The sequence below is a fragment of the Ylistrum balloti genome, unplaced genomic scaffold (assembly GCF_031769215.1).
Source record: "Ylistrum balloti isolate Yb309-2 unplaced genomic scaffold, AGI_CSIRO_Ybal_v1 Utg370394, whole genome shotgun sequence".
NCBI lineage: Eukaryota > Metazoa > Mollusca > Bivalvia > Pectinida > Pectinidae > Ylistrum > Ylistrum balloti.
This window is the reverse complement of record NW_026782272.1, coordinates 123,267-195,355: the sequence shown is the minus strand read 5'-3', so window position 1 is coordinate 195,355 and position 72,089 is coordinate 123,267. Positions and strand designations below refer to the sequence as shown.

The window sequence follows — 72,089 nt, the reverse complement described above, 5'->3', positions numbered from 1 at the left end:
AAGTAGATTGTCTTTGAAATTGAGATCGTCCTATCATAGAAGAGGGCATTTTGGTTTTTAAAATTTAGAAGATTGTTCTATAATGTACAGTACGAAGGCAGATTGTTGTCATCAATGTAGGGGGTTGAATATAGGCAGTATGATTTTAAAGGATTTTCGGTATTCTAGGGGCTTTCTGTCAGAAGCAGGAATAACTATATACGGTACATAATGTTTGAAGACGTGAGAAATATATTATGCTGCAGAGAAACTTCTTTTAAGTTTTTTTTCACAGAAATAACTGTTTTTGAGATTTTAGGAAAATATTTCCCTTTGAAAAAACAGGGATATTTCCAGTGCTATTAAAACATGGAAATAGCAGGTCTGTTAAATTTGAAAATTGTATTTAAAGCAGATTATCTGTTTTAGGAGAGTAGTCTTTGTGGCATAATGAAATTATCTTGTAGATATATCAACACCTGATAAAACCAAACATCTTAAAAAATTCATTACATCTTTCTTTTAGCCGAAGACAATCGGGATCATATCTACTGATCAGATTGGGATGTAAGGGTAGATAACTCTGTTTGGGTTATAATGGTGTACATTATATACAGGACTAAGTTAACAACATTTTGATCCCGAATTTGTTTGGGATTTATTTTCTGTAAAGATTATGACGGTATTGTTTATGTTTAATGTTTAGATTTCTTTTTACCAGTACTTCATTACACATCATTTATTGTGAATATATTTGAATATTTTTTGCCCACGTTTATCAAAATTTCCAATCTGACATATAAATCGATTTGAATATATACATATTTGTGTCAAAGTAACTCTTAAACAGAAATTGCTCTCAGATGTTAAATAAATGTTTTTATACATGTCACCTTCATCAGACAAATGACCATCAGACCATGGTGAAACATTTGATGATCTTCCATATGTACATTAATTGATAACAAATTTTTGCTGTCAAAGTCAATTTGGTTGCACTTTGTTCAGTATTCTTTTCAATATATATTACTAAACAGAAGGAGATGTTAGGGTTTTAGTACAATTGGATCAGTGTTATTTCTCATTCTTGTATGACATGAGGCAGTGTTTTTTTTTGTACGATGAACACATTATAAAGGATGGGTAGTCCAAGAATTATATATATGTAAAATTCATACAGGTATGAACACACATCAATTTAAGTACATTATTATTTTTAATTTATGTGGCAATGCTCTGATTATTATAAAAAAAAATTGTCTTCATAGGGTTTTAATACAAAAGGGTCAGTACTTTTGTCCTATGAAGGATGACATTCTGTTTGCAAAATATTATACTGCGGTCGAAAAGTGGCCTATATACACAGGTGTCCTTTGTATTGAGGTTCAATAACTATGAATTGCATTATACAGGGAACCATGAAAATGGCCTTTATACACAGGTGGTCCTTGAAACAGATTTGACAATGTAACATTTACACTTGTATGAATTAACACACATCATTCTCTGGTAGGACAAGCTGCAGGATATAGATGTAACCACTAATTTCTTAGAGACATTGATATCAATCAAAATTCCTTTTAAATACACAATTCTAGAGCACTACACAAAATATTACTGTTACTGAGAATTTGGGACAGTACCCAATGGAATAAATATGCTTAAAAGTTTATCAGCTATTCATCAGCAAACTAAACCATCTAGGTAATCAAAACATAATTTTTTTTACTTCGAAAAATTAGTTTAGTGAAAAGAATTTTTAACACTTTTGACAAACAGGAGGTGTTTTTTGATAACTGGTATCTTTGCATATGTTAATGTTGTGTTTTTGGCTGTATATCTTTGTTTAGATAGTAATGTATTACCAATGTTGAAACCTGTGTTCTGTCTTCATCATAACCTCAGTATCTGTGCACTAGGAGGTAATGTGACTGATGAGAAGGAAAGCTCAAACATGACATTGGTCATTACTGCTGTGTATAGATCTGTACAGGTCAAAGACATTTGTGTCAGTTAAACAGCATGTGTGACAAATAATACCACCCTGAGAATTTCCTTCAAGGCCATATTGTGATCTGGTATAAATCTCATAATCTCATAAACCTCTGTCATCATATATATTTCATCACTATATATTTGTCAATTTAAAACTGTGATAGTTTACGGGGAAGCCATGATGAAGAAGAAAATGATGATAATGATGAATGGAAATGTGTATGTGTCATTCTTAATGTGTATATAAAATATGTGAAAAGTTTCAAAGATAAAACAAACGCAAAAAAATTAAAAGGATGATAGGACATAGAAACTGTACGTGAACCATTACAAACATATGTACCAGGTTTTAGCCACCAAACATTTTTGTCAGTTTGATCATTATAGTAACACGCTCATAACATTTATTATCAGGAAATAGTTTCACTTTGTAACCATGGTAACAGAAGTGATATCTGCAGTAAAATTCCATAGAAATCATGAAGAAATTATAGTTTCAAATTTCACAGTATGTGCGTTACTTACAAAAACTGGTTCCCTGACCATCCAAACTGTGCTGTTATATCAGGGATAAAAACTGGCTCCGCTATTTACAGAAACATGAAACTAGGCACTGAAGATATAAATTATGGAATTAAAAGGCTTGAAATGGTAAATTCTCCAGATAAATTGTAGCTACCTAACTGTGATGTCCTGGTTAACCTGCGGCAATTTTTTCAGACAGTCAGGGAGATACCTTATGGTCAGGGATATGCACAATGTCTATAATAATGATAATAATAAACTTTATTTATTTTACAACAATTGCGAAGCAAGTTTTTCTAACTTATATTAATCACTCTTGTTGGCTCGGATGGAAGCTCGCGAGGGGTCTTAGTGTGGGAGGAAACTGGAGTACCCGTGGAAAACCCACGTGGTGGGCAGGTGACCCCCTACTTTTTCACATCCATTACGGGAATCGAACACTGGACATCTTGGTGAAAGGCAAGTGCATTACCACTGCGCCACCTGACCACTTTGTGGTCTATCTGCGGTCAACACAAAGTCTATCTTGGAATCCTGAAAATCTTAGAGTGATTTGTATATATAAAGTCTAGGGTTAATGATAAAACCTTTTGTATATGATTATATGTGGTACATAAAGGGTGAAATCAGGTCTTATACTCCAGCATTCCATGGTGTTAGGTGTAGGGGGATGTGGGTGTGTGTTGTTGTTGGGTAGACTTTGTACATGTATGGGGGTGGGGGAAGAATGCTAATGTATACTGTTACCATGCAATAGTCAGTCCCTCTAACTTGGGTGTGTCAGTTTTATCACTATATCTAGCAAGGATTTGGCCAAAATTGATAGAAATGTCAATTATAATCATGTGAGTTTACCTTAATTTCAAGGTTTCAAAATCAAGGTTTAGATCACTTGCTATTTATAGAAAATTATCATTTGATGACATATACTTCACTCTGATGACTTCATTTTGAAAGGATGAAACTTGATGTTGAGTGTCATCTCTGTAGACACATTTGGTGAGTTCATGTTTCAAGTTCAAAGGTCAAGGCCATTATTTTTTTTTTTTTTTTTTATAGAAAAGCATCAGTTAATACAGTGACACATTCTGATGGCTGAATTTCTGAAAGAACTTTATAATGCGAGTCATCTGTGTGAAGACAATAACTTCTTCTTCGTGGTTTTTCCTCCATTTCAAATCAAAATTATTTCTAGATTGGATTGTTGCTTCATAATTCTTTGCAGAGCTATCCTCGGTATGTAGTAGAATCCCTGTAGTAGCTGTAATCACACACTGTTTATCAAGTTTACAAGTAACTGTTATCATATTGTATAAAAAGAGGTTTTGAAACGTTTTAATTTTAAATGATAGTAATAAAAGTAGGTGTGATCAGTGGTCAAACATTTTATATTTAGTAACTGTGATAATTCTTACAACAGGCCCTGATGAAGCCTCGCTTACAGAGACAAAACTAGTTGGTCAATTATCTATTATACTTCACAGGTGACGCTTGGGTATGTTGTGATTGAAACTACCTTGATTTATGTGATGATTCTTATAACAGCTATTTTTAAATGGTAACCAAGATATCTAGCCTCAGAATTTATTGGAGGGGATGCATCACAGAACGGTGTTTACATCTCTGTAACAAATTGTATTTCATAATGCTGTAATATTTTTACGTATGTCTTAGTGAGTTTGTACAACCCTGAAGGCATTAAAAGTAACAGCTGTATATGCCAAGAGGACAAAAATATGTATCAACATTAACTTACCTGAGGATTGTGGTGCAGGAATATATCAGGTGCAGAGAGTTTCATTTAGAGAAAAACAGTAGGAGATTGCAAATTGTGAAATTTGTAGAGGCTGCACTATTTAAAGAAGTTTCTGTATGGCTTTTATTAAATGGATTGTAATTATAAACATTAATCACAAATTGTGAAGCTGATGACAAACAACTTTCAGGTGTTATGTACAAAAACTTGCTGTGTGAAGTTGTTCTTTATGGACCATACCAGACAATTCTGTTTCATTATTTGTTTGTTCTACATGTGAATTTTGTTTTGAGGTGAAGTCACACTTTAGAAAATGTTTATTTTTTTGGCCTAGTTCACAGTGCATGTTGTTTCTGTGAAAATATAGTTCAAGCGATATGCTCCCTCATTTATGCATGACTGGAGCAGAGATAGTGGAATGGGCCTGGATTTTATACCAGTGGAGCCTTAAGTTCTGTGACGTCATTTTAACTACATTTGGTCTCCTTTGGATTCAGAATTCTGTGGAAACATGCACTTTTTTAATCTCTGAAAGTGTTGAAAAACCCCTGAAAGCCACTGATAACACATCTTTTGAGAGAAAAATAGTAAATGTATTGAGGAACCTTAGTTATGGGTAATATGGGTGATAAGTATTGGTACTAAGTACACATAGCCTGTCTGGGAAAGTGGTAGTACTGGAGCATGGTGGCTTCAGTATGAGAATCATCAGGTAGGAGGTGTGGGAAGTGAGTGGGGGGATGGGGAAGGGGGATGCTACATAGTGTAACGAGTGTTTGTGTATAATGAGGTATTGATGGGAGAGAAACAATAACAGATGTTCTCTTAACCTTGATTCGTTGATTCTTGGTAATTATTTCATCAATTAATTTGTAGACTGGATGTACTTTCAACGTTTGTATGCCAAGTTTTTTTTCTATTTTTGATAGGATTGTGATTTTGATGGCATTTCAAATTAATGTCAGAGTATTTTTGGACTTTTTTTTTAAATAGGCGTCAGACCTTGAACTTTTAGCCCTGTACTAGGGATCTCTAGGTATATTGTAGTACGGTAACTGTCTGTATATTTCATATGCATATAATGGTGTGACTGCGGCACCTCAGTAGTTTTACTTGTCCAGACAACCTATGTAGAAAGATATATGTAATACTACAGTCTTTTGTTGTAGTGTTAACACACTGAATTATCAAGTACTGCTAGAGCAAACACTGAACACTATATCTCTAGCTTAGATATTCAAATACCTCAAGTGTATATGAACTGGGTTGGTTTGTATTTCTTTACAGTGTCCTATTAACATCTATGAGCATTTAAGGTTTGCATGACATGGTGAAGAAATCTCAAATCATTAAAAATTAAACACTCAAGTTGTAAGAAAGCAATGTCCCATTAAGCTAACTTGGTTCTCTTTCCAAAATGTGTCAGCTTACATGTAACAACACTTTCATAAAACCCACATCACTGGGATATTTCTATAAAATATGAAGCGATTGAAAATAATCCCTTTAGATGCACTAAGTAAATTAATCATAAAATTAGACATGTTTATCTATTGAAAGCTTTGTTGTCAGGGGTCAAAGATACTGGGATGCCATTTGTGTTATGTAGTGAGGTATTGAGATTTCATGGCTAGTACAACACAATCCTTGTACTTTTTATCTGCCTAAAATAAGCTTTCACTGTAGGCAAATTTCAGTGGAAGTTGAATGACTTTTCTAAAAACTCTTTAACCCAGAAATGATATCAGTTATTCTTATCACCCACAATGTGGCCTGTGTGAAGAATTATTCCCTAAAAGTTAGGGTTTTTATCACAAAATGGCTGCAAATGTCAAAATATTAAGATTGGTTTGGTGTGTCATATCTAGCAAGAACCACTAAATAGGAGCTGTTTGGTTGCAGCGTGTAGTGTTCAACCATGATAAAATAATAATAATATGATCTCCCACTGGATTTGATGTCTTAAGGTATGAAGGCCCTGCACCCCATTAATTTATCTCCATTAAAGAAGAGTTCCAATATGTATATAATGACATTATGATTGATCCCTGGTTAAGACGAACGTTGTGTTGACTTGCAAACACTCTACTGACTACAAGAGTATACAAGACATTTCCCAAAAATATCATTATATACATTTGATATAATTGTTAAAAAAGTCTTTCACACACTTTATCCCCATGGGAATTTTGAAAAGTTGGCAAGTATGGTTATCACAGATGAAACTGTTGCCAAGTTGATGGATGTGAATTCTGTTGATATAGTTCATATACATTCAGGTTACCACACAGGTAGAAAAAATAAGAATACAGGTAGAATCATCTTAAATTTATGAAAGATCTAGGAAAAAATAGTTCCTTCTTGCAAACTTTAGTTGTGTAAGATTTCTTTGTTGGTACAAAGAGACACAACACAAAATTGAAGAGGTGCAATGTTAAGAAAAAAACTGATTGATTATCTAGAAGGAAGTGAGTAAGGATATTCTTTTGTTTATTGGAACAAGTGCCAAAAATTGTGTGTGGTACCCATAGTAGCCAATTAAAGTCTATAGTATATTTTTGATACATTTTAATTTGAGCGAAGGCACAGCTGCAAACTAATTAATCTGGAGATATGAAGGTGATTTGATGTATATAGTTCATACAGGTTCACACTCATCTTGAGAAGATGTAGTAATCACATTGGGTTAACACACCTGTCACAATGTAGTGCAGTGGGAGCCCTTCCAATTTGTAAATATTATGCAAGATATAGAAAATCTCACACATGTGTCAATGTAGTATGGAATTTGTTAAACAAGTTTATTGAATATTTCAGAATTGTTTTGTTTTTTACCATAAATACAGGTTAGATGATAAAGAAAATCTTACGCTCATACCAATGTTTTTTTTCATCATGAGCCTTCCATATTACATTGGTATGAGTGCAAGATTCTATTTATCATACAACCTGTTTTACTGAAAAAAGGCGAAAAATTCTAAAATTAATTTTTCTATGAGACAGACATACCTCAATTAGCTTAGTATGTATTTTACCTCTCGGAGAATTCGGCCCGGAGGATTAGCTATTTAGTATATTTTGTTATATTGTTAATAAAATTATTGATCCTATTTTCATCTTTGGGTTATTTTTGATGACAGATAGGTCAAGTTATCGTTCCTTATGACGAAAAATCCAAGATGACGGACACACGTACATCTGGTGACCAGGGGGGGTTGCCCTCCCCTCTTTTGACAGTCTTTTTTTAACTGGGTGGGGGGCTTATTTGCGGTAAAATATGGTACTACCAAAACAACGATATGATGTCATCTAGACATGATTTATTTATAATATTTCAACTGTTATTACACATTGTTGTGTTATTTGTGACATAACCATATGAAACAACAGGTTAGTTATATGATAAAGACTGCTGCTTACTGTAAGTTCCAGTAAGTGTATTTTACACAGGTCTAGACAAGTGTCTGACAGAAGTCTTTCTTGCCACCATAGTACAAGCTCTCATTTTGTGATATTTTCAGAAAATGTTTCTCCTACTAACAGATTCAATACGCAGATGTTATCACACTATAATCCAAGGAGGCAAACATTTAAAATATATATGTATTAGCTGTTAAGCTTAGCACTGTAAGAGACTAGACAGCTGAATACTTTAGTAAGATACACGTAAATAGTACAGAAATATTGGGGGTTGAAGCGCTGAGATTTTGATATCACAAGATGATATCATCAAGTTTATAAAGGTTAACAGTAGTTATGTATATGATTTATCACAGACAAGCTGATGTCAGCTGTTGGTGACTGAATCTGTAGTAGTTATATGCTATTTTTTTAATCCATTTATTCTTATAACCTTAAGATCATGTTAATCTGACCCTTGACTTTATATCTCACGTTTTATAAATGATCAACTGTTAGAATTTGACATGAATTCTGTCATCTGATTTTGGTGGGTTGTTCAAATCACTTTTTGTTTGTTAGCAATCATTCCTTAACAATTTTTGTAATTGTTTTTTCTGGTGAAGCACAGGATGGGTCGTTCATTAATTTCATATATAGCATTCTCTTGGTCTCTAATTGTGGATGGTTCTTTTTGGGTGATGAGGGAAAACAACATGGCAGACAGGTAACCATCTTGATTTTCGACAGTAATATTTTGCTATCTGTCTTTCTGGACAAGTACTGGATGGATCTTTCTCGCATCTTTCATAAAGGTTCTCCTTTAAAATCTTCGTTGTGCACAATTATTTTTTGGATTTGATTGTAGAAACAAAATGGCTGAAAGGCAGCCATCTTGCATTTTGGCGACCATAATTTATTATTGCTACTTCTGCTGCAGTGCTGGAGGGAATAATAACAAATTTCATATCTAGGTCTCCCCTATATATAGGCAGTTTTGTGGACTGATAACAAATTTCATATCTAGGTCTCCCCTATATACAGGCAGTTTTGTGGACTGATAACAAATTTCATATCTAGGTCTCCCCTATATATAGGCAGTTTTGTGGACTGATAACAAATTTCATATCTAGGTCTCCCCTATATACAGGCAGTTTTGTGGACTAATCGAAACAACAAGATGGTTAAACTTGATGTTTGTTAATGTCATCTCTTTGCTGCAGTCACCCCTATGATGTCTGGGTGGGTGCTGAAGCAATTTTTTGTAGATATTCTGTTTGGAACAATGTGTCAATTGCAATCACTTTTTATCCAATTTATATTGTTGTGCAATCAATTTCATCTGGTAGAGTTATGCCCCTTATTTAAGAAATTGTGTCAACTGTATCTGGTAAACTATTAAAGCAATTCTTTTTAAAATTTGAATATTACATCCCTATGATATGTAGTTGTGCACTTTTGCATTTTGTTAAATTGCCACAAAATGTCTTACAGTTATGCTATAGCTATGTCTTGACTACTTTACTGATCTCCCTTGGACCCTAGTTGTGCATTGTACCTTTTTAAGATCCATCACCTAAAGAATGGTCATTAGTCAATTAGGGTGGGGTCTCTTGTTTTGAACTGTTTTGACTTTTTTGAGGAAGTTTTGGCCAAATTTGGTATATAGAGGTCTTCACATCTGTAGGGGGTATTAGTTATCCTCTGAGTAACAATTCTAGTTGCTATTTGTTAAGAGAAATTTTCAGATTTCCTATAATGAAGAGGAAAAACAGGAAAGAAGATAAAAATAAAGAGAAAACAATGGTGGGAACCAAGATCTGTTGTTTAAACTTAGGGATTTCTTGTTATTAATCCATGAAATCTTGCGTTAACAAAATACTGGTTTCTTGGAAAATCACATAAAGATCATAATCACAATCGCAATGTTAAAAGTCATTCTGAACACTGATTGTATTATCACTGTGCTGTTTCTTGTGACATTTTGCAGAAATTTGGAAACTGACAAAGCAATGGCTCTAAACCAAACAGCTGGCAACATTTTACCGCATATATTTCCAAGCTCTCAGGGGATCAAATCCAGTTCATGTATTAAAAATTTGCTATTAACACTGAGCATGTTATACGATGTGCTTATTCCTGGGCGTTGTTTAATAACTGTTGCCAAAATGGACATTTTCATCAGCTCTCATACATTAAGGAAAATGTCTGCCAAATTAGAAATATTAATCACTGGCATGAATGATGAACAAAACTTCCTATTCTTTAAAGTGTGTGCTTGAAGACACGGACCACCTTCATCAAAATTTCTTTTCATTATTTCCTAACCATTGTTATAGTCTGTACATCATTAGGTAATGTCTTCATCACTTAATGTCATATCTGTTCTTGTCACATTCTTGTTAATATCACATTTTCTTGTAACTTTTTTCCCTTTACATTTTTCAAATCATCTGGTCCAAAGATGTCAATTTTTCATTTAAATGGCTTTTCTCAATAACCAGCAGGCTGGTTGATTGCTGGAATAAAGCCCAACAATGTTTGTGTAAAGAAAATGACCCATTTTCAAGTTCACTGGGGTCAGATTTGTTAAAACAACATCTTCTGACTAACCAAAAGGCACAGAAGTGGCTGATAGGTTTCAAGGAATACATCGGACAAAGTTTTCCAAAAGAAATGACCTTGACCCTTATTCAAGGTCACAGGGGTCGAATATGTTAAAACTTTTAAATGACTTCTTCTGACTAACCAAAAGGTGAAGAAGCATGGTATTTCACAGGTAGATACCTTGGATGAAGCCCAACAAAGTTAAGGAAAGGAAATTACTTTTATCTTATTCAAGATCACAGGGGTAGTATTTGTTAAAACCTTGAAAGAATTTCTTCTGACTAACCAAAATGTGCATAAGCATGGTATTTGGCATTTAGGCTCCTGGGATTATAACTGACAATGCTTGTGAAAAGAAATGATCTTGACCCAAATTGAAGGTCACAGGGATTTATGAAACCTATGAATGACTTCTTCTGGTAAATCAAAAGTAGGAGAAGCAGTTTATTTGATGGAAAGGTGTTTCTAGGTCAAAACCAAGGAAATTCAAGAAAAATTACAAGAAATGGCATATACTAAACATCCAGGCCACAACTGTCATTTATTAGAGAGGAGTATTAAAAGCTGTTTGTTGTGGAGATTAGTTAAAATTGATTAGATGTGGCCACTTTGAATGTCAATGGTGTAAATGTCAAAATATTTGTGATGTAAACACAGATTCTATTTTTTAATGAAAATGAAAAAAAAATGAAAATTTTAATGAACATTGAATACGAGGTTAGTGATGCAGGCTCATTGGGCCTCTTGTTTGTAGTAATCCTTGAACCAGGTTTATGTATTGACATCTACCTGAAATATTGGTCAATATATCATGTTTTGATGGTCTTTGTTATGAAGTATCAGGAAATTAGAATGCCACATTAGTTTTTAGGCATGTGAGTAGAATAGCTATATATATCTTACAAAAGAAAGAAAATATCATATCATCTTTCGTGAATCAAATTTACATTTTAACAACTTGGTGAGATATTAAGTCTTCAATTAACAGATTTTAAAAACAATTTCTTCAACATCATAAGACATTTCTGTAACTTTTCCCACATGCTATCATGGAGTATGAATCAGACAGATATCTACTGTTAGATCCTTACAGATAACTTTGTATTAGACATCTCATATTGAGATAACTCCTAAGGACTCAAGTTTTATAAAACAGTTTTAGTGAGCAATACTTGCATGGGGCATTTGAAAACTTGTAAAACAAAATAGATAAATGAAATGTAAAGCACTGTCCTGATGAGATATTTGCGCTCTTTGAACAACATTTTCCAGGTGATCCAGCTAGTTGTTGTACCAACACAAGGTTGAGCGTTAAAAAGAAAATAGTATTCTCAGCAAGGGGACATAACCCAAAGCTTCGGAGGCAATTCAATAAAGGCCAAAAATGAGACTTGATAGCCATTAAGAAGAAAAATTATCCCAGAAAAACAGAGAAGATCAGATTTCAAATTTAGTCACCTCTTAGAAATCATGCAATGGGTACTGTGGAGATTCAATGTCTATGCTAACCTTCTGGACAGACTAAGGGCTGAACCCTCACTAGTTGATCTGCCATGTATAGCTCCCTGGACTGCTGTGGTGTTTTCCTGTTTACATGCAGTCATGGTCATACAGTCTCTATTTTGTTGGTAAACTGATATGATTATGTGTTTGTTTTCTATCATCACTTTGAGGACCAAACAGGGGAATTCCTCATCAATTATTTTGTATGTAATTGCCATGTATTATTTTTCAAATGTGTACCTGATGCTTAAATTTCTCCAGTCTTTTAAAAGTAAATTTTTTTTATTCCTTAACAGATGTCTTTACATTTTCCTTTGGGAATGTCTATAAATAGAGCCCTTTTTGGGCCCCTTCCCAGTGCAGCTTCCTCTATCACAACAGGGGCTAATAAGATTATAGGAATGTTTTGATTACCCCTTTAAGGCCCCTGTAATCTTCTTCACATGTACCTGGACACATCTCCTCAGGTGTCCCCCATCTACTGACATAATCTCACCTGCTTATCAGACCCAGCAGCAGCAACCCATGATGGAACAATCCATAAATAGGGGAGGTATGCTTCAACTCCTCCCATGGGACAAAGTGAAAGCCAAGTTTGCACAGACTTATGGTATATACCATTCCAGTCCCTGCGACTGATACTGAACAAGGTTTCGGTATTTAGGTAACAATCCCCAAGCTCTTTCATCTCTAATTTACACAAGAGGTTACAATAATTATAAGCCTGACCATGCATCCTATATTTTACAGTTCAGTAATAGAATATTCCTAGTGTATAGCAAATAGTCACATGGTAAATTCTGCAGAGACAAAATTTAGGGCAAAGCTTTGAAGAAGTGGTAAAAAAAAACAGTTCATGGCATGCAGTGGGGTTTATAATTGGCTAGTGAGGATAGAAAAATTAGACTAAAAAAATATTCCGGAAATGATAGATAAGAGAAACCTTAGATGGCTTTGAGGAGAATAAGACAAGCTCTCCACAATAAATACCAGTGTGTGTATAGGATTGAAGCTTGAGGGGTAAAAAAATCCATGATTTCTGTAAACATAGCAATATGTATGAATCAGAAGTAATCTGTGTTTTCCCAACTATTGGGTACATATACTCAAAGATTGACGTTGTTGAATATTATATACCCCTGACAGAGTGTGTTTAGAATTCTGAGGAAAAAAACCCGACACATCCTGAGGCAATTAGTAGTGTTAATACACCTATATACCAATCTGATGTGATTCTAATGTGTTTAATTACACAGGATTGATCCAAAATAACAGCAGGAACATAATGTAAGCACTGTAGGGCTATACCATGGTTGTTTTGGCTCCAGGGGGAGACAAATCTGGCATTTACGTGTACGGACAACCATTATCAAGCCATAACTAGTGAAGTTTTAAAGTGATGCTGCAGATTTTTCCTTCATTACAACATTGATGGTAAATTATCAGTCTCTTGTATAAACATCCAGAACATGTTTACCTGTATTAATAAGAACACAGCATCAGTATGATTTAAATTACCATGTTGAGCATCAATATCATTACCGTTTGTGGTAAGTGCCTCAGAAAGATGGGAGTTAACTGATGTTGACATTTTGTAAGACGCTAGGAGGTAAATGATGAAGGTCTGATTTTCTTGGAGAAAATTGTACCTACTAATTATTGTGATTTTCTGTCCACGTAACTAGAGGTTTTGTGTAGACTTGTTTCAATATTTATATCCACAAAGTCATTAATCAGTAGCAGAACTATGGCAGATAGAGAACTGTGAATATTGTCAGATTTATCAGTGTCCAAACATTTTGTAGAAGGCAGTGAGGTTCTTTGACCTGTGTATACATCTATGAGACTGTCAGTACTAAAAGTTTTTCTTTGGATGGTTTCTGTGAGCAATCCGGTTGTATCACTGTTTCACTGTTTTTCGGACTGTAGTCCCCCTGTGTATATGATATATTGTTACCGATGGCTACAGCAGATCCCCTGAGTGTTTGCTGGCTATGTGACCACCCTGTGATAAGGTGGTGAGTTAGTACCCCGTGCCTCCTCACAAGTACAGGAGGGGGGGAAACATCTTCACTACTGCCACTGGAGATACTTTTTTTGACAAGTTCCATTTTCGGCTTTCTGCCCTACGCTCTTGTTCCTCGACCAGACATCATCATTTGAGACCAGCTGATGTGTGTTTGTTATCAAATCTGTAAAAATGATGAAGAAATTGGCACTTAATCTTCTCAAGGTGAGTAAGGAAAATTAGAAGCATGGTTCTATGTGTAAAAACCAAAAACATCCATGTAACCGGTGGTGAAGAGAGATATGAACAATCTTTACAGTGTAGACAGATTGTAACAGACTCACATTTTTTCATGTAATAAGGGCATATTTCCAAGAGTTCCTGTATATAACGTTACCAAAGGTGATAGATATTAAATTCTTACTGTATTAATGACATTAAATTATTGTTATTGATATTTTCTGCATCAGATATTTTGAATTAAAAAGTCAACTTCACTAGAGAATTTTGAACATAAGCTGAGACAGTACATGTCCTACATTTTATAAACCATGACATATACAAATACTTACCCATGCTTGATAACACATCTACTTAATTTTATAGATGAATGATACAATCACATCAGTATACAGACATATATTTACTTGCACTGTTTTTGATAGAAATATTGAGATTTCTGGTCCTTTATATAAAGGTTAAAACTTTAAATACCCAAAGTGTCCAGCATCCACCCTTGAATAGAATGCTGAGCTGAAAGTGCCCCTTTCCCAGGGTTGTCAGAAGTGAACACATTTAGAGCTGAGTCCTCCCACACCGAGGGTTTCATGTCTGAGGCAATGCCCAATTCCCAGGGTTGTAACTGGTAAATATGTTTAGAGCTGAGTCCTCCCACCCCTAGGGTTTCCTGTTCGAGCTGAAAGTGCCCCATTCCCAGGGTTGTCACAGGTAAACATGTTTAGAACTGAGTCCTCCCACCCTTGGGTTTCCTGTCTGAGGAAAGTGCCCCATTCCCAGGGTTGTTACTGGTTAACATGTTTAGAGCTGAGACCTCCCACCCCTCAGGTTTCCTGTCCAAGCTGAAAGTGCCCTATTCCCAGGGTTGTTACAGGTAATACTTGCACTGTTTTTGATAGAAATATTGAGATTTCTGGTCCTTTATATAAAGGTTAAAACTTTAAATACCCAAAGTGTCCAGCATCCACCCTTGAATAGATGTTTAGAGCTGAATTCCCCCACCCCTCGGGTTTCCTGTCTGAGGAAAGTGCCCCATTCCCAGGGTTGTTACTGGTTAACATATTTAGAGCTGAGACCTCCCACCCATCGGGTTTCCTGTCCAAGCTGAAAGTGCCCAAATCCCAGGGTTGTCACAGATAAACACGTTTAAAGCTGAGTCCTCCTACCCCTTAGGTTTCCTGTCAGAGGAAAGTGCCCTATTCCCAGGGTTGTTACTGATAAACATATATAGCTGAGTCCTCCCACACCATGAGTTTCCTGTCCGAGCTGAAAGTGCCCCATTCTCAGGGTTGTTACTGGTAAACATGTTTCGAGCTGAGTCCTCCCACACCATGAGTTTCCTGTCCGAGCTGAAAGTGCCCCATTCTCAGGGTTGTTACTCGTAAACATGTTTCGAGCTGAGTCCTCCCACACCATGAGTTTCCTGTCCGAGCTGAAAGTGCCCCATTCTCAGGGTTGTTACTCGTAAACATGTTTAGAGCTAAGTCCTCCCACCCATCGGGTTTCCTGTCCAAGCTGAAAGTGCCCAATTCCCAGGGTTGTCACAGGTAAACATGTTTAGAGCTGAGTCCCCCAATCCCTCGTGTTTCCTGTCTGAGGAAAGTGCCCCATTCCAAGGGTTATCACAGGTAAACTCGTTTAGAGCTGAGTCCTCCCACACTTAGGGTTTCCTATCAGAGGAAAATGCCCCATTTCCTGGGTTGTCACATATAAACATGTTTCCAGCCAAGTCTCCCAACCTTATGGGATTTCTGTCTGAGGAAAGTGCCCTATTCCCAAGGTTGTCACAGGTAAACATGTTTACATTCTTTTCTAATAGCAGCCTTGTAAAAATCTGACTGATGTACATCACATTCAGAATGAATCCCTTACTGTTTTGTTCTTCCACGAAAGATATTGATATTATTATTATTCATTTATTTTACAATTGCAAAACAGGTTTTTCCATCATCTATCAATCACAGTTTTTGGCCCAGATAGAAGTTTGTATGGGTCTTTCTGTGAAAGGACACCATATTCTTCAGTTTCTGAACAAAGATCTGTAGATCTGTCTCGGTTAAAACATTGTTGTTCTTCATGTATAAGGTACTGTTACAGCATAAATCCATTGAAAATAAAATGATTATGAAATACATGGGTTTTTAAAAAGAGTAGGTCTATGTGACTTGTACATGATGTTAAATACGGTCTCTGTCATTCAGTTGACAGAGCATGTTTCTTTAGCTCAGTTGGGTGCTGGTTTATTATCACACTGTAGATCCAGGTTCAATTCCTGGTCAAGGCACTCAACAGGAAAGAGTACTTTCCTAGTTCTTTCACAAAAGTAAGCAAATCAATGTCATTTCGATGTCTAGTAATACGAAGGTTTGATCAAATATATTAGGATACACTGATATTATACATTTGTAAAATTAGAGTATTATCACCTAGAACTGTACCAGTATTGTAATACTAATGATGTTCAACAGTTAATACATGTCACAACCACACTGGCTTTAGTTAATATCAAAATAAACACAAACATGTTTGTATTCAATAGAAAAGGCATGCATTTCAAACCTTTAAAGATAGTGATCAGACAGTTTGCTTATTGAATTTATAGCTACTGCTGGTCCTCTTGCAATGACCTGATATTTTAAAGCTAGTGGGCAGGCAATGTAACAATAAAAACTACTAATGGGTTAATAATTGACCAATGGGTTGTTAATTTTAACCTTAGAAGATATCCTTTACTTACAACAGGGGCTATACTGTGCTGTGGTATTATAATTTTAATGATAATTTGCAAAAACCAAGGAAATATCAGAGTTATTTTAATGCAAAATATTTGACCTTTGACCCATGAGCTACAATTGATTTTAGCATTGTAGTGATGACATCACATCCTTCACCTTTTGTTTAAAACTTTCATATGTAACTTTCAGAAACAGTCTATCTATAATTATTATAAGGTTATCTGACTCAAGTGGTCAGGATGACCAATACCAATGTGTCCAGGGTGCTGATATTGGGCCTGAAACATGGTAGGACATTGGGCTACTAAGTTTGTTAACGTGAATGACCTTGACCTGCCTTCAATGTCACAGAGGTAAAATGTGTTGAATATTTAAATGACTTCATCTCAATTGCCGAAAGGTCCATGGTGGTGATATTGGGGCTGTAACATGTTTGGATGAAGGGCTACCAAGTTTGTACACCTTGACCTACTGTCAAGATCACAGGGGTCAAATGTGTTGAAATGCATGAGCAACTTCATCTCAATAACCAAAAGGTCAAGGATTCTTGATATTGGGCCTGTAGCATTGTTTTTCAGCCTGCAATATGTCAGGAGTAATGATATTTACATGTATAAAGAATATGAATTCTGGTTTGCAGAAAATGTCTTTATGAACCAACAGTGTCTTCTTTGTAATCTGTAGAGTAGTTGACCAATTTATCTTAAGCCTATTTGGTCTCTATCATATATAGTTCTTTATAGTCAGATGACCCTTTAGGCCTGCAGACCTCTTGTTGAATATTGAAAAAGACTACGACTAAAATTTGTAATTGTTGATAAATATTTCTAGATACGTAATAATTGTACTGTTATTGTAATGGTTTTATCAGCTTAGACTTCATTGCTGAACGAGTCAGTACCATGTCACAGAATTCACAGAACACTGTTTTTGTGGGACATATACCTAGTCTACATCATACTCAACAGTTCATTATTTCCAGCTGACTCATCTTATCACTCCCACCTCCTAATTATCTGTACAAACTGTCTATTAGGGCCTCATCTAAATTGTTGTATCATCTTTACTTTCTGTCTGTATAGTACCTCATTATCTCTGATATTAACTTGTCCTTCACACTTGTCCCTACCTACAAACTGCCCTAGTGCCTCAATATCTGTGATGTCATTTTGTCTCCTGCCTATCCCAGGTAAAAACTGCCCTAGTGCCTCAATATCTGTGATGTCATTTTGTCTCTCCTACCTGTCCCAGGTACAAACTGTCCTATTACCACATTATCTGTGATGTCATTTTGTCTCTCCTTCCTGTCCCAGGTACAAACTTCCCTATTACAACATTATCTGCGATGTCATTTTGTCTCTCCTACCTGTCCCAGGTACAAACTGCCCTATTACAACATTATCTGTGATGTCATTTTGTCTCTCCTACCTGTCCCAGGTACAAACTGTCCTATTACCACATTATCTGTGATGTCAGTTTGTCTCTCCTTCCTGTCCCAGGTACAAACTGTCCTATTACAACATTATCTGTGATGTCATTTTGTCTTCCCTACCTGTCCCAGGTACACACTGCCTTATAATACCTTGTTATCTGTGATATCAGCATGTCCCATCTACGAGTCAACAGGTGCAGAGTATATATAGTGCCTTGTTATCTGTGATGTCTACATGTCCCTCCTACCCATCCCCAGGTACAAGCTGTCCTAGTACCTCATTACTTTGATGTCTACCTGTCCCTCCTACCAATCCCCAGGTATACACTGTCCTAGTACCTCATTACTGTGATGTCTACCTGTCCCTCCTACCAATCCCCAGGTATACACTGTCCTAGTACCTCATTACTGTGATGTCTACCTGTCCCTCCTACCAATCCCCAGGTATACACTGTCCTAGTACCTCATTACTGTGATGTCTACCTGTCCCTCCTACCAATCCCCAGGTATACACTGTCCTAGTACCTCATTACTATGATGTCTACCTGTCCCTCCTACCAATCCCCAGGTATACACTGTCCTAGTACCTCATTACTGTGATGTCTACCTGTCCCTCCTACCAATCCCCAGGTATACACTGTCCTAGTACCTCATTACTTTGATATCTACCTGTCCCTCCTACCAATCCCCAGGTATACACTGTCCTAGTACCTCATTACTGTGATGTCTACCTGTCCCTCCTACCAATCCCCAGGTATACACTGTCCTAGTACCTCATTACTTTGATATCTACCTGTCCCTCCTACCAATCCCCAGGTATACACTGTCCTAGTACCTCATTACTGTGATGTCTACCTGTCCCTCCTACCAATCCCCAGGTATACACTGTCCTAGTACCTCATTACTGTGATGTCTACCTGTCCCTCCTACCAATCCCCAGGTATACACTGTCCTAGTACCTCATTACTTTGATGTCTACCTGTCCCTCCTACCAATCCTCAGGTATACACTGTCCTAGTACCTCATTACTTTGATGTCTACCTGTCCCTCCTACCAATCCCCAGGTATACACTGTCCTAGTACCTCATTACTTTGATGTCTACCTGTCCCTCCTAGCAGTCTCCAAGTGCAAGCTGTCGTAGTACCTCATAGTCTTTTAAGGTTTAAGTTTTGCCATATGATTAGCTTACATTGTCATCTTTAAGTTGGTTTGACTGGTGTAGAAAGACAAATGTCTTCACTAAAGGCTTACCACATTTGCAAAATAAAAATGATGCTAATTTAGTTTTACATTATCTCCTATGCAACTTGGTCTCCTGTGTCTTTTTCAGAAGATTTATTTTTAGCATAGTATTAGTCATGTGTAACTTAGCACTTCCTACATTAATATAGCTGTTGCCCCCTTCTGTCTATCTGATCTAGTTTGTCTTATCGAGGAGTCTACCACCTACTACTGTCAGTTTGACTATCTCTCTATCTGTACAGGCTGTCTCATGAACTCTTCAAAAGATTCACATCATCTACTTTTATACCAAAGTAGATTTTGGTGGTCATCTGTCAAGGTTAATGGTTCAAAGGTCACACTAACCACTTTTGAAATATACAGCATGTATACAAATATCTCAAGAAATTCTCAGTTGATTTAATTTATATTTACACCATATATCATATCAAGTTTGATATCTTATTGATTTCTGGTGGTCATTGGTTACAGTCAAAGGTCAAAGGTTACATTTAATGATCTGGACATAATGTCAAATGAATATGTTGTCATATTGTAACATTATAAACTGACCCTCCACCACCCCTAACCTCTAACCTTATAACTGTTTTTAGGAGTTTATCTTTCCAGGATCTCACTTTAATTCCCGTACTTCCACTGATACCACTTAAAACATGGCCCTATCCTGAGATCTCATTTCCAACTCACAGAATTGCTTTTTAGAACCTGTTTCTGAACATAGATAAAAAGTGTTGATGTGTAAAGTATTATGTAACACAGCTGACTGCTGGAGTAATACTGGACTTGTGGGAGTCACAGATGGGTTGTATGTAAATAAGCTGTACCAGTGGAAGATTTCAATGATGGGAAAATATATACATGTATAATGATTATGAGTATGAAGCATATAGGAACAATATTCAAATTTATGACTTAATTATATTTTGTAAGTCAGTTTTAAAGCACTAGGATTGAAATTGCAAGTAAAAATTAGTGGCTGCGTTTCAAAGGTGGTTGTATTGAAATGAAAGATATCAAACGTACACAATGAGTATATAATTTCCCATTTTAATTTTTATGTAAAATGAAGTTTTGAACAATTACGTTTTTATATCTGAAATTTTCAAGTATTTTCGGTCAAGCTTCAAGTATTTTTTATATAGACACATATATACACTTAAATGTTATGAACATTGCTGCTTTGTGCATGAAATGAATTCCTCGCTACATGCAGGAACAGGATAGATTATACACAAGTGTTATTTTTGGCCAGTATAATTATCTGCCTGGAAACACCATCTGCTTTGAACCCAATAAGTCTTTAGAATCAGACAGATAGTTTAAAATCGGAACTGTTGATTTAATTTATCTGCCGTAAATTTAGATTTCTAGTCTAGGGCCTGCTGATGTTTGGATCTTAGCCCAGGTGTTGGTTTCCTCAGAGTGTTTGATGTGGGGTTTTATCCTGCCCCTGGAGGTGAAACCCTTGTCCCCTGTGGGGTAGAACCCCTCATATCCTATTTGAAAATATAGTCTCTGCTTCAGTGTTTGGATTTAAGAATGATAAGAGGGATATCCAAATAAAATTTGATACAGAAAATGAAGACCTGTAAATCAGGTTTTTGTGCATACTTTTTGCTCAATGCAAGGAAATTAAATACATACCATCAAAGAAGGAAAGAGCTGAAGAAATTTTATCATGAAAGTGGTAGAATAGGTTTTGAATCAGACAGATGATCTTTTAGGAACACAAAAGACAAAAGATTTTTTGAGGAGTACATGTACTATAAGGAAATCTTAGAATTGTGTTCTTCTTTCTCCTAGAGACTGCACAATTCATTATGTAAGTTTACTAATCACATTTTGATTGTTTTCACAGAAACATTTCAAGACAGGAACACATGCTCCTGCATGTTGAAATGATCAAAATCCCAGATGTCTGCCCCACAAAGTTGGGCCCTACCATATTGGACTGATTGGAAGATTGTGAAGTTTGCTACTTCCTTGTCTCTTCTCCTTACACAAAAAGTGCTCGTAAAGATATAGTTTAGTATCATAAAGATGGTAGACCATCAGGCAGAGAAACATCAACATATAGCTTCCGTGTGGTAAAAATAAATCAAGATTTGATGGAGCAGAATATTCCATTTACTGTTAAGAAAATTGATAAAAATTTTATCAAATTTTAATGTGAAGTAGTTTGCTGCCACAGAAGATAAGTAATTTATGAGTCATCATTGTTATTATACCACTATAAACATTAGGAATCCAGACACTCTGAAGTTTAATGACTTTAACGAAAGTCCTTGTACTCTGTTATGAATATATTGTAAAAGCGTGTATATTGGAAGAATTAATTTGTATATATTTCTCCTACACAAGTCTACAGAGAAAGTCCCAACAGTTTGGGTGTGGCATCTTTATACACCGACCCCAGTAATTGAGCTTCTGTGCATGATTAGGGATGCACCATGCATTGCAGAGTGTGCTATACAGCACATCATACATCCCGTATATACATTTATCACAAGCAGTGTAGGGTATTATGTCAACAGAGAGTTTGACAATAAAGTAAAAAGAAAAGATAAGAGACATTCTAAGAATTCAGAAATTTGCACATATATGTTGATAATAAAATAAATATTAATTATAGTTTAAAACAGTTTATGTTATTCTTTTGAAGCTTAGAACCTCTAATGACCTTTGGGAGTTTTGAATATTGTAAAATATAATTTAATAGATCTGATAGAGCAGTATTCATGGGCTCATGCCAATTTCACTCTTCATAGAGAAGCAAGTTTAATCCTTGCAGATGACTGTTTCTGATTTCACATGAAAAGATTTGAAACTGTTAGTCAAACGCAGGATTCAAATCATCTCTAAATTTCCATGCTCCTCAAAGGGATAGCATAAAGTCGCTGCTTTGGCCATTCCTTTATCCATCATAATTTTGTCTGGAGAATACCACAAAAACTCTAATAGGTGTTTACATAAAACATCATAGGTTGATAAAAATTGATGAGGAGTGTACAGTGTGCAGTGTACAAGAACCAAATTCCCTTTTGCATAATATATGAGTTATTGCCCTTTGTTATTTTTCATACTTAAATTTTGTCCCATTCAGGGAGCATAACCTGTCTCTGACGGCACTTGTCTTTTTCTTTCTTTGAATGAATTTTTTACTGTAGTCATGCAGCAGATTTATAATGTTTTTCATTTTTTGTAGTTTTATGTCAAACTCAAATATAACAAAAATGAAAAATTCAAAAATATCAACATATGCAATGGTTTGTCCAACTGTTAGTCCAGCCCTGGTTAACCCAATCTTGATTATAGCCAAACTCTGTTAGTTCAATCTTGAATAGTCCAACCTTGGTTAGTCCAATATTGATTAGTACAACCTTGGTTAGTCTATTCTTGGTTAGTACAACCTTGGTTAGTCTATTCTTGGTTAGTACAATCTTGGTTAGCTGAACCTTGGTTAGTCCAAACTTGATTAGTCCAACCTCGGTAGGTCTAATCTTGGTTAGTACAACCTCTGTTAGTCTAATCTTGGTTAGTACAATCTTGGTTAGCTGAACCTCGGTTAGTCTAATCTTGGTTAGTACAACCTCGGTTAGTCTAATCTTGGTTAGTACAACCTTGGTTAGTCTAATCTTGGTTAGTACAACATCGGTTAGTCTAATCTTGGTTAGTACCACCTTGGTTAGTCTAATCTTGGTTAGTACAACCCTCGGTTAGTCTAATCTTGGTTAGTACAACCTCGGTTAGTCTAATCTTGGTTAGTACAACCTCGGTTAGTCTAATCTTGGTTAGTACAACCTTGGTTAGTCTCATCTTGATGAGTACAACCTCTGTTAGTCTAATCTTTTTTACTACAACCTTGGTTAGTCTAATCTTGGTTAGTACAACCTTGGTTAGTCTAATCTTGGTTAGTACAACCTTGGTTAGTCTAATCTTGATGAGTACAACCTCGGTTAGTCTAATCTTGATGAGTACAACCTCGGTTAGTCTAATCTTGGTTGGTATAACCTTGGTTAGTTTAATCTTGGTTAGTACAACCTCGGTTAGTCTAATCTTGGTTAGTACAACCTCGGTTAGTCTAATCTTGGTTAGTACAACCTCGGTTAGTCTAATCTTGGTTAGTACCACCTCGGTTAGTCTAATCTTGGTTAGTACAACCTTGGTTAGTCCAAACTTGATTAGTACAACCTCGGTTAGTCTAATCTTGGTTAGTACAACCTCGGTTAGTCTAATCTTGGTTAGTACAACCTCGGTTAGTCTAATCTTGGTTAGTACAACCTCGGTTAGTCTAATCTTGGTTAGTACAACCTCGGTTAGTCTAATCTAGGTTAGTACAACCTCGGTTAGTCTAATCTTGGTAAGTAGATTCAACTAATAATGAAGAAACTTGTTTGGTTGTGATACTGCTAAATTAATAAGGTTGATTAAAGTAGACATTGTATAGAACCACCGAGTGTGTGTAACATAACAGTATTGTAAAGATGAGGGCACAGCTCATCTAGATAGAGCAGGCACGAATGTGCCAAGACGTTGTGTTTTACTGTCATGTTAGTTGTCAGGTAGATTGTTAGAAGAGGTAGCTCTGCATGAGAGATTGTTTGAGAATGTTTGGGGAATGCTTGTAAGACTGGGTCTATAAACCCATCAGGGAGCCTCGTCCTTGTTTAGTATCATGAGCTCTTTTCATTGATGATACTGGTTGACTTTAATGAACTAGAGCAGGTTAAAATGTTAACTTATTATTATTGAATCTTTATTTGTCTTCCGTCTTGCTATCTAGATATATATCTAGAGCCCCTCTCCCTTCCTGTTCATCACCCCATGTCATTGTAATACTGGGTCTAGTCTCTACTGTTTAAACATTCCCCAGTAGCCCCCCTCCCTTCCTGTTCATCACCCCATGTCATTGTAATACTGGGTCTAGTCTCTCCTGTTTAAACATTCCCCAGTAGCCCCCCTCCCTTCCTGTTCATCACCCCATGTCATTGTAATACTGGGTCTAGTCTCTCCTGTTTAAACATTCCCCAGTAGCCCCCTCCCTTCCTGTTCATCACCCCATGTCATTGTAATACTGGGTCTTGTCTCTACTGTTTAAACATTCCCCAGTAGCCCCCTCCCTTCCTGTTCATCACCCCATGTCATTGTAATACTGGGTCTAGTCTCTACTGTTTAAACATTCCCCAGTAGCCCCCTCCCTTCCTGTTCATCACCCCATGTCATTGTAATACTGGGTCTAGTCTCTCCTGTTTAAACATTCCCCAGTAGCCCCCTCCCTTCCTGTTCATCACCCCATGTCATTGTAATACTGGGTCTGTCTCTACTGTTTAAACATTCTCTATGTTTAAACATGTTCATCACCCCATGTCATTGTAATACTGGGTCTACTGTTTAAACATTCCCCAGTAGCCCCCTCCCTTCCTGTTCATCACCCCATGTCATTGTAATACTGGGTTTAGTCTCTCCTGTTTAAACATTCCCCAGTAGCCCCCTCCCTTCCTGTTCATCACCCCATGTCATTGTAATACTGGGTCCTCTCTCGTACTACTTAGATATTACATCATATTTAACTGTCATAACCTGTGTTTTAAATGTTACTAGAACATCTGTACATCATCTCCCTAACCTCTGTTTAACCCACTGATCCCTAAACTACTTCACCTTGGTTTTTCAGTTACCACCTGTTTTTTTGTAGATTATCATAGGTATTGCTGTAGCATCCTCCACACCTGTTGTTGTGTACTATCCCCCCCAGAGGTATCCCTAGCTCAGGCATGTACCTAACATGATTACCTGCTTGTGTTCCCTTCTTTCTATTTCCCTCTCAGTATCTTCCTTATAGAAATTCTACCAACCAATTCTAAAACTCATCCTCTGTTTACTATTTATTTATTCTTTCCTTCTTGTTTACCCCTATCCTCTCCAATTGTGTTATCATGTTATCATCTTCTGTGTTCCTTTATTTCCTTCACCAGCTTTACCCTTCATCCCCACTTCTTTTCTGGTTCCATCAATTTTCCTTCATTTATATATCCCTGCTTCATTCTATCAGCTATTTATATTTGTAATATACTTCTTTTCTTCCATTTTTTCCCTTCTTACTTATCCTCTTTATCTCATTGTATTGTACTTTAGTAATATATTGTCATTCTTTTCCTCTTTCTCTCCTTCCTTCGTGTACCTTTCTGTGTTTCTCCCCTATCACTGTTATCATTCCGTTATTTCTTTTCTTTCTTTCTTTTTTCTCTTACATTGTATCAGTTTTACCTGTCCCCACCCTTCCCTCCTATCCACCTGTATTTGAGCATTTTTTTCCCTTCCCCTTTCTTTCTTTCTTTTTCCCTTTCTTTCTTTCTTTCTGTCTTTCTTTCTTTCTTTCTTTTTTTCTCTTACATTGTATCAGTTTTACCTGTCCCCACCCTTCCCTCCTATCCACCTGTACTTGAGCAATTTTTTCCCTTCTCCTTTCTTTCTTCCACAATATAAGTACAACTACATCTTCCCCAGCCCTGTCCCTCCACCTAACCTCTCTGTCTCAGCCATTAGCACCTCATCATAAAACAAATGTCTGCTTACAAAGGCAGTGAGACCCCCATCCTTCACCAGACTACAAACAAATATCTAAAGGGAGAAAACAGATGACCTCTTCCTACAAATGCATCTCAACCATGTCTTGTCTAATATCTGTACAGGATACCGTATTTCACTGTATGTGATGCCATGCACTGTAACACAACAGAGTACCATATTTCACTGTATGTGATGCCATGCACTGTAACACAACAGAGTACTGTATTTCACTGTATGTGATGTCATGCACTGTAACACAACAGAGTACTGTATTTCACTGTATGTGATGTCATGCACTGTAACACAACAGAGTACTGTATTTCACTGTATGTGATGTCATGTACTGTAACACAACAGAGTACCGTATTTCACTGTATGTGATGTCATGTACTGTAACACAACAGAGTACTGTATTTCACTGTATGTGATGCCATGCACTGTAACACAACAGAGTACCGTATTTCACTGTATGTGATGCCATGCACTGTAACACAACAGAGTACCGTATTTCAATGTATGTGATGTCATGCACTGTAACACAACAGAGTACTGTATTTCACTGTATGTGATGTCATGCACTGTAACACAACAGCATACTGTATTTCACTGTATGTGATGTCATGTACTGTAACACAACAGAGTACCATATTTCACTGTATGTGATGTCATGTACTGTAACACAACAGAGTACTGTATTTCACTGTATGTGATGCCATGTACTGTAACACAACAGAGTACCGTATTTCACTGTATGTGATGTCATGTACTGTAACACAACAGAGTACCGTATTTCACTGTATGTGATGCCATGTACTGTAACACAACAGCATACCGTATTTCACTGTATGTGATGTCATGCACTGTAACACAACAGAGTACCGTATTTCACTGTATGTGATGTCATGTACTGTAACACAACAGAGTACCGTATTTCACTGTATATGAGACCATTTACTGTGAAATAAGAGAATAACGCATGTCACTGTTTTGAGGCCATGTACAGTCACTTGGTAGGATAACATATTTCAGCGTATCTCTCTGAGGCAATGTTCTGTCCTGTATCAGGATACTATATTTTACATATGATAGGGCCATGTGTCCTGTACCAGGATATCTTACCCATGATGAAGTCTTGCTGTGATGAACTTCTTCCAGCTCAATGGTTTAGAAACCCTAGTTCAGTGGCATTCTCATGCATTCCTTGCATCCTTGCAGAATTATCCAGACACAGGACAGTAGCTTTGGTCCAGATGATGGGTCTCACTTTATGTCTAGTAAACAATGAGTAATGATACACTTTTTTGTCCATAGCGGAATCTAAAGTATAGGGACCAACATTGATTTATTATTGTATGGTAATTATACTATGTGTTAATCATCAATTAACATCAATTAAGTAATGAGATATTGATGACAATGGCTAAAGTAAAGCTAAACATTGTGGAGTCCTTAACCTCAATATTTTTTTTATGTATTTAACAGCCTTAACATCAGCTATCAAGGCCCGAGTATCATTTCAAAACATCATCTCTTGTATACATCATGGCTACAATGCTACAGAGTCTAACAGGTTTTCAGCTTCATTCCTCAAAAATGTCAATGAGAAGAGCAGTAACTCTAGCAAGATTTGGATGTTCTTGTTTTTAGAAACCTAACTGTCTTGATGAAAAGCCATGTAGTCTGTCATTCTGCAGTGTTGTCAGTACTTGTAAACTCCGACATCTGACCTCAGTAGAGTAAGTTGTACATCTGTTTGATCTTGTGATAAAAATAGAATTTCTCTTTTATTGTTGTATACATAGCCAATAATTCATGCAGCTGTGACTTCAATGTTGAAGAGCTGAATATGTACCAGTAGTTTTGAAATAATTCTGCACAAAAGAGTCAATACTTTCAAGGTTGGAAGAACGTGGAAATGGGGTATGGATGAGTAAAAATGATTAGAAAAAAATTACATCACTGCACTTGTGCTCTAAGTGGTATACTATCAAGACTCAAGTGTGAGATGAAATAAGATTTTTCATATCATCTGTGGAGTACATGAATAATCAAATTACCTCCCTTGATCTCCCTCTCCTGTTTGTATGTTAGATGATCATTGCTGTGTTGATGACCAAAATCATCTCCTTCCTACGGTTTACCAAACTTATCACAGTTTTTTCATCAGAGCTTAATTTTTGCATGGGAAATATAATGTTACTTTTTCAACACATAATGCCCTATGAAACGCGTTTGCAGGGAATATCAATCATCCGTCCTTCCTTTCTCAGTCTGAGGACTTTTCTGGGCTATAACTTCAACACTGTTCACACCAACTTCACAAAACTTGCTGTATATATTAAGTTGGTGCTGTAGTTGTGCCTTTTGTCATTGACAACTTTTTAATTTTTTATATTTTTTCTGTTACCATGGAAACATAGGCAAAAAACACAAAATTAGTGTTGACTTTCCTTTCCAGGCTACAACTTCGAAACCATTCCACTTAACTCCACAAAGCTTTCTGTATATATTTGGTTAAAGGTAATTGCTCTGAAACTGTGAAAGGTAATCGTTCAAAACATATTACACTTGCTAAGCTAGAAGTATGTCTGTTATTGGGAATTCTCCATTAAGATACCTTTTTTGTTACCATGGAAACAGATAGGCCAAGTTCAGTTTTTTCAGACCACTTCCCTTTAACCATCAAGGTAATTGCCCGGTACTCAAAACTTTCATGTCTAATACATATAATTATGTTTAATATTCACAGTATTGTGCTACTTGTTGTTGTTATATTGATCACTTTCAACAGAACTTTGGACTGAACATAAATAATAAATGGTTTCAATACTTTAGTATTCCTTGTTGCTCACTTTTAATGTATATGAACATGGGTGGGGGATCTCGATAACTATGTCCTTCAATAAAAACATGGCTACAAAATCATCTTAGTAACAACACGACTCCCATATAGTCGATCTACCTACTTATATTATTATATCCATATGACCAATTAGCTTCAGCGATTCCAAGCTTGTTTTCACATATTGTCTGACAGGCTTAGTCATTTGTAATCTCATCAGGAATATATTTATTTGTAAATATAGTAAACAAAGTGTCAATCTCAGGAATTTACAGACATCATGGAAATATTAGTGGTTTATGAATTAACAGGCAATTTGTAACACAACACAAGTGTTAGTAGAATTTCAGTTAGAAATGTGGCTGGGTGATATGCTGATACCTATATCATGTAACGCTGCATGTGATTGGTCAGGATGATAGTACATCACCATGCCATCAGATGGTGGCCAAGTGTGGAGAGCTCTGATTGGACAATGATTGATGTGACATATATGACAGGTAGTTTGTGAGGAGATACGTTCCAGACAATTGTGTGAAGATTCAGACCTGAGATAAGATAAATGAGGTTGTGTGTATAAGTGATAGATTTATAGCTAGTTCTGACCAGTACAACAGCTCAGGGTCTGTAAGACATGGCGTAGCAGATAACCTCTCTCAGTTCTCTTTTTCCCAGGATTGTCTGGAGACAGACTATTGTAAGGAAGCTTCCAGATTTCTATGTTTCAACTCTGTATTGATAAAACTTCAATGCCGCTGTGACAATTGTAAACAGACTTCACTGTTCACAATTAGACTGATGCATGGTCAGTTTTTGGTAAATTAGTGAAATGGTGAACTTGTGCATCATTTATGAATGTTATTTATAAATGATAAACAGACAATTAACACAGATTTTAGTGCAGAACTGCTAACTTGCCAAAACAAAGATTACCACTGGAATATGTATTTTTACACTATATCCTTGTACTCTAATCAGATTTCAATATTTCAAAGCTAGACTTTCATTAATACTTAATTATCAAAGACTTCCCATTGTATTACCATCCTTCTCCAACCAGACTCTATCTAGATGTCTTCAGATCTGTACCTTGCATTATTCAATGGTATATACGTTCAAGACCAGACCTAGACCTGGTTGTCTGGGTTAAATGAGGCATTTGTTTTGTAGTAAGTAGGTAGACTGATGATTGTAAACACCATGTAATTGTTGACATGTGGTGTGGAGGAAGGGCAGACGACTCCGACTGGTATAGAAAGGTCATCAAATAAGGAGAGTGGGGGAAGAGGGAAATGGAAGGGGTGGGTAGGGGTTAGGGAGAGGCAATAGAGGGGGTTCGAATAAAAAAAGTTTAAGCCTTTCAGATACACAGGTTATCAGATAGAGGGAGAAGGAGTATTGGAGGCAGGAAGGGAATATTGGGGGTTCATAGGGATAGAGAGAGACAGCTGAGGGAAGGTGTGTAGGTAGATTGGTAAAAATTGGTCATCAAATGGACAGAGTTGGGAGGAGGATATTAGGGGGTTAAGGGAGAGGCAATCAGAGGGGCTTTGTAAGCTGACCTCAGATATAGTACAGATCATCAAATTTAAGAATTTGGATAGGAGATGGGGCAAACAGGATATTAGGGGGTAGGGGATTAGGGTCATGAGAGGTGTGTAGTCATACACAGGACATCAGTGGTAAAGCGACACAAGGTTGATGATGGTAAGAGAACAAGAACCAGACTCAAGTAGGAAGGGGGTGTTGTAAGTCTGTTGTAGAAGTGGGAGGGGCCCAAAAGAAAGATAAGATCAGATACCCAGGGTAAATATACAAGTATCAAGTGTTGGGAAAGCACAGACTGCTAAGTACACTTACCAATCATTAAGTTATGTTAAGTATTAGGTGGCATGGAAGCTACTTTGTCAGCCAGGCAGGGAATGCAGTTCTGTATGTATTAGGTGACATGGGAGGGTACATTGTCTCTGACCAAGGGAATGCAGTACTGTATATGGGTTCTGGGTGACCGGAACAAGCAGACTCTCTGCTGACCCAGCATCGTTGGCAGGCTTTACTGTAACACTTAGTTGTCTATTGTAAGTATTTGCTGAGGTACCTCACTAATCACAAAAATGTGCCACAGGATCAATGGCTGTAGATGAGGTATACTAGCTATATTTATTGTTTATATATTGTTAGTCAGTATGAACTTGTTGACCTGAGAGGTGTCTAGCAGTGTCTTTTCTTATACCTGATGAGATAGTGAAATCTCACCTGCTAACAACTGCTAGATTTTTCTGTGTCAAGTGTTAGATCTGTCTGGTACCTTTATTTTGCACCAAGTGACATCGCGATAAAAATAATGTCATCTTCTATTGTCTTTCTGACATATTACCATAATAGGAAGTAACTATTTGAATCAAAGAACAAGGAAATTAAACTAGTCAAGAAAATCTTTTGCTATTTTGACACAATAATGTAAAAGAAACTATTATTATTACTATTATAAGTAATTTTCAAGATCTTTTTCTCTCAGTCTCAGGCCAACTTTCCACTTCGTATTCTATTGATAAACAGAAATTACATTTAATGTTCCCATTGTTTTTGACTTGAGATGATGTTTTCCTAATTTATCAATTATATACATATCTCTGACCTGTCTTCAGTGTTATCGTGAAGCTTATCCACTAGGTTGATGTTTCGGCATCCTACCCCTTCATTTATATGAATAGAACAGATTGTAGGGAACAAGAAAAACAAAGGAGTTTTGAAAGCAAAATCTTTATTCTTTGAAATGGCAGTTACACCACAGAACATTTTACTATACCAGTTAATGTTGCAGAGATGTACTTATATCACAATCCTTTAGATTGGTTGAAGTTCCGATGACTATAGTATACACAGACAAATGAATGACCAGTGTGAATCTGGTGCAAATACAATTCACAGTGGTCATTTGTATGAAGAAAGTGATAGTTCTTATGAAGATGGCTATATCTTATAATAATAGTCCTTTGACTGATCTCAAAGTATTTCTTTTTGTAATTCCTAACATGGTTTCTCATTGTATGTACGTAATTTCACAGACTTTTATAGAATATCCACAAGGAGTATATCTCGGCTTTCTGGTCCCTTACAAAAACATATTTCCTTGCCAATTTGGAAGTCATTCACTCAAGGTTCAAAGTTGAATGATAAAGTTTGACCCTGAAGAAATTTTAAGACTTTTACTTGAAGGAAGGAAAAAAAGAATCCTGTGTTGCCTTTTCTCAAGTAATTATATAGACTTGTTTTAACATGTTCAAGGTCAGACAGGTTCAAGGTCAAACAAGTGTTTGAAGTTTGGCAAACACACAAGTATATTTGACCTCAAAAATATTTTTGGCAATTTCTTGCTAACAACAGGAAAGGTTGAATGGTTTATGAATTTTGTATAAACTTTGAGTATAAATAGCATAAGTTTGCCTGTGTATTGTTAAATGTCATTTCAGGGTTGTATTTAATCTGATAGCAATGCAACTTTAGCTCACAATCCTTAAAATGTTTCGTTTCAACATAGAGTAAAAAGGGGGCTATAAGCAAGTGGGAACATTTCAAGATAAAACCAATGATTAAGCACAAGTAGAAACAGTTACACAGCATGAAAGGTAAATTCAATTTTGATTTTTGCTGGCAGAGTCAGCTTCTTTAGGCAGAAATCAAATTATTAATACAATCTTAACCACTTAATTCATTTAAGGTGACATTATGTTGGTTTAACATTAGGAAAAAAGTTAACTGAAACTCCCTAAAATTTGGTTTTCCAACAATTTTTAAAAATGTGTCACCTGATTAGATGTTCTGTTTCCTGTGGTTTATTTTTTCAAGCTTGACATGAAAGACTGTAGAGAGTAGGATAGATAGATACATATGTGATACTATGTGATACTTCACGATAAAGCTACAGGGATATTTTACCTTAGAAGAGTCCGAATCTATCATCCAAGGCTTGATACGGTTGGTACGAAACGCTGCCAGGTATACATTATAAGTATGTTCTGAAGTTGACTAAAGGCTTAAAGTGATCGGTACCTTTGAAGACTTTTGTCTAAGACCACAACTCATGATGGTATAGTAAAATGTAAAGGTTTTATAACAATTTTGTATAATTGAGAATGTCTATGAAACAGCTTATTAAAACAATATTGGATCATACAATTTCTACTACATAAACGAACTGCAGGTGTGTGGAATTTCTGAAATGTTTTGTGGCAATCATGGTGAATTATCTGTAAATCCTGGTGAGAATCGTGTTCCCTTGTTTAGTGGTGCTTCATCAACAGGCAGAAGGTCAGCAGGCCTGCAGGGGTCTGGGGAGATAATTTCGAAACTTTTTCGCTTACATTTGCAGTTTCAATATCTGCACTTGGATTTAAACTGTGTAATGTATCTCCTTTGATTGTTTTACTGTGAAAGAGTCCTTCCAACAAACCTTGAAGATTCCTATTTCCCTTTTGGAAACATCCAGAAAGTCAGCTTATTGAAGTTTTAAAACAAGGATTGATTTCTTATTAAGTTTTAATTTGCCTGGATTAATTAAAAAACAAGAAGTCTCTGATCCCCATAAATATCTCGGGATTACAACCGTCAAATTCAGATTTCGAAATCTGTCCTTCAGACAGTGGAATAGTAGACCTTTAGCATGTTTACCAGTGGATGATTTACCTGGATCAATGATACTATCATTATTGTAGTTACAAACCAGTGTTTAGAAATGATGGATTACAGCACGTTTTTCTTCTCCTAAACATCAACAAGATGAGCAAGATTGTAGTGCGTGAAAAAATGGATACCACATTTTACCACTGTCGGAAATCAAAGACAGCAGTCTTATCAGAATGCATCGTCACTCTGTCAAGAGTAAGTGTTCCCAATAATAGAAATATCACTTATAATGATCAGTGTTCACTGTTATAGACGTCAATGTATCACTGTTATAGAGGTCTGTGTATCACTGTTATAGAGGTCTGTGTATCACTGTTATAGAGGTCAATGTATCACTGTTATAGAGGTCTGTGTATCACTGTTATAGAGGTCTGTGTATCACTGTTATAGAGGTCTGTGTATAGAGGTCTGTGTATCACTGTTATAGAGGTCAATGTATCACTGTTATAGAGGTCTGTGTATCACTGTTATAGAGGTCTGTGTATCACTGTTATAGAGGTCTGTGTATCACTGTTATAGAGGTCTGTGTATAGAGGTCTGTGTATCACTGTTATAGAGGTCTGTGTATCACTGTTATAGAGGTCTGTGTATCACTGTTATAGAGGTCTGTGTATCACTGTTATAGAGGTCTGTGTATAGAGGTCTGTGTATCACTGTTATAGAGGTCAATGTATCACTGTTATAGAGGTCTGTGTATCACTGTTATAGAGGTCTGTGTATCACTGTTATAGAGGTCTATGTATCACTGTTATAGAGGTCTGTGTATCACTGTTATAGAGGTCTGTGTAACACTGTTATAGAGGTCTGTGTATAGAGGTCTGTGTATCACTGTTATAGAGGTCAATGTATCACTGTTATAGAGGTCTGTGTAACACTGTTATAGAGGTATGTGTATCACTGTTATAGACGTCAATGTATCACTGTTAAAGAGGTCTGTGTATCACTGTTATAGACGTCAATGTATCACTGTTATAGAGGTCTGTGTATCACTGTTATATAGGTCTGTGTATCACTGTTACAGAGGTCAATGTATCACTGTTATAGAGGTCAATGTATCACTGTTATAGAGGTCATAGTATCACTGTTATAGAGGTCTGTGTATCAATGTTATAGAGGTCATAGTATCACTGTTATGGAGGTCTGTGTATCACTGTTAAAGAGGTCAATGTATCACTGTTATAAAGGTCATGGCATCACTGTTATAGAGGTCTGTGTATCACTGTTATAGAGGTCTGTGTATCACTGTTATAGAGGTCAATGTATCACTGTTATAGAGGTCTGTGTATCACTGTTATAGAGGTCTGTGTATCACTGTTATAGAGGTATGTGTATCACTGTTATAGAGGTCATTGTATCACTGCTATAGAGGTCTGTGTATCACTGTTATAGAGGTCTGTGTATAGAGGTCTGTGTATCACTGTTATAGAGGTATGTGTATCACTGTTATAGAGGTCAATGTATCACTGTTATAGAGGTCATAGTATCACTGTTATAGAGGTCAATGTATCACTGTTATAGAGGTCATTGTATCACTGTTATAGAGGTCTGTGTATCACTGTTATAGATGTCAATGTATCACTGTTATAGAGGTCTGTGTATAGAGGTCTGTGTATCACTGTTGAAGAGGTCAATGTATCACTGTTGAAGAGGTTATAGTATCACTGTTATAGAGGTCAATGTATCACTGTTATGGAGGTCTGTGTATCACTGTTATAGAGGTCAATGTATCACTGTTATAGAGGTCTGTGTATCACTGTTATAGAGGTCATTGTATCACTGCTATAGAGGTCTGTGTATCACTGTTATAGAGGTCTGTGTATAGAGGTCTGTGTATCACTGTTATAGAGGTATGTGTATCACTGTTATAGAGGTCTGTGTATCACTGTTATAGAGGTCATTGTATCACTGTTATAGAGGTCTGTGTATCACTGTTATAGAGGTCAATGTATCACTGTTATAGAGGTCTGTGTATCACTGTTGAAGAGGTCAATGTATCACTGTTGAAGAGGTTATAGTATCACTGTTATAGAGGTCAATGTATCACTGTTATGGAGGTCTGTGTATCACTGTTATAGAGGTCAATGTATCACTGTTATAGAGGTCTGTGTATCACTGTTATAGAGGTTTGTGTATCACTGTTATAGAGGTCTGTGTAACACTGTTGTAGAGTTCAATGTATCACTGTTATAGAGGTCTGTGTATCACTGTTATATAGGTTTATGTATCACTCGAGGTCTGTGTATCACTGGAATGTCACCTTTCATACAGACATCATAATGTATTTTATATTCTAATGGACATCATGGCAAAACTACTAGTATTGTGTTGTGTAGTACATGTTAATGTTTCCCTTTGCTTAATTCTTTAGAAATGGAATTTAAACATTAGTCATGTCCCAATTTTGATGTAGAAGGACTTGTATGATTTCAGAAGATTTGAGTTAGAACTACATCTCCCCTCTAATGTCCATTAGTCTGTCATCATTACATCAATCCTTTAATTCTACTGATCCTCTACAACTTCCTGTTTACTGTCAGGATATTTTTAGTTAGTTTATATAGCAGCATAGTTACATAAGAGAAACCCTTCTTTCCAGCACTCAGACAAGTTTATCTGTAGTCTGTACATCCCTTTGTAAAGTTTCCAGTTGTCTTTCCTTGAGATGAGATGCATCATACATAATTCTATCAATTATATTACGTCATTTCATGAAAACACAAGTTTGTTTGTACAAGATTATTGAGAAGTCATGTACACTCTATAGTACTATAGTATAGCTATTTGTACTTCCTTTCATTATAAAAATCTCATTCAGCTATGAAATCATGGGTCATATTTTGGCTTAGGTCCAAGTAATGTAACATACTTCCTTTCTTTTTAAATCATGCAAAGCTCTGATACTGTAAAGTTGGAACAGGGGAGGTAATTCTTACAGGATTATGTTTCTCTGTCACAGATGTAAAGAAGGTGACTTCAAAAAGAATTTTATCATATTCATTTCGTCTACAAGCATTTTTTTTTGTTATTTTTTATTTAAAAAATGTTACATGGGTTTGGCCATACAAAAAATACCTCAAAACTCAAAATATGAAGCAGTTTATTTTCTTAAATATAGGTTTATTTCTGTAAGTAATTAAGATTTTGTGAAGGTTTATTTTGATGTTGGTTTGTTTCTGTAAAAAAAATATAGGGCAGGTAAGTTGGCAAAAAAATGTTACTCAAGTTAGAAGAGAAATTTTTACTTCAAAGGTGCTTTTTGAAAAGTGCCTTAAAAAGTTTCGGGTAGGCAAATAATATTAGGGTATAAAGGGTTATGAAAAAAGGAAATATTTCAATATTTTGGCCTTATGAGTATTTGTTTGGTTGTGATGTCTTCACTGTTGCAATCAACATACCATAATATTAGGTGTCCAGTCATTTACCGATATACAGTCCTTATTACAAGATATAATTTTTCCCTTCTGGTATAATAAAAATAGTCATATTAAAGGGATTAATGGTGTATGAACTCTGATTTGATAATTAGATTCCAGGTAATTTTGACCCTGTTGTCATTTAAGAATATTTGTATACGATTCATGAACAAGAGTTTTGATGTGAAAATATTGTTTAAATCTACAAAAGCAAATAAAGGATTCTTTAACATTGATTTGAAATATTGCAGAAAATACTCTGACAGAAACAGGGAATTGCAACAAGGGAAGACATTTTGTAACCATTGTATACTGCAAGGGTAGGATGCTCTGTGATGTACCTTTATATGTGGTTCAGAGATCAGCCAACAGACCAAGTCTGGGAGGCTGACTGTGATACACCAGTGTTTTATTGTATACAAAAACACTGTTGTGATGCCCTCCAGTATTATTTCTTTCTTTGATTACAATCGCTGTATAAAAAACAAGAGAGGAACAGAGGAGGCAGATAGTGGAGTAATTACCTATCATTGATATGGCCTTTTATGTTGTATTTAAACACAGCTATAAACACAATCCAGGGAGGAAGAGTGTGGGGACTTAAGTCTGGGACTTCTCTTTCACTAATAGTTGAAAAGCAGTGATTATTTTTTCTTAATTTTAGAATAACTCTTTCTTCATTAAAATGATATGCATGTGTAAAGATATAGTTTCCTAAAAACAAAATGACATTATTGAAAAAAAGTATAAAATTATTGTTTAGAAAAGAAAGAAAGAAAATGAACATTGTGTTTAAAACATTGATACAGTTCAATGGATGGATAATGGATCTTAAGCCTAATTGGTAGATAGCAATTGATTAGCATGCTAGAGACAAGGATTTGAGTGTTTGATTCCTTGGGACTGCATTGTCAGCAGAAATTTGTTTTCATAGAGGCCAGGAATTTAATATAATAGTTCATAATTTCTCTCTTAAATGTTAAATGTACTTTCATTATACATGTACTACAAAAATAGCAAATATACATAAGTTCAGAAACTTATCAAATTTCTTAATTAAACCTTACTAATCCAACTACAGTTTCTATCCCCTTCCGATGGTGTAGCAGCTGATCTTTATATTGTGTTGATGGCTGGTGCTGTTTCAATAAACAAATGTTCCAATGATTTGACACAATTCTCATGTTTGGAGGAGCTGATGAACCCTATAAACCACAAATAGCTATAAATACATGCTAGGTTAAATTATGTGTGCATCTTCTGACTCACAGTGTATGTGTGTGGTGGTACCGGGAACATCTGTGCCTCTCTGGTAGCCCTCTGTACATACCCTAATTAACGCCCATCTCTAGTACAATTCCACCCCCTTATTCTCCTAGCTGACCGTTTGTCTGATATATAAAAGGTTAATGAGTACAGCTGATCCAATTCTGTCTTGAAATGTTATTTGTTGTAAATTTTTAATCCTTATTTAAGTGCATGCCCTTCATCATTATATTATACATCTGTGTATCTTTGGTTGCTACAACCAAACACTAAAATCAGAAGATAAATGGGACTCTGCATGTAGATATGTTTCTAAAATATATGTGTTTTTCTACTCTGAGGTTTTAATTTCTTCTATAACTTTACAGATGAGATAACCCAAGTTCATCAGAGCTTCTTCGTGTTAAATTCTTTTAATGGAAATATAATCTAAATTTCTAGAATACAGTTTGAATAAATTTTGGTATGGAATATATTTCAATAAATAAGATCGGCATATGTTATTTTATGACATAAGATGAAATGCTTCATAAAAATATGTTGTTTCATGAGGCATCTGTCCATTTTTCAATTCAGTTATCTCCTATTGGCAGGCTGCAGTACAGCACATTATCTTAAATGAGAGTCACTGCAGTTCACGGTGGTAACTGAACTGTTAGGCAATGACTTGCTATGCTCGATGAAGGAGGGGTCAATTATTTTCTTGCAACTGCTTGTATCAACATCATTAGGTGTAAATATGATGTCAAAATACAAAGGTCAGTTCTAGGTCAGCAAAGTGCATGAGTGAGGGTACTGTTACAAGCCACAGATAGACATTGCTAAAGCATTCCTTATTTTCAGAACAAATTTAAACATTATCAGTTCACTGTGTAAAGATTGGGAAGGTAAGAAACCATGATTTGAGTGTTTTTCTTTAGAAGATAGTTTACCAAATACATCATTCTCTATTCTTATCATTCTAGTCTACCCAGTTACAGAAATTAGCACAAATATGCAGAGAAGTAATTCTGTTGATGAGGAATGCCATATTACTGTTGAAGTCCTCATTCTCCCAGTCTTATATTGTTTTTCACTTAAAAATGCCCATGAATTAGAACACCCAGTAGTGTAAATTTTAACCAGTATTTAGTGGAAGTAATTCTGTGATGGAATAATGATCTTTTATTGAAAATTTTACTTATTTTGTCACTTTTGAAGTTGTAACTAGCCAGAAAATTTCAATTTCATAAATAGCATAACTTACTCATACCCTGAGATGGTGTTACTGACTTAAGATGCCAACCTTGAGGGTACTGTTGTTAAACATGAGACCTTGGCTCTGACAGGAACAGAAATATTGTACAGGAACATTGCCAAACCATGTAACTCTGAAGTCCCATCTGGTCTATGTTGAAAAGTTGAAAACTGATATAACACAGAAATGGATATATAATATATCAGTGTTATGAAATTCTAGATAAACATGATATTTTATTGTATCAAATATATGAGCTAGTTAGAAATACATGATTAATTATCAATTGAACCGTGTTGATACAGCTAACACTTATCTTGTTGTCCTATATTCAATCCTTTGTAAGGCATTTTCTTTGTATAATTTTCACCCAAGAAGAAATGATGCTGAATAGATTGTGCTTGATATCTAACATTTTATATTCACTGAAAAGACAAAATATTTTGTATGAATATCATGGGATTAATTCATGCAGGTATTATATTGTATGAAGTCCCTGCGACCTTCAACATTCTTTATGTGTCAGTAAATAGATGGAATTATTATTTCTCTTCAATAACATTAAACCTTTGAACACTTTTTGACCGTGTTGGTGACTTAGCTATATGATTGACACTGGATGTACTTGGTTCATCTTCATCTGATCAAAATACTTGACCTCCATAATGATTTCGTTTTTCTGTGTGATGTTGTTGATTAGCAACTGCTTTAAGGGGTGGTAATTGTGCTTTTATTGGCACTGTGGAGATATGGCACAGATAGTGTTTGTTTTCCATTTCTGTAGATTATTTGAGGCATTGAGTCCTTTTTTGTTTTAGGTAAGTCTGGTTTACTGGCTGTGACTAACCAGTGGAACAGTTAATTAAGGTTGAAAGCAGTTTTGTTATTTATTAATCTATACTGCCCCCCTCCTACCACCTTCATCTTTTTTAATCCTTTTTCCCTGTCCTTGCTATGTGTTTAACAAGTAATGTTCTATATTTTATGTACCCTTCTGTCACAGATAATGTTTTACCTGTAATGTCCTATATTCTATGTACCCTTCTGACACAAATGTTTGCCTGTAATGTCCTATATTTTATGTACCCTCCTGACACAGATAATGTGTACCTGTAATGTCCTGTATTTTATCAACCCTCCTGACACAGATAATGTTTTACCTGTAATGTCCTATATTTTATGTACCCTCCTGACACAGATAATGTTTACCTGTAATGTCCTATATTTTATGTACCCTCCTGACACAGATAATGTTTACCTGTAATGTCCTGTATTTTATTAACCCTCCTGACACAGATAATGTTTTACCTGTAATGTCCTATATCTTATGTACCCTCTTGACAGAGATAATGTTTTACCTGTAATGTCTTATATTTTATGTACCCTCCTGACACAGATAATATTTTACCTGTAATGTCCTATATTTTATGTACCCTCCTGACACAGATAATGTTTTACCTGTAATGTCCTATATTTTATGTACCCTCCTGACACAGATAATATTTTACCTGTAATGTCCTATATTTTATGTACCCTCCTGACACAGATAATGTTTTACCTGTAATGTCCTATATTTTATGTACCCTTCTGACACAAATGTCCAATATTATTTTGGACCATGCAACTTAAACAGCAAGATGATATTCAACCTCTGTTTTCTTCAATTTCATTTCTTTTGAATTGTTAGAGGTTTAATAAGAGATAAATTAAACTGGATTTTGTCGAGTTTATTCCCATATGTACAACACAGGATTTTTTTCTACAGTGGAATGACAGTTTCACTTTATATTACATGGTAATGTTTTCAATGTTTTAAAAACTCCCCAGTAAAAAAGAACTTTCAGAAATTTGCTGTTTTTATACACAAGACCTGGAACCAGCTTTGTCTCGGACATCTGTAGAATTAATTGTAACTTTTTAACAAATTTAAGGATTTAATAATTGCTCAGTGCCAAACAATATAATAACCTAGTGTTGTTTAATGGTTCTGAGTCAGATATATAGGCATAATGACAATTCAGGTTTTGCTATCTCATTTCTGTAAACACAGAAATATTTGGCATGTGACTCTGCTTTGGAATTTAAAGAATCAGAAAGATGATATGAAATACTGTTTTGTGTTATCTACCGACATTAAGTAGTCTATGCACTTCAAGATAATGGTCTGTTTGTGGAGAGCATCTTTGCCTGTATATTTTTGTTTTTAAGCAAATCCAGGTCTAATTGAGCTGCACGACTTATTTCTGAAACTGACTTTACTTATTCGACATCAAAGTGATTGGACGTTCATGTTGGATTCCAGGAATTAATGATTCCAGAAGTTCAAAGAATCAATCAGTGTATGTATTTATATATACAGACAGATTATCCAATCTATAATGAACTTAATCAGTCCAGTGACTTGTCCAGAAAGTTTGAACATTCATCTCACAGTCGACGTTCAGACCCAAAGGATTGATGTCAATTCAACATTGCTTCACAAAAGCAAACTCAGTTTGGATGATCCTTGAAGATTCTTGAATTTTGTCTTCAGTTGTAGAGTGTTTTAGTTTTTCAAGGATTGAAGGATTTAAATTATTGCTGTCAAATATGTTTGGTATTTTGTACTAGAAATTATAAAATGTATAGCTAAACTTTAAAATTAAATCAGATTTCTACTGAACAGTTTGTATGTACATAATCAATTCTCAAGCATTTCTCTTAAATTTGTTTTTTAAGCCATGGAGATTATTTTAAATTCTTGTAATCAACAGAAAATTGGTTTTCATTGATTACATTAGGAAACTAAAAACAATATAATGAAGCAATTTAGATATATAATGAGCTGGTGGTGATTGATTGTACTAAGGAATGAGTCGAAATGGACGTCCAACTGGACAACATTTCAACAGAGTTTGTTCACTCCCTGGAACATTATTAATGACTAAGTGAATGGCTTCATTACCTGTTGATAGAATAAGATTGTATTCTTGTGTAGCCGTTAAGAACCTACAACTTTTCTGGTGATCTTCAAAGAGACAAAAGGTCATGTTGGCCTCACAGGGCGTTTTTATGTCCAAGAAGATTGACTACATGTTAAACAGGAAATTGTGTATGTTTAGAATAACAATCATCGAGCAGTGATTGGCAAAATTTGGATCACAAATGTTGAAAACTGAACAAATCTGTGATATATACTTGTGTTTCACTTTGATTAGACAAGACATGTATGAGCTGTATATAACGCCACAGAAATGGAAAGTTGCCATTTTGTTTTCTTTCCGGACAGCTTGATATGTGTCTCTTAATAAGAAAAAGAGACTAGGTTCTTATTTTGGCCAGGAGCTCTTGTCTCTGTGTTTTTGAGTCGAGTACAATTTCTTGATTTGTTATAGTGTTGGAACCCAACAACAGTGGTGTTTGTAAAGAAAACATTGAGACTTAGTATATTAGCATAGACCAGTGATTGCTTGCCAAAATTGAAAATTTTGAGATTATTCCTACAGTGTGTGTAACTTCTACAACTGCACTGTACAGAGTCTGTGTATAGCAGAGTTTGTACAAAAGATCACTGAAAATTTGCTTGCTTCCTGGGCCCACAAACAGAACAGACATGAGTCAGAGCGAACTCTTTGGTAAAGTGAGGAAGGTTCTGATATCGGTGAAGATAAGAGTTTGGGATAAGAAGATAAAATTGAGAATTTGTAAAGGAAAAGGTATTTTGACAGCTGGAAATGTAGAGAAAGCTAATGTGAGTGTAGGGGAGGACCTGGCTGTAGCCTATTGTGTAAGTATAACAATTAACTAACTAATGTATTATTTGTTTGAACAACATTAACAGCAGATTGTGAGATAAATGAAAACATTTTCATTGGATTGGTAATTTTTTTTGATAAACAGTTTTAGTTTGTTATGCCACAATAGTGTGTTATGACAGTGCATCTACATACAAAAATAAGCTATGGCATTGTAGCTTCATATACCGGTATATAGTTCTATATAAACAGTCCTACCTTTTTTTTAAATTCTGAAACTATGTATCATTTCCCATTTATGTTGAAATTGGGATGTTTTCCAACTGCAGCATCCTATTACAAATGGAATGCTCTGATTGTTTTTGTTAACATTCCGCATCATATTCATGTTTCAAATAGCAACAGTAGCTATACAATTATGTATAATGGGCCAATCAGAGTCATTGAAATGGCAGTAATCGCGCTGGAAGACCTCTATTGTCTCAGTGTAATATTATGGGATGTTTTGTATGATTTTTGTTAGTTTTATATCTGAATGTAACTGCTATATGTCAGTAATCAATACAGGATGTAGCTTTGTAACTCTTGATATTAGAAGAATGTTTTATCCATGAACAGAAAACATTATGTCAGAGGTCACCGAGTTACACCCACCACACATTATGTGTTATAATTAGAATTTGAGTTATGAAGTTATGAGATTTTACCACAGACCTTGATTTTAATATGAATATATCTAAATGTGGGTCAGTTTGTATCTTATACACCAGTATCTCTATCATAATGATGAATTTTGACACGTCTCTCAAGTATTTGAAATTTCCTGCACATTTTGCTTAAGTTTGACAAGATCATCAATGCCATTTTTTGACCATTAATTGTTAACAATTCCCAGTGATTAGCAAACAGTCTGTTGCAGAAATAAGTTGAAGTCTGTCGATCTATCTGTTTTTCAAGGATTTGACTTAGGCAGCTAGGTTTCTATACATTTACAATAGAAATATTCATGTTGATCACCATTTTGCTAGTTTGTTGTTTTCAGTATGGTGATATACCGTATTCGATCCAATAATCACCCATGTCCCTATAAGCACCCCCTCCCCCCTTCAGATACCTAAAAGTCTAGATTTCTTTACCTTTTAGTCACGATCAAGAATTGTTTTAAGTCGGTTTATAAGGAGATGTACTCCAGAAAAACATGAAAAAAACTTTTTATATCTAAGATGATCTAAGATGGTTTTATTGCATGTAAAAAAACTAGTGATTTTATAAATACATGAACCGTACAGTAGATTTTTAAGTATTTTAGCACTGAAAGTGTTTCTTTTACATCTAAGATGGTCTCTAATAAGCACCCCCTTTAATAGCAATTTTTTAAGTGCCCTGGGCGCTTATTGGATCAAATACGGTAGTGTATATGTCCTGCTTACCAAATTTACCTTGTGCTCTGGCTGATGAATATAGTGACAACTTGTTCACAAAGTAAATATTAAAAAAATAACATCCTCAGAAATATCCACTTTTGCAGAATGATTGTTATTGTCCTGCAACAGAAAGAATTTTGTAGGTGGGAGAAGCTTCTATAATGAATCTTAGCAACAGCTGAGAGCAGATATATGATTGGAAGGCCATGGCTGTTCAAATGCTGAACATTTTGTATGGTGGTTGTATGCTCTTAGCAACAGCTGAGAGCAGATATATGATTGGAAGGCCATGGCTGTTCAAATGCTGAACATTTTGTATGGTGGTTGTAAGCTCTTAGCAACAGCTGAGAGCAGATATATGATTGGAAGGCCATGGCTGTTCAAATGCTGAACATTTTGTATGGTGGTTGTATGCTCTTAGCAACAGCTGAGAGCAGATATATGATTGGAAGGCCATGGCTGTTCAAATGCTGAACATTTTGTATGGTGGTTGTATGCTCTTAGCAACAGCTGAGAGCAGATATATGATTGGAAGGCCATGGCTGTTCAAATGCTGAACATTTTGTATGGTGGTTGTATGCTCTTAGCAACAGCTGAGAGCAGATATATGATTGGAAGGCCATGGCTGTTCAAATGCTGAACATTATGTATGGTGGTTGTATGCTCTTAGCAAAGGACATGTGGTAGATGATGATAATGATGATAGTGATGATAGTGATGATGATGATGATGATGATGATGATGATGATGATGATGATGATGATGATGATGATGATGATGATGATGATGATGATGCTTGAAGCAAACCTCTCTATCTATCTCTTTCTTGAACTATTCCAATTTATTGTTGATGTTTAAGATTGGAGTTATACTAGACCTTTGATGGGTAAGATGTTTTTATAGAAGAAGAATAAGAAGGAATTTATATAAATACTTTTAGATTCACCTGGACTTGGTGATTCTCAGAGGCCAAATCTGTTATTTCTCAGGTGCCAGAATCATAAATAAGTAGTCCTTTGCCTGTTTGTCTTGTGTCATTTGCCTGTTTACCTCAACTGACTCTTTGTGTAACAAATACCTGTCTATTAAGGGCACTATTTTTGGGTACCAGTGTTATACAGTTCATAGCAGAACCTCAATATAAAAGTCACCTGTCCTTGCAACTGTAATTCATTAGATGGTATCAATTTACACATATCAATAAAAGTAGGGATGGTGAGTGGAGAGAAGAGGTCATGTAATTCCATTTTATAATTATTGTTGAATATATAAACACATATGTATAAGGAATTATAAATGTATAACCCTGGTAAAATACAAGCCACAATATACCACTCGGGAGAACTTATCATTATCTTGATCATTTGAGCATCAGACTAATAAGCCAGGGGTCCTGGGTTCAAATCCTAGCAGTGGCATTAATAATATTCTCTGTTACAATAAATGCCTCATATTTTTTTTTACAAAAATAGCTTCTTAAGTATGGAAAATGTTCACAGTTACAAATTGTTCACCATCATCATCAAGGTCAGTAGTTAACACATGTTATAACTCTTCATGATATGGAATGAAATATTAGGCAGTTTTGGATTGAAGTGTTCCCCTGGGTGGACATTTTGTTTACATATAATTATCTTCTGGCAAGACATGCATGATTGTCTTCCTAATAAACACCTATCGGGGCCTATCTTTTCTAAGAAAGAATATCGGGATTGTGTAATAACTTCCTGGTAGCTTTTACCTGATAAGGAGGGGAGTAGTCATTATGTGTGTGGTATACTGGGGACCAGTCATTGTGTGAAGTTTAAGGTCAGAGGTCGTGTCTGTTGATTAGGGAACCACAAACTGTCATGGGATTCATTATAGTAGAGATAAAGTAATTACAGAAACAGTCTCCCCTGAGGTGGAGTCTGATTCCAGATTGAAGTTCCCAGGTGAACTTTAAAACTGTTTGATAAGTACATTTGGTGTGCTATATACAGGACGTGGTTTTACCCATTAATCTTACAAGGTGATAATTAGACAATGCCAATGTTTAGAAAATCATGTTGAAAAGTTTAGAATGGTGAAAATGTACTTATTTGATCAAATATACATCTCATCAGGTTTAAATTGTTTAACTTTATTACACAAGCACTATTGATATGATCCTTGTTTTTTGTGGTGAGGTTATTGGTCTGTTTTTACTAGTTTATTTCCTTATGAACAACCAGTCATTTTGTGGTGGGGTCTCCTTGCATATTTAGCTGTTTGTGGCTACCTCAAAGCAATCAGGGTAAAGTCTTTCTAAAAAACACAACTATGACAGCACAGAACCATCCCTGAGACCAGTTTCATGAAACTGCATTGAGTACCAGTCATTAGAAACCCTTACCTCAGATCACATCCTTTAAGATGGCTTTGATGCTTTAACTATTGTAACTATTTGGTACAATATTGATGATTGTGTGTCATATTCGACAACCTTCCCCAGCTGCAGGAAAAATGCTGCATTTCAATCCTACTTTTAGACATAGATTTATTTACTGTGTATCTCTAAATATTCCAGTTAATCTACCAAAGATCAAATTGGCCCAGCTAAAAGAACAACTAAGAATATCTTGTCTAACTTAGGTCATCAAAGGGAGGTTTATAAATGTGGTTTAGTAAGTGAAACAGGAAGTTTGAAGTAAGTACAATCCCTGCCATGAAAATTCCAAAAAAAGATTGGTGTGATGTTTGACTTGTGTATCAATCTATGGTAAACAGAAAATGTATCAACAAATTTGATAAAAACCAAGATGGGATGAAATTGAATTGTAAACTCAAATGTAAAGGCGAAGATACATTACATATACATATATCTATAGCTATAAATATATATATATATATATATATATATATATCTATATCTATATATATGTATCACTGGTGAAATAAAGATCAAGCAGATTTTGTCAAATTATCAATTATGAAGATCTGGGTATTAGCCTGCCAGTGTGTTGCAAAGAAAGCTGTGTCTATAGGTAGTGAAGGATAGTCAGTTTAGTAAAAAGGGCACTGTATTAGGTTCAGGGTATCAAGTATAAAAGTTCTGTTGCATTTTTTTTTAACATTTTGAAAAGTTACTTTGCACTACATGTCATGTTAGAGATCATTATTGTTGTGGATCAGGTGATGTCACTAGATCAGATCAGTGTGACTTCATGCCTTACTGAACTGTTGTAGATGTTTTGTAAACTTTATACCATTGTACAACGGTAAACAACACAACACACCGGTAAACAACACACACCGGTAAACAACACACACCAGTAAACAACACACCAGTAAACAATGCACACCAGTAAACAATACACACCAGTAAACAATACACACCAGTAAACAACACATGCCAGTAAACAATACACACCAGTAAACAACACACACCAGTAAACAACACACGCCAGTAAACAAAGTATGCCAGTAAACAATACACACCAGTAAACAATACACACCAGTAAACAACACATGCCAGTAAACAATACACACCAGTAAACAACACACACCAGTAAACAACACACGCCAGTAAACAAAGTATGCCAGTAAACAACACACGCCAGTAAACAACTCACACCAGAAAACAACACACACCAGTAAACAACAGACACCACTAAACAACACACGCCAGTAAACAAAGCATGCCAGTAAACAACACACACCAGTAAACAACAGACACCACTAAACAACACACGCCAGTAAACAAAGCATGCCAGTAAACAACACACACCAGTAAACAACACACGCCGGTAAACAACAGACACCACTAAACAACACACGCCAGTAAACAAAGCATGCCAGTAAACAACACACACCAGTAAACAACACACGCCGGTAAACAACACACGCCAGTAAACAACAGACACCAGTAAACAATACACGCCAGTAAACAACACATGCCAGTAAACACTGGTGTTTGAAACTTGTGAAACATGTGACTGCTTTGGTCATCATCACTATATATGTTTATAATAACATGTCAATATTTCCTCATGGGAAAAAGTACAAGAGCTGATGGGTTATGTTAAGTTACATAACACTTCAGATACCTTAGCTGTTTTGAACAGCTAGCAGTCTCTAGAAAACTGGAGGTGTTCTCCTCCAACAAATATCAGAATCAAAGAGATAGAATCACTTACTTCGGCATTTACTGCTTTATCTGACAAAAATAGACATTTTTCTTGTCTAACTTAGATTTATATCCCATAATTTTCCATCAGCAGGAGATGTATTTCTGAAAAAGTCAAGTTTTTGTCATTTATATCCCAATGTTTTTAGTAGAACACAAAAACAGACCTTTCTCGGATTCCAGTTGGCAACAAAGCATAAAGAGAAAATATTGCCAATGAAATTTTGGAGTTGATGATGGGCATTGTATAAGGGTTCCATATCACTCTGGATCTAATATACTTGAAAAGATCTTTGTCAGATCTTCTTGAGTAGTAAAAAAAAACATTCTATGAACTGAGAATTCAATTTTGTCATGTTTGCATATGTCTTAAACAGTTATCATGTATTTATTATTTAAAAATTAAAAGGACAATATTTTTGTCTAGTTTGCACATTAATCCTTCACAAAACAAAAATTGTATTGTCTTTCTGTATTATAGCTTTCAGAACTAAAACAACAATAAATTCCTGTCAGAAGAATATCATAAGGTGTAAATTCTTCAGGTATCTATCTGTTCCCTGTTGCAGGGAACCTGATACTCTTACATGTACTGAAAGTCATATCCATTATAAGATAATGCATCATTTAACTGGTCTGACTTAACACAGTGATAAACAAGATGTACAGTTTCTCTATCAATATTTTTATCAATAAATTAGGATGGTGATTGTGTGGTGATGATGATAATGATGATGTGTATTGTACATTAAAATGGAAATAAAAAATTAATTACAAAAAAAAAAAAAAAAAATTTTATCAATAAAACTTCCTCTGCTGATCAGCTGGATATAGAATATGAAAACTCATCATATTTATAACCAGCGTTTGCTGATTTCCCGTGAACGTTTCACTCCTTACACAAGATAACAGGTTGCAATGTTCCCCACTTAGATATGTATTTACACTTTTATGACCCAAGGTAACTTTTGACTGGCGTCACTTGTTGGCATAGAAACCAGATGTTTTGATGAAAAAATGATATTTTTATCTTGGGATGGTTGCCTCTGTTTTTTTTGTTTTTTTTTCTAAATGTACACCATCGATTGGTGATAGCATTTGCTGCGTAGAATAGAATGTCATCAGTGATGTGTTCACAATTGACATAAATATCTGGATTTTTCATACAGCTTTAATCATTGTGTTCTTCAATATCTCAGATCTTTCATACAGCTTTAATCATCATACTATTTAATATCTCTGGATCTTTCATACAGCTTTAATCATCATACTATTTAATATCTCTGGATCTTTCATACAGCTTTAATCATTGTGTTCTTTAATATCTCTGGATCTTTCATACAGCTTTAATCATCATACTATTTAATATCTCTGGATCTTTCACACAGCTTTAATCATCATATTCTTTAATATCTCTGGATCGTGAAGTATATATACATATATATATATATGTATGTATGTTGATTGTGAAGTATATTTATTTGTTGATTGTAAAATATATATATATAAATTGGAATTTGGAAGATTTGTACTTGATCAAATCATAAAGACAGTTGCCCAATTAAATTTCATTAAAAATCATTTGACGTAACATTAGAATGTCTGTGATCTATCTCTTAGTTATGGGCGTAGACATGAGGATCAGACGCAGAAAATTAGCAAACAGATAGATCTGGCTTTCATTTTGTCAGTGCTAGGTGGGAAACAGCCTCTTGTTTATTAGGATATCTTGTATAGTGTGTAATAAGTTCTATAATGGTGTACCTTCTGGCACCTTGCATCACTCTGCTGTTGTTCTTTTTTCATATAGCACATTGCCTTGTCAAATTGATAACCTTGTCCAATAGGTTTTTCTTCTCCCACCCATTCATGGTTTTGTGAATGGTTTTGGTTTTATTCTCACCCTACATTGATCTGCACGATATGAAGTCAGGGCTACAGTTATAAAAGTAGTCTCTATGGGAAGTGTAAGAGTTTTTTCTTTGAGTTACTTTTTCCTCTATGAGAAGTGTAAGAGTTTTTTCTTTGAGTTACTTTTTCCTCTATGAGATGTGTAAGAGTTTTTTCTTTGAGTTACTTTTTCCTCTATGAGAAGTGTAAGAGTTTTTTCTTTGAGTTACATTTTCCTCTATGGGACGTGTAAGAGTTTTTTCTTTGAGTTACATTTTCCTCTATGGGACGTGTAAGAGTTTTTTCTTTGAGTTACTTTTTCCTCTATGAGATGTGTAAGAGTTTTTTCTTTGAGTTACTTTTTCCTCTATGAGATGTGTAAGAGTTTTTTCTTTGAGTTACTTTTTCCTCTATGGAAGTGAAAGAGTTTTTTCTTTGAGTTACTTTTTCCTCTATGAGATGTGTAAGAGTTTTTTCTTTGAGTTACTTTTTCCTCTATGAGAAGTGAAAGAGTTTTTTCTTTGAGTTACGTTTTCCTCTATGAGATGTGAAAGAGTTTTTTTCTTTGAGTTACTTTTTCCTCTATGGGACGTGTAAGAGTTTTTTCTTTGAGTTACTTTTTCCTCTATGAGAAGTGAAAGAGTTTTTTCTTTGAGTTACTTTTTCCTCTATGAGATGTGTAAGAGTTTTTTCTTTGAGTTACTTTTTCCTCTATGAGATGTGTAAGAGTTTTTTCTTTGAGTTACTTTTTCCTCTATGAGAAGTGAAAGAGTTTTTTTCTTTGAGTTACTTTTTCCTCTATGAGGTTTGTAAGAGTTTTTTCTTTGAGTTACTTTTTCCTCTATGAGATGTGAAAGAGTTTTTTTCTTTGAGATACTTTTTCCTCTATGAGAAGTGTAAGAGTTTTTTCTTTGAGTTACTTTTTCCTCTATGAGATGTGTAAGAGTTTTTTCTTTGAGATACGTTTTCCTCTATGAGAAGTGAAAGAGTTTTTTCTTTGAGTTACTTTTTCCTCTATGAGAAGTGAAAGAGTTTTTTCTTTGAGTTACTTTTTCCTCTATGAGATGTGTAAGAGTTTTTTCTTTGAGTTACTTTTTCCTCTATGAGATGTGTAAGAGTTTTTTCTTTGAGTTACTTTTTCCTCTATGAGAAGTGAAAGAGTTTTTTCTTTGAGTTACTTTTTCCTCTATGAGATGTGTAAGAGTTTTTTCTTTGAGTTACGTTTTCCTCTATGAGAAGTGTAAGAGTTTTTTCTTTGAGTTACTTTTTCCTCTATGAGAAGTGAAAGAGTTTTTTCTTTGAGTTACTTTTTCCTCTATGAGAAGTGAAAGAGTTTTTTCTTTCAGTTACTTTTTCCTCTATGAGATGTGTAAGAGTTTTTTCTTTGAGTTACTTTTTCCTCTATGAGAAGTGTAAGAGTTTTTTCTTTGAGTTACTTTTTCCTCTATGGGATGTGTAAGAGTTTTTTCTTTGAGTTACTTTTTCCTCTATGAGAAGTGAAAGAGTTTTTTCTTTGAGTTACTTTTTCCTCTATGAGATGTGTAAGAGTTTTTTCTTTGAGTTACTTTTTCCTCTATGAGATGTGTAAGAGTTTTTTCTTTGAGTTACTTTTTCCTCTATGAGAAGTGTAAGAGTTTTTTCTTTGAGTTACTTTTTCCTCTATGAGAAGTGAAAGAGTTTTTTTCTTTCAGTTACTTTTTCCTCTATGGGACGTGTAAGAGTTTTTTCTTTCAGTTACTTTTTCCTTCACCCAATTGTTTGATTGCTCATTTAATCTGTGATAGGTCTGATGGTAATATAGATTTTTCTATTTCATTCACTACAGAAACTTATCTTACAGTTGTTTTTCCTGTCTGTACCACATTGATTCCCCCACCCACCCACCCACCTCCTCCTTCTTCAAATCTGTTCTCTAAAATAACTATCAATTTCAATAACTTTCTAACTTGATTTTCTTTCATCCCCTACCATATTTCCACCAATTTTATTATCACCAGTACATACTCCATCCTCTTCTCTTATCTTGAATCGTTCTCTTTCTATCATCTTTGATTTTTTTTCTCCATCTCCTCTCCATATAATTTCCATAGTATCAAAGTGATAAGCTGGTTATACAACGTTTTCCACAGTATATAATACTTGAATGTTAGTAACATATGCTTCACAGATACATGAATCATATATTCATTATTGTACCAACTATTTCTGTGCTAAATTGCTTGAAAAAGTATGAAGTCTTCATAAACATTGACTTCACTAAAAAATCTTTAATTCACTATATTACCATGTGAAGGAAATCATATAACAGTTTGACAAGTTTTAAATACTCCTGTAAATTCATGTGACAGAAATTTACTGAAATCAGGTAATATTTCTGGTTCAGGAGTTTGATCTCCGACTAAAACAGACAGATGTGTTCTTTCTCTGACCTCTGATGACCCTGAAACAACTATGAATAGGTAGGTTTCGGCACACTTACAAGTCTGTACCAAACTGATGGAGATATCTTCACTTACAATCTATATTTGTATCCCTTGTGTATTTTTACACTTACTGTGTGCAATCTCAAGGTCAAATTTTGAATCTCCTCCTTTTAAACTAGTGCAAACTTTTAGATAAAATATACATGCCGTAAATTGTAAACCATGAAAGGTTTCATCATCTTGGAATACAGATCATCTAACACAACAACAAATCTGAAATGATACAACTGTTCTTGTTCATAAAAACAAATATTGAGGTATCATATAACAGTGATAATGAAAAGAGACCTCATATTTTGAGAATTTGTGGTATCACAAGGACAATTAATGAAACCTTATATTTAAAAAGTTCATGGTAACAGAACACTGTTACAAGGATATTTAAAGAGACCTCCTATTTAGAGAGTTTATGGTAACTAGACCACTATTTCAGAAATACTAAGAGATCTATATTCAGAGAGTTGACAGTAACAAGAACATTATTACAGTGATGATAAATGGTAACCATTATTTAGAGAATTTACGGTAACTGGAACACTATTTCAGTGGTAATAAAAGAGACCTATATTTAGAGAGTTTCAGGTAACTCCTGTGATTTTGACTCATGTACAGCCAATGGAGCTAACATGCCATGTATATAACCCACCATCCCAGATAATCAGCCATAGAAACATTTTCCAACTGGAAGGAAATGAAATAGTCTGCATCATGTTGATGTTGTAAACACCAGGCAACATGTATAACGTCTGGCATAATCAGGAAGAAATGACGGAAATCATGTGTAGGATTGGAGCTGAAATCACGATTCATGTGCTGTCTGTATCTGTTGAGACTACTGTAGAGGAATCGGATTGTTTTTAATGCATGGAGATAAAGTTTACAGGGCTAGCCCTGTGTACCAGTGCATGTAGGTATGAATCATTGTCTACTTACAGTGTTAACCTGGTGCTAATATGGAGGATACATTTATCATAGAACAGGGATGTCTACTGGAATCTACTGAAAGGGGTACTTGTCAGAGAATGGGGGTCTCTACTGGTAGAACAGGGATCTGTACTGGAACTCTACCTAAGGGGCACTTATCAGAGAACAGGGATCTCTACTAGAACTCTACCTAAGTGGCACCTGTCAGAGAACAGGGGTCTGTACTGGAACTCTACCTCAGGGGCACTTATCAGAGAACAGGGGTCTCTACTGGAACTCTACCTAAGGGGCACTTATCAGAGAACAGGGGTCTCTACTGGAACTCTACCTAAGGGGCACTTATCAGAGAACAGGGATCTCTACTGGAACTCTACCTAAGGGGCACTTATCAGAGATCAGGGGTCTGTACTGGAACTGTACCTCAGGGGCACTTATCAGAGAACAGGGATCTCTACTGGAACTCTACCTAAGGGGCACTTATCAGAAACAGGGATCTCTACTAGAACTCTACCTAAGGGGCACTTATCAGAGAACAGGGATCTCTACCTAGAACTCTACCTACCTTAGGGGCACTTATCAGAGAACAGGGGTCTGTACTGGAACTCTACCTCAGGGGCACTTATCAGAGAACAGGGGTCTCTACTGGAACTCTACCTAAGGGGCACTTATCAGAGAACAGGGGTCTCTACTGGAACTCTACCTAAGGGGCACTTATCAGAGAACAGGGATCTCTACTGGAACTCTACCTAAGGGGCACTTATCAGAGATCAGGGGTCTGTACTGGAACTGTACCTCAGGGGCACTTATCAGAGAACAGGGATCTCTACTGGAACTCTACCTAAGGGGCACTTATCAGAGAACAGGGATCTCTACTAGAACTCTACCTAAGGGGCACTTATCAGAGAACAGGGGTCTGTACTGGAACTCTACCTCAGGGGCACTTATCAGAGAACAGGGGTCTCTACTGGAACTCTACCTTAGGGGCACTTATCAGAGAACAGGGGTCTCCACTGGAACTCTACCTAAGGGGCACTTATCAGAGAACAGGGATCTCTACTGGAACTCTACCTAAGGGGCACTTATCAGAGAACAGGGGTCTGTACTGGAACTGTACCTCAGGGGCACTTATCAGAGAACAGGGATCTCTACTAGAACTCTACCTCAGGGGCACTTATCAGAGAACAGGGGTCTGTACTGGAACTCTACCTCAGGGGCACTTATCAGAGAACAGGGGTCTGTACTGGAACTCTACCTAAGGGGCACTTATCAGAGAACAGGGATCTGTACTGGAACTCTACCTAAAGGACACTTATCAGAGAACAGGGGTCTGTACTGGAACTGTACCTAAAGGACACTTATCAGAGAACAGGGGTCTGTACTGGAACTCTACCTCAGGGGCACTTATCAGAGAACAGGGGTCTGTACTAGAACTCTACCTAAAGGACACTTATCAGAGAACAGGGGTCTCTACTCGAACTCTACCTCAGGGGCACTTATCAGAGAACAGGGGTCTGTACTGGAACTCTACCTCAGGGGCACTTATCAGAGAACAGGGATCTGCTGATGATGTTAAAGAGGGAAGCAGTTATTATCTTAGGAAGATCTTCACTACCTCTTTACCTCAGGGGTACCTACTGATGGTGTTATAGAAGGTACAGTTATAATTGTAGAGAGATCTCTACTGGCTCTCAACCTAATTGATGGTGTTATGGAAGGTACAGTTATAATTGTAGAGAGATCTCTACTGGCTCTCAACCTGATTGATGGTGTTATGGAAGGTACAGTTATATTTGTAGAGAGATCTCTACTGGCTCTCAACCTGAAGAATCCAATTGATGGTGTTAAGAGTGAGGCAGATACTATAATGTAGAAATTTGTATTGTTTATAGCTATCTGCTGTTGTTGCAGAGGAATAAACATTATGGAAGAGATCTCCATTGCTTTTGAATGGTGATCTTTGATTCACTAGAAATGAGAGTTTCTTATTTGGACACCTCACACACTGGAACCCATTTTTAATATAAACTTTATTCATTTTACAACAATTGCAAACCCATTTTTATTGGAACTGCTGCAGTTAAGGCTATAACTTGTAACCTTAAGGAGTCTGTGTATATTGCAAGATTTTCTGTGTAAGGCTTTTTTTCCTATATATAGTCTGATGTTTATTATCAAATACATCTTTATAACTTTGGAAACAGAACTTTGGAAGTAAGGTGATGGATTTTTGACAATGGCAGCCGACCAGTGGAAAAGAACCTCCTTGGCTATAACAACCTTGAACAGCACCAATTGATCCTTCAAGTCTGACTCGGGGATCATAGTCTTTCAAGCAGGTTCTTTATTTTGAGCCTCTTCTTGTGCAATTTAGATAAATAAGTATTGTTGTATCACAAATATTGCTTATCTATGAAATGATGATGATAAAGATATAAACATTGTATGTCCTTCAGTTAAAGACCAATAGACTTTACATGTTTCCAGTCCTTAATATATTACAGAAGATACGATAACCAGTGATTGGTAGCAGTATGGTATTTGTGAGATTGGTCTTTAAAATGTTACCAAAGAAATCGTTGCAGCAATGTTGATTTAAAAGAAGTTGATTGTTATGAAACTGTCAGAAATGCACCAGAACGAACAATGCAAACGATGTGCCTTGTACATAATTAGATAGCTACAGTGTTACATTGTGTTCACCACGTAGGACAGCTGCAGAAAATGGTAACATAGATCACACAGAATACATATTTTAAAGATACATACATTTAGGTACACAGCAGTCGAGTTTCGCTCCAGTCTGTAAGTTATTTAGTTCAAAGGTTTTTACCAATCTACACTAAAATGTATGGTTAAAATATTAAAGAAAAAAAAAATGTATTAATTGCAAGATAAATTTTCTTTTTTCCACATGAAGATTTAGCCAAAAAATTTGATAAAAAATATCAGCTGTACAAGTCTGAAATAATGGAATAGTGCATTCATTATAAAAGGCATAGTGAAAGAGTTCATGGAAAATGTTTGGGATACAATCATCCATACTTTACAGTTAGGGAGGTAATTGAATGGTATGAAGTAGCAATACTATTGTACTGAGTGGAGTTTGTGTCATTGAAATCCAAAATAATGTGTCAACAAAAAGATGAAGCAGCTTGGACAAGATTTTGTTAATTTTGAAGATGGATGAGAATTGGTTGTGAAGTAAATATTTAGCAATATTGGTAATGTGTACTTTCCACTTCCACAGGTAACCAGAACTTAAATTGTATTTCATATCATACTTTCCACTGTTGCAGATATCCTTCACTAATATCTCATTTTATTTTATATTTTCCAGAGCGCAGATGAGAAGCTCAGAAGCCTCGGGCATCATAAACAGCACAACAGTAGTAAACCTGGAACTACAAGTGGTGTCACTGGTCATCCAAACCTTCCTGTTCAGCTTCGACCAGTGGTCACAGAAACACCTTTCCTACAGCAGTGCAACCAGACACCCCCGACCCAGGCCCATAGCTCCCTGACTCCTGGGTCTGGACCTGCCCCTCCCAGGCCACCCCCACCTACACAGCTTGCTCTTAAGTCTACGACTCAGGATCTCAATGATCAAGACATGTCTGACCGACGCATTCATCGGGTCGGTCGGAGGGACCAGGGCACAATTGCTGCATCTTCTGGGCGCCAAGAAGCAGCCTCAGTTCAGGAGTCAAGGTCTGCAGCCATTAAACGTAGATCACGTAGTGAAGGGCCATCTGGTCGTCTCAAACCCAGGAACTCTATGGATGAAAAGAAAATGCATGAAGTGAGGGAAAGAAACAATAAATCTGGACAAATGCGTTCAAAACAAATGACAAGACATTCAATGTACACAGAGCCTCTCTCTGATGATGGATTTCCAGATGTTCATGGCAGCTCATCTAGTGCTACAGATTCTGATCAGGATAGAAAAACCTGGGTCAAAAACCCGTTAATGGTGAAAAAAGTGAGAAAAAATGAAAAACGAAAGTCATTGAACACAACATTGGAATTTGGTGGTAAGGAAAACCGGACTAATCAGAGTGAAATCTCACGGATTACTGGTAGGTCACCACATGTCTCCAGTAGAGAGGCAGTCCAATACTTAGACAAAACTGGAAACAATGGTGCTCAGAAGGCAAAGTATCAAAAACTTGAGGAGAGGCGAAAGAAACGTGTTGATATATTAGTGACCTCTGATGAGGAACTGAATTCTCCAGAACTGAGAATATCTCGCCTCAGACAAAGAGCTTTACAAGGGTCAAAACTGGCAACAAAACTCCCAGATCGACTTGATGATCTTGATACCCTACAAATTTCTGCAATGCAACCGGTGAGTACCTTGAAGTGAGTTAAATAAAGGTCTAATGACGCATGTAAATCAGTCTGACAGGGAAACAATTCATGAAAGATTTCAATGCAACTTGGAAAATACGTTAATGCAACTTGGAAAATACGATAAACCCTGATATATAGCCCTGTTTGTTATCATATACCATAGTATTACATGGAATTTTACATAGTTTGAAAGAGATAGTTCTGGTAAAAGACCTCTTTCAGCCAAAGTATAATTAGTACACTGTTAGGGTATTGTCATTGTATTACACCATTTCAGCTATGCATATCAATAAAACCACAATAATTTGTGGATCTTTCATCCCCTGCCCCCAGAAAAACAATTACTGTATTAGTATTTTGGGTAAAGGGAATTCAGTGATACGGTTTTTAAAGGGTGATCTCTCCCTCCTACTGGAAAAGAACCAATATACTCAGTTATTGACTTTAAGGGTGAAGAACCTACCCCATTCCCTAACATAGCTCCAAAAAGGACGAACAGGGCTAGCCTACCAACAGATTGATTTTGGTATATTTGGCTATAGCAAAAGAAAGATTTCCATGGTGCAGGATTCTTCAGACATTTGGCATGTTTGGTTTGAGCTAAAAAAATAATGGTCTGTGACTTATTTTGAACATAACAGAAGGATAGTCATTGATATGTTTGATTAAAGTTATGGGAAGGGTCTGAATGTTTTACTTGTTCTTTTGAATTCTCACTTTTGTAGTTTACATATACATTCTCAATATGTTCATTCATAATTGCAGATTTCAAAAATTACCACTTCTCCAGTCACAAATACTCAGAGACTACAGCAGGAACCTGCAGAAAATGGATCATCATCATCAGAGCAAATCACACTTCGACCAATAGGACCGGGGCAGACAAATTTGAATTATGACAGTTATCGACAAATGGAAATGGAGAATAACCGAGCCAACACTAGGTTTGATGGATCAAGGAATAGCAATGATATTAATTTGAAGGAAAGCTACCATGGGTATGTTCACCCAGGACGTGAGGTTCAAATTCCAATTCAAGGCCAAGGACGTGTAGTTCAGGGATACAAGAAAATCCCTAAACAAGACACCGATTTCATGGGTGGAAATGTGACCCAAAAAAGAGAGGACTTTCCCAAAGTTTCCCTTCATCGAAGTGAATCTTATGGATCAGGTGACACAAGTGGTAAACGATACAGAGAGCTTCCGCAAGGTGGAGTAACACGCTACTCCACGACAATTAATCAGTTTAGCTCCAACACCCCACCAAATTCGGAAAGAATGAGGCAGAAGGGTGGAGATGGAAGTGACTCTGAGATGAGTTTTACTGATCTTAATTCGAATCGACCGATGGTTTTAAAGAAAGCGATCGACAGAGTGGATAATAAGAGGAAGTCTAACAGTGACGATGACTCACTAGATGAGCTTATCGAATCAAATATTCAGTATTTGGAGAGTGAGATTGAGAGTGGACGCTTACAGATGCCTCAGTCCTCTTCAGTGCAAACCCAGCAAACTTTTAAGGAAGCAACAAAGAAAATGGGTGCTGAGGAACCCAACAGAAAAGCTGCTTCTTCAGAAAATGTGTCTCGTCCCACAGTTTCAAGTTCATCTTTTCAGAATGAAATGAAATTAAGACTTCAAATTCCATCAGCCTCCAACTCTCCTAGACCTGTGATACGATCTGTGAAGCCTCCTGTTGTCAGTGATGGCAGTGGCAGTTCTTCTAGTTTGAGTCAATATGATGCTTTGTCAAACACGCCTTCTGGATCAACCTCCCCGTCACCTTCACGTAGTGTTTACACGCATGTATTCCAGAATACTGTTCCAAAGATTGAACGCCGCCACCAGTCAGCGGCACACAGTCCATATCTACAGCGGAGACCAACTGATCTCGCCGAAATGGAAGATTTGTCAAAGTCTGATAGTCAGTTAAATTCAGCAGAATTTCCATCAGGTTATGCACCGCAGTATTTAACTCCCCAGCAAGGATATGTGGGCCATGCTAATTCTTCATCAGCCTTAACACAGTATGACAACTGTGAAGAAAATCAGGATATGCTCAAGAGTCTATCTGTGCCGGCAATAGAACAAGGCATGTTTTCTGATGTGGATTATGACATCGAAGTTTCAGAAAGAGTTAAGAAGTGGGAAAAATACATGAAAAAGAAAAAGCCAGCAGATGATTCAAAAACACCCTTATCGCTGACAACGATTTTAGAGTCAGAGGGTGGCATCCCCGATTCTTGGCTTCAAGAGGCAATGATGATGCAAGAAATCGATCATCTTCAAGACAGATCTGCATCATTACCCAAGAAGATTCAGTCTCCTCCGAGTAGAGCTGTTTCTTCTGTTACAGTCACAGTAACGAAGTCCACATCACACATAGCTCCCGCACCAAACCCTAAACCTCAGTTTCTGCAGCAATTGCAGCAGCAACGGCAGAAACAAGTGCAGCAACAACAAATGCAGCAGCAACAAAAGAAAATTCAGTACGAGCAACAACAAAAACAACTCCAGCAACAACATTATCAGCAACAACAGCTTCAGCAACAACAACAGCTTCAGCAACAACAGCTTCAGCAGCAACAACAACTTCAGCAACAACAACAGCTTCAGCAACAGTATGAACAGCAATTAAAGCAACAAAAATTGCAACATCAGTATCAGCAACAAGAGTGTTTTCCTAATCCAGATGTTGAAGACCCAAAAGTTTTGTCTACAGAAACTAATTCCCATCGAGTATTCCGTTTGGTGAAAGAACCAGGGGGTGCCACAGTAACAACATCCAGTGATAGCTCTGTTACGTACGCCCAGAATCCAAGTGCTTTCAAAAGTAGAACTTACTCTCCATTAAAATCTAATTCTCAAAAGGATGAAACAAAAAGAGCACGACGGGCCATATCTGAGGAACAGCTTGAAAAGGGAGATAAATCTGAAACAACTGTCAGTTTTAACAGAGCGTGGCCACCCCGTAGGAATAAATCATTCTCTGAGGAGCAGAAACAAGCTAGGCTGTCCAAATATGAGGAGGAATTGTCAGAACTTCAAGAACTGAAACAGGATAGTGTAAAAGATTTAAGAAAGCGATTTGATTCTGATGCAAGTGGAAATGAGGGAACAGATACATATGAGGAATGCCTTTCAGCCACACGTACACCTGTTGTTCATAGGAAACAGTTTGCCCAACCAGTGGAACAAATTGTAACTGATAAACAAATGCTGGATGAGAAAACTATAACCAAAGTGGATCGCCAGGAACCTAAACGTCCAAGTAATCTACAAAACATATCCCCAACGTTGTCAGAAAATGTGAAAGAGAAGGAAGTATGGTCACCACATCTAGAGAGCTCTAAAGGTCTAGTCAGTATAGAACGAGTCAAGGCTAGGACCCTTCAGACTATCCCCTTCTCTGAGGACCCATTCTGGAAACAGATCGAAGAGATGACCAGCTTTGACCAACTCATGAAATCTGGCGAGGTAATAGAGGTTGCAGATGTATCGCGACCAGTTGAGTCTATTGCTTATATAAAACAGAATCCAGATGAAGATATGCAATGCACATCATATGCACATGTTGTAAGTACAAGTACAGCAGTGTATAGTCAGCCACCCAGCTCCATAAGTCTGCCTGTGCCCACTACCCGAGCAAAATCATTCAGCACACCGGAGATACAACCTCTAAAATTGGGAGCTGCACCTGTTATAAAGAGTAGTGTAGATGCTTTAGATGAGGTCCTGGAGGACATACGCACATCACTTAAACGTAAACCTGCTCCACATGGCACCACAAGATCGGCACCTGTAGAAAAAGAGTCACCATTTTTCTCTCCTTTGAGATCGCCAGTAATACAACCTGTTCAGCAAATCCCTGTTCAGCAAATCCCTGGATATCAACCTGTGAACGTGACAACTAGTATAGCACGAACGGTCATTCAAACTCAGCAGCCAATGGCAGCTGGTGTCCAGAGCATTGCTCACAGCGTCCCTACCTACCAATCACAGCGATTGGTGGAACTACAAAATCAGTTAGGTATCACTAAGCAACAGGCTCAACCTGCAATGGTGATGATTCAACACCAACAGCAACAACAACAACAACAACAACAGCAACAGCAGCCGGGTGCACAGGCTATGCACTTCATTCCAGAATATTCAGCAGATCCCTTTATAATTAATGGAAATTACCAGCTTGATCCAATGATCTTGAAGGAGAAACTGTTGGATACCGGGTTAGCGGAACTCTCTGATAGTGGAGGTTCATTTAAGGGGAAAGGAAGTGGTAGCGGCAGAGGATCTGTAACACCTACAGCTGCCATTACGCAAAGACGGCCAAGTGTCGACGCAGAGAAACAAGTTTTACAGACAGTTGAGGATTTGAAAAACTTGGCGAGAGATGTGGAACACAGACTGAGTCAGATACGTAGCAGGATTGAGTGTAGTGACGAGAATAGACTTGATTCTATACTAAGCGCCTTGAGAAATTTTGCTCCAACTGTTGAACCTACCGTGGTACATCAGCCAACCGTTCAACTTACAAGTGAATATCACTCAAGGAAAACTAAACTGCAAGAGGCACTTTCAGAGCTTGACAAAATCTACAAGAATTTACATACCGTTGAACAACCTAGGTCTGTTACTACTACGGTCACCACGGAAACAAAGGGTAACACAATACCACGCCTTTCCAGTACACATATTGAATATCGGCCACAGATTAAAAAGAGAAACAAATCGGACTCAGATTTTGGGACAAATTATTCAGCAGAATCAATAGCAGAGGTAGAGAGAGAAACACAACGGGAATTTGAGGACATCTCTCAGGCATTTCAAAACTTACTCGCTGAGGTTGATCATGAGACTGATCAAGATTTAACAGAGCCTCCAACCCCAACCTTAAAAGATCCACAGTCTCATGCACAAGAAATAGAGGCCACAATTGAATCCTTCTTGCAAGAATACCGTGATTCTGGAAAAGGTTCTGGAGGAGGAGAGAGTGCAAGTTTTAATAGAGCAATCGAAGGCTTGACTTCCAAAGAGGTGGGTATCCCGAACAGATGTAGAGACGTTCAAAAGTCTGAGGTGTTTACTACATCCTCTGGGCCTTTCTCCGTTCTTGTTGGTATTAATGGTAAAGGAAAGAAAAGTGCCAGTAGTACAAAACCTAAACCAAAAGCTCCATCTCCATCAACAGCTCTTGTTAGAACTAGCCCTCCACAACCAGCATGGCATAACAACCCGGTGCACTCAGTGTCTGCACAAACAAACACAGAAGAACAGGACCACATTGTTCCAATCACAGAGCCGGACGTTAATTTGGATGAAGTGTTCAAGTCTGTTTTGGAGGACATTTCAGACGATTCCAGTGAATACAGTGTTGAGAACATCAAAATGCTGTCCAGAAGAGGAAAGCGCCACATGACACATAGGAAATCGATGCCAGCTGAGATGTTGAAGAGGGGCATCGAAACCAAAACAATCGAAACACAAACTGATGCCCCTAACATGGAACCAAGAAAGGACAAGATAAAATCAAGAAAGATGGAACTCATGCGGGAGGATTCTCTCTCAAGTGAGAGTTCTCTTGACGCAAAAGGTCCGCAAAGAAAAAAAATTGCAAGGAATATTGCAATGATGATGGAGATTTTCAGTTCAAGTGAGGACGAGCGTCGAAGGACATTGACACATTCTCACAGTGCTCCAGACTTACGAGAATTATTTGACGGAGATAGAATATTTTCGCGACAAAATAGTAATAACATGCAAGGGAAAATTCAAACTCCAAAAATGGTCAAACAACGTTATGAAGCCAGAGCAAAGAAAAAGGCTGCACAGATTTACACAAGGGAAACAAGTATGGAGGAAAAGGGGGACGACTTTGCTTGGACATCAGCTACGTCTGATGATGGATCTCAAATATCACAGGGTTCAAAACCTCCACTGCATCCAAAACGTAAACAAAAGTCAACAAGTCCAGATCGCTCCATCTTAGATGGAAGATCTGGGAGCCGGAAGGGATCATCTAACGACGGCGATAGCCTGAGGTCAGAAGTTGTGCTTCGGAAAAAGAAAAGACGTACCAGCTCTACAAATTCGCAAGATGACCAAGAACGACCACACAGTTTCCATGAACTTGTTGCCATGTTTGAAACAAACCCAGATCGTTTAAAAAGTTTGAAGAATTCTCTGAGGAGATGTGCATCCGCTGATATGGTGTTTATGGAGACCGTTATGAAGAAGTCATACCACTCGGAACCAAATCTCAGAGACAGTGCATCTGCTGACTTTCAAAGTGCAAAACTATTTCTGGAAATCCAAGTCAAATCATGAAACTCACAGACAATTTTTTAACACCACCAATAACTTCACTGTTTAAATTTTATCACAATGCTAGATTGAAAGCCAAAGATGAAATATCTTTTGTAACATTTATTTGTAAATCAAGAATAGATTTCATTCCTGTTTCATGATTTGTCAGTTTAATCCAAATACTTTCATTAGACAAATATTATTTCTGTATTGGTATGGTCTGTTGCAGGATTTTTTCTTAAGGGTGCCATCTTAATTAAGTTTTCATATTTATCAGTTGTAAATGTAATGCAGTCTGTAATAGAAGTAGGTTTTTTGCTATTAACTTCCTGGAAAATTTATAACACAAACTGCTTTACATTTATAGCACTGTTTTTTTGCGGTAAATACTTTCTGACTGAAAACAATACTCATTGAACATTTCTGATAAGTAAATCTGAAGGCTTGATCAATGAACAAAATATAAACAAAAAAAATTTGCTGTAAATTAAAACTGTATATTGCTGAATAACTTAATATTTCTTTGTGATAAAGTTTTTCTTTATACAGCCCTTCAGCTTTACTTCACCATTTCTAGCTAGGTTTTACAAATCAGTCTTAGGGGTAAGAGATGTTTGTACAGGTCATCCAGACCAAAGCCTTCCACATTCTGGTGTCTTCAACATCTGTAATATAAATCACTTAACGGTGAATAACCTGCTGAAAATTTGTTTGTTGTGAGATTAATGCGATCATCTTAATCAGTTGTATTGTACTGCTCTTGCTGAGGTAGATATTTGTTATCTATATTTAGAACATAGCAATACATACATGTATAAGCCAAAAATATAGTGTGTGTACGAGGTGTAGGGAAAGTGTCCATCAGTATCACCAATATTTTAATAGCATTGTTTACTTCACTTTCAACAAAAACAATATTTTCATATTAATTTATTATTTTTAGGAAAAATATTTACAAAATTCCACAGTTATCTCTGCATAACTGACAAATGATGTCATCCATTTTTGTAGCACCAATGCGTTTATGACAATTTTTCATGTTAACTTTCACTTCCTTAATAGTACTATACCAAACTCACAAAAAGGATTTTTGTATGACAGTTTTGACACCAAATTGACATGACCTTCATAATCAGCAAGAATTTATTGTAAAATTCAGTATCGTGCCAAGTATTAGAACAAATAGTATTTACTTGATTATCAAAATAATTAATATATTAGAAAGATACATGTGTATACATTTCAATGTTTAAAGACGTGCCAAATCTTTTTGTTTACATCCAATGTTTATTATAACCTTTGATAAAATATATATCTTATCAGAAGCCTTATTATATACTAGTTTACAATTTATTGCTTGTTAGAGATAATAGTAATGCTTTCATTTCTATTTATTTGTAAATATTTCTATTATTTCAAATATTTTTATCAAGTATTATTTTCCATGTGTTTTTTCAACATAAACGCCCCTTCTGATGTGGTATACCATATACAGTTACAGACAATAAAAATGACAATACAATTAACATGCAGTTGGGGCCAAAACATTTTAAATGGTTAATCTTACTTCTGTTGGCATGGCTAAGAATAAGAGTTTAATATGTGGCTGCTGTGGACGATTATCTCCCTTTATGTTGAGAATAATTAAAAGAAATGACAACAGGGTATATATCAGGTATGACTGTTTAAAGCTGTGTCATATTTTTCACAATATAATCAGATGCTTGATGTGTTATAACGACAGCTTTACCGAGTATAGGCACTTAATGTTTCTTTCTTAAAATATATATAAATTTGAATGAGTATTCTGGAGAGACTTGCCCTAACCTTCCTCCACTTCTTTGCACAGAAACATCAAGCCTCAAGTTGGTACACCGTCAGAAACCATTAACTGCTGATCATGGTCTCGTTATCGAAATTTTACTATAATGATAGTGATAATATTTTGGTAGTTTTAATAAACTGTTTTCACTGTCATTGATTTGTGTGTTTTAAACATTTGTAAAAATAACAGTATATTTTATGGTTAGCCTGTGTAAATACTCTGTATCAAAGTTGTATATTTATATATAGTTATAATATTGAATGAATGCATGCCGGAGGTGAAAAGGTGAAAATACATGTGCAATATGTTTAGAAGTGCAATAGACTGACAGTGCCACCAAAACTAGTTAATTTAATATAGTTCTTGTTCTGTGGTTTTATAAAATCTAGTAAACATTTCAGTGCTTGAAAAGTAAGTTTTTCTTTTAAAAAGTATGCAGTTTTGTGATATATTTTATATCTATATTGAGCTTAAAATTGAACATGTCCAGATGTGTTAGCCAAACAATCTAAATACTCTACACATTATGGTGTGTGTGTTGATTTTATGAGGAATGTCTGCATATTTCTAGATCTTGTGATGCCTTTTATGACCAAACGAGACCGATTTCATTACATGTCATGGATGTGGTAATTGGTTTCGACGGATGGTTTTGTTTTCGTGATTTAAAATGAATCTCGTCTGATGAATATGATTGTGTCAGATGAAATGACCTTGTACTCATGTATACCAGGTATATCAGTTCATTTGTCCAATGGCTGATGGTGGCACATGGGAGATAACTCTGACAACAGATTTCAGTCTGGTGATACTGAACATGTTAAGTTCATTGTATATGCATGTTTACCTTATTTTTCAGTAACAGCAATGAAATTTATATTTCATTATGGACTTTCGCATACACAAAATACCAATTATATATTAAAAATGATTACAAATATCAAGATTTGTTCTTTTTCATTGTTGTTAGTTCACTTTGTGTTGTGCAGTGCTTGTGGGATTTGAATGCAAAGCTACAATGTATAGGACCACCAATATAGTTTTCAGTCTTTGAATTAGTGTTGAAATTTTACTGACATACCAGTGAGCAGTAATGTAGGCATAAATTTTACATTAATTTCACAATCACCAAAGAAAGATATTGGTGCAATTTGAGACAACATCAAAATGAAAGGACAGGTATTTTACTACAATACCAATAGAGTCAGCTGATTTCTTTCATATATTCTCTTTTAATTTATGGTCAATCCCTTCATGATTTATAAATTAAATGGATTCATGATTAACATGATAAAGTCATAATATTAAAGCAAGTTTAATATGAACATACATGCTCAATTAACCTGTCTCCAATAGAGTGATATACTGTGTAATGATTTATTTCAATCCTAAATTTTTTAAATGTAAGCAACGTTGTTGAATATAGGTGGATTACTGAATTGGATTGTACAAGACAGACGATAATAGCACCTTTCTACGTACATCAGAGTTAAAATTAATTTAAAATATATCTTACAACTGTTTTTCCTGGAATGACTCTTCAATTATGATAAAAGTCCCAGTTGTTGAAGCTGAGGAGGAGACAGAGGAAAATCAAGATCTGTGGAAAGAAATGTCATAAACCCAATTGGGAGGCATTTACACTGGAACTCATTATATCTGTGTTTTATCAAGCACATGAAATTTTACTGAAATGTACCGTTATGTCATGGTAAACCTCCGGGAGGAAAGTCCACCAGCAGTGTCTACCAATCAGGAAAGGTTAGAAGGCAGAGAAGGTTGTCTGTCACCATAAAGATAAGAAATATGTTGTCAGCCAATGAAATACTTGCAAATTATATCCTAACTGTAATAAAAAGAAACAGAAATAGGGATATCAATGGAAATGAGCAAGGTAAAATATAACAAGATGCATTTGAGTGACAATCATAATTATTTCACTTACTGGTGAGATTGCACACACAATATCTACACTATGTCTAATTAGCCAAGACAGAGGTACATTTCTATCTACCAACAGTACAGGTATGTCTTATTAACAAATACACAGGTACATTCATATCTACCAACAGTACAGGTATGTCTTATTAACCAATACACAGGTACATTTATATCTACCAACAGTACAGGTATGTCTTATTAACCAATACACAGGTACATTTATATCTACCAACAGTACAGGTATGTCTTATTAACAAATACACAGGTACATTTATGTCTACCTACAATACAGGTATGTCTTATTAACCAATACACAGACATATCTACATGTAGTACAGTAATTTCTGCAACACACTGGTATGTCTACCTATGGACATGTACATCAGATAACAATCGCCAGGTAAGTTGTATGTTAACAACACCGTCTATAAACTTGGCCCAAATGGACATTTGGCATAATCAATTTCTTCACTGCAAATTTGTATTTTTTTCAGTAATCTCATAATATCCATTGATATGGCAGCAGAAAGAAAACACGAAGAATGAAAAAAAATGTGATTACTTGTCTGTGTTTCAATAGTGTTGAAATATTCTGATAAAAATCTTCATCGTCAAACTTTGCTGTAAATGGCAGTGGCAACCCTAAATAGTCAAACAAGGGCAGACAACTGGACGGTTAGAAGTGTCTGGGAACGCAGTGTAACAAATTACTGTCAGAAACAAAAAAAAATAAATTTCGCACCGGTAAGTGGACTAGAGGCTACAATGAGACATAAATTCTGGTGGACAAAAAAAAAAAAAAAAATAGAAAAATACAGAAAGTCGGACATAACACTACAATAATTGAAATCAGTCAGTCCCCAACAACACAGAACCTTTGAACATGTTACTTAGATAACAACATTATGGAACTTGTAATAGCAGGATTGACACATAGATTTAATACCAACAAGTTTCCAAGGTGTTCAGGTGTAAAAAAGAACCAGTAACCATGTCACTTTGGGGATGACCAAACATTTCCAAATTCACCTCACAAGGTCAAATGGTGCTCAGTACATTAGCCGCAGGGATGAGGAACTAATAGGGAGTATAGGATTTCGGAGTGCGCAGTAACTCACAATATCGCAGTGATTGATTTCAATAATGAAAATGATTGCGATGATGTAAATCATCATGTTGTTGTCATGGATACCGACTTTCAGAAAATTTTGGCTTATAGAGGTGACATTCTCGCTACATATAAACAGGTGCCACAAACAGGTCATAAATGGTCTAACCCAAATGATGTGTTGATGGCAAGATATTAAAATCTAATTATAGGGGACTGTGACAACCACAGGGTCGTACTTCTCAGTGGAGGGACACTTTTGTCAAAATCGTACACACAGAGACTGAACATTTGTTTTAGGAGTAGACAAAGTGAATAGTTCAAGGTCATCTAGGAGGACAAAGTAGAACTACTACAGTATAGCAGTGAGTGACGAAAACCTTGATTTGAAAAAAAAATGAATGTATCCAAATTGTGTTAATCGTTGTACACTTATTTGACACTTAGTTGCTTATCATTCACGATATTATTTAAGAAACATGATGATTGTTATTTTAAAGTAGCGTAAATAAAACTGAATAACTGTTAACTAACACACTAGTAAACCAAAAAAAAAGGAAAAAAAAACATGTACCAGGTTTACATTTGACAATTAGTTGATTTTTTTATGCTACTTTGAAATAATAATCGTCATTCATTGGAGATTATGCAAAAGAACGGAATTCCAACAATTATATACTCCTACTTCTGGAATACTGTTGCCAATTAAGGGATTAATGTACAATTGACGATATTAACAAACTTAAAATAAGTACAGCTCAAACCAGCATGTATTTTTTGTAATTTGTTATTTTTTGGAAATTTTTACCTGGTACAGAATAAAGAAAGACATCCACACACCCTTACTCTCATTTACCCTAAGCCCTTACATTTTTTCAGTCTTTCAGTCACCGCAGACCAGAGTTTTCACCTTCGTAATCGACAAACATCATCATAATATTACTCATTATTCATTCACAGTCAGGTTATCATCCATTTATCATCATCATCATCATCATCATCATCCATTCATAGACATCATAACATAGCATCATATTTATTGATCATTAAAGTTGTCCCCATTCATCATCAACATCCTCCTCATCATCCAAATTATCATCAGTGAACATGATAAAAATATCACCATTATCATTACATAAACAACATGAACATACAGTTTTCATCCTCCTCATCATCACACCATTCATCATTATCAACATTCATAAATTCATTTTTTAAAATGCACACATACATACACACTCTTGTCTAAACAACAGGTGCAGTGTATCACCCATATTCAAATTATGCAAAACAATGGGCATATTGGGGTTTGAAGTATCCATTCGGAAGTGTTTCCCTCCTTCTGTCCATTTTAGGTCATTCTGAAAACGATCCGGGTCAAGGAGAACTTGGTGAAACCTCATTTATAAGCGTTACTATGTATTAAGTAAACCTCTATATACGTTTATGTAAACGAATAGATTGGGAGAAAGTACACACTTATTTGCAAAAGAATCTCAGACAAGGTTTGGTATTAATTTAGTTTTTTTTTTGTTTTTTTTTTTTTTTATCAATTTTTTACGTCAATTTGGGCCTTGAAGTTGGCTACTGCAAGTTCTCAGACACCTACAGTGTACAGAGAAATGTTGACAGAATGGTCTGTTTTCCAAGACATTAGCGAAGTACATTTTAGTGACAGATATATATATATATCTTTTGTGAATAACCGATATTCATTTTTTGATGATTTTTATGAGGCCGATAACAAAGGTCAAACATTTAATATTTGAGGTCATCACTAGTTTTCTCATAGTGTGCTTTCCATGATCGAAATTGTTTACGGAGCAGATGCTTCTAAATTAATTGTGTCTTATTTTAATAACACGTCAGATTATCCCGACTAAGTACCAAAAACAAAGAAGATTTGCGAAAAACTTATCAAAAATGTAGAACGCCATATGTAAGTTTTGAAGTTGTAATGATACCAACACACAATTACATCCTCAGACAATTAAATATATATATAGCTGTTTTTTAAGACACTACTTCGAGCTACCAATCAGAGAATTATTTTCCACTTTCGTCTTGTTGCTATATCAACGACGGAAAAATTAGAGGAAATAAGAGTTGCTGAAAATGAGAAATGTCTAGTATGTAATTAGAAAAAGAGACATTACAACACATGTTCTTTATTGCTCGAAACTTTCCACGTTTTGAAAATATATTGAAGTATTGATAAAACATCTGACCCCATCTTAAAGGTGGACGTTTCATTTAAAAAGTTATTCTTGGTTTTACTAGCAAGTTCAAACACACTTTTTATTAGAAGCAGTAGTATGAATTTGTTCATTACTACTACAAATTAAAAAAATACGTTTATCTGAATTATTTGTTGCAGACGTGATGCGAGAAATATCCTCTTGGGTCATAAAATATTGTTTTAAAGAGGAAAAAAATGAACATGGCTTGATCGAATGTATTCACTCTTTATTCTTTTAAATTAAAGATATTTAGAAGAAATCGGAATTTGCAATGAATGTCAGTT

At 35.9% G+C, this 72,089-nt stretch overlaps 1 protein-coding gene across 2 annotated transcripts; it reads left to right on the top strand.

Moving 5' to 3' along the window:
• Nucleotides 1-13,604: 13,604 nt before the first annotated feature.
• On the top strand, nt 13,605-67,460 carry LOC132554355 (uncharacterized). Of its 2 annotated transcripts, XM_060218659.1 has the most exons (3): nt 13,745-13,997; nt 57,373-58,380; nt 59,151-67,460. In XM_060218659.1, exons 1-3 carry the CDS (start codon nt 13,965-13,967, stop codon nt 64,710-64,712), a joined length of 6,603 nt encoding a protein of 2,200 aa, XP_060074642.1. In that variant the 5' UTR covers nt 13,745-13,964; the 3' UTR covers nt 64,713-67,460. The 2 variants fall into 2 exon arrangements, 1 of the variants encoding a protein (XP_060074642.1); XR_009554393.1 differs by lacking the exons at nt 57,373-58,380; nt 59,151-67,460 and adding an exon at nt 21,278-22,012 and having other exon boundaries at nt 13,605-13,997.
• Nucleotides 67,461-72,089: the final 4,629 nt, after the last annotated feature.

Coding starts and splice junctions, on each gene's coding strand:
- LOC132554355 (XM_060218659.1), top strand. CDS start 13,965: ATGATGAAGAAATTGGCACTTAATCTTCTCAAG. Junction 13,998..57,372: donor TGGCACTTAATCTTCTCAAG/GTGAGTAAGGAA, acceptor TATATTTTCCAG/AGCGCAGATGAGAAGCTCAG. Junction 58,381..59,150: donor AAATTTCTGCAATGCAACCG/GTGAGTACCTTG, acceptor TCATAATTGCAG/ATTTCAAAAATTACCACTTC.